General features: G+C 42.4%; 1 protein-coding gene across 1 annotated transcript; it reads left to right on the top strand.

The window, feature by feature from the left end:
* The first annotated feature begins 23,104 nt into the window (after window positions 1-23,104).
* LOC143292317 (metabotropic glutamate receptor 3-like) lies at window positions 23,105-34,326 on the top strand. The gene is made up of 6 exons (XM_076602505.1): window positions 23,105-23,194; window positions 28,663-29,065; window positions 29,273-29,712; window positions 30,904-31,139; window positions 33,611-33,959; window positions 34,228-34,326. The coding sequence occupies exons 1-6, from the start codon at window positions 23,105-23,107 to the stop codon at window positions 34,324-34,326; spliced, it is 1,617 nt and encodes a 538-aa protein (XP_076458620.1).
* The last annotated feature ends 37,763 nt before the right edge of the window (window positions 34,327-72,089 follow it).

The raw sequence follows: 72,089 nt of genomic DNA on the forward strand, positions 1-72,089 counted from the left end.
CTCATCGTCTGCTTGGAGTCCCACCTATATCCATAGGCAGAGAGACATCGATCAAAATCATATTTGTCCCCACCATGATAATGGTGATGATGACGATGATTTACTAATATAGCGCCCATCTTTGGTTAAAGACAAACTCAAAGTGTTTTACAAACATGCAGTCATTTGCACAAAAGGCTGCCTACCAGGGTAGAGCTTAATAGCTGTCTTTGGGAACTCATAATTCGTTTCCTGCGTCATCCACACACACACATGCACGCGCGCGCGCGCGCACGCACACACACACACACACACACACACACACACACACACACACACACACACACTCGCGCAATGTATGTGAGTGATTTTTCATCAGAATTTTGCCAGGGACAACCCTTTTCTTGCCGTGGGTCCTTTTATGTGTGCTAAGTGCATGCTGCACACGGGATTTCGATATATCGTTTCATCAGAACGATCGAAAGAAGTGTTTTTCGAATCGAAAGTTGTGTGATAAAAATAGAGCAACTCCGACAGAAGCAACCTGTATTGATCAGTAAACTTCACTGTTTTATGATCATAATTTACACATGTTGTCCAACGTCTCAGCACTCGGTCTTTGATGTTAGCATGTCTTAGAAAAAGAAGGCAAAACGATGGATGACATGATGCATATATAGAGTGGCCATCTTTATACCACCCATGTTATTTCCACATTTGATGTGCCATTGCATTATATAACATGATCCAATGTGATGCTTTTATTATCAACTTGTCGTAACGTCTTGTGTGCAAATTTCTCCCATTTCCCCACCTTCATATACACCACACCCATAAACAGAGCCACCAATCCTCCTCTGCCCATTTACCCCCCACACCCCACCCCTGACCCAAAATGCAATGCTGAGATTTTCACATGCTGATTATACGTCTACAGAAAATCGAGATGGTTTAGCAGAAATATGAGGATGCTGTCCGTTCTGAGGCTGGGAGTTGTTTTTTACTGCCTGTACTTCAACGACGCTTTTGAGAATGTAACGGAGCTTAATGACACCCTTTACGACGCACGTTTAATTCAGTTGGCAGACATCAACATCGGTGTTCTGCTGCCAATGACGATGCCTCATTCCGAACCAGCATGTACCCGATTGAATATGGGGTTTGCAAGGTATGCAGAGGTGAGTCAAAGTTAACTGCGTTCGCTTGAAGCCCTGAACGTTATGTTGATCTATTTTCCATTAATTTTCTCAAACCTGGGTTTGATTTAGGTCGATGTATGTGTGCATTCAATGGAAAATGAAAACTGAGCATTCGCACAGGCAAACAGATCCTCGATACTTCCACACACACACACACACACACACACACACACACACACACTCATGTGTATTCTGATCGAAGGTCCAGATAATGTCTGAAGCCTTTGCACACAGCTCATAGCCTATGCAGTGGAGCGTGTGAACAAAGAGCGGCGTCTAATCTCCGACCTCACCATGGGCTACGTCATCCTTGACAACTGCTTCCGGGAAGATTTGACCTCATCCCATTCCATCGTCTTTCTGCCCCAAGTCGCATGCCAAGGTAACTGAAAATTAACTTCAATAACCACATCAATGATTATTTTTACAGTAAGCCTCACTCACCTCTTGAAAACAATGTGTATTGAAGAAAAATCCCAAAAGACCTCATTTCCATTTTTAAACGACAGAACGATTTGGTGTTGTGTATTGCACCACGTCTTACTGGTGCAAAACAGTCGGTTACCTCTGCTGGCCAAATTTTGCGGCTGACTCAGTTCTAAAACACCTTCGCTAGGCCCGTCATCTGCTTAACAAATCAGCTCAATTTCCTCCTTTTATTGTTTATTGTGTTATGTTTTATCACAACAGATTCCGCTGTGATAAATTCGAATTGCCCTCCCATGGGAGAGCGGCTCGCCACAGTGTAGCACAGCACTGCAAGTATATTTCTTTAACTGTCAAAGTGGATTTTCTACATAAGTTTAGTAAGGACAACTTTTTTTCTTTTTTTTATTGTCGTGGCTTCTTTCACGTTAGCTAAGCTTATGCTACATACTGGGCCTCGGTGTTTTCAAAGTAAATAGACTCACTGGTTCGCATGGGGAGCCCCAACAACAGTAACACCTGTATTTCCCAGGACAAAGGAATTTTCCTTGGAACTATCAGCCCTTGTCATACAGAAATTCCGTAAAATAAAATATGATGAAGGGGTTCTCCGAAAGCCAGAAGGTTGCCCCCAGAGCATTTCCAGAGAGGGGAACAGAGTGCTAAAACACTGCCCAGGTGGCAATCGCTCGCAGTTATGTTTTCTCGAACTCAAATCGCTAATGTGTCTGGCTCTAAGAACAGGCTGTTACTGATGCCAGCTGCTATTATTTCTGGTAGTTTTCATTGATTGAGATAAGAAGACGTCTCTGAGAGGAACGTCTGCTGCGAGAAGTATCCCAGATGTACCAGAGCAACCGGACTGGATGTAGATATTAATTTAACCTCAAGCTGGAATTCCCTATCATTATTGGCTGTTTCAGATACGAAACCCTGATTATACGACATGGAGGTATCGCGCCTTTGCCTGCTGTATTTTTTTTTCTATATATGTCGCTGTTTCCTGCCCACCACTCCGCCTCCCTTTCTAAAAAGTTTGTCAAATAAGTCTTTGTCTTGAATGGCCACGTTACCAATCTTTGTGCGTGTTTGAATCTGGTATTTTTTCTTCTGGAGACAATCAGATAAAAAAAAAATCTATTTGTCCCCCCTAATTTCTACTTGCCCTCATAAATTAAAAGTAACTACCGATAGTGCAATGATAGGTCAGCAGAGAAAAAACTCCACTGAGAATTGCAAATAATAGTTTGTCCAATAAATCAGGATCCACCCCCAGAAGAAAACGGCGGTTGAACACCAGCCCATCAGGGTTATGTTCTTTCTGTCTATTGGGAGTTGTCTTGGGGATTGTATGGCAGTTTCTTCAGACACAGTCCACATGGAAATGGCAGGTTGTGGATCAGTCCTTGACGTCTGCTGCCAAGAAACTGTTCAGGGAGGGAGACGGAGGGGAAGATAGAAAAATCGCTAGACTAGCAACGTTACATAATGGTCAGGAAAAGCATTTACAGAGACCGCTTTGATACACAAATGACAGACCTAGAGGAATCTGTTAACAGTTCCCGACAGACTTAGAGGAATCTGTTAACTGTTCCCGACAGACCTAGAGGAATCTGTTAACAGTTCCCGACAGACCTAGAGGAATCTGTTAACACAGTTCCCGACAGACCTAGAGGAATCTGTTAACACAGTTCCCGACAGACCTAGAGGAATCTGGTGGACAGTTATTCACTGTGGAGCCCCACCTTCACTTCACAGAGCTGAGGGAGGGAGATAATGCAAAGGCAGGTGTCAGAACGTGGTCAGCGATATATTGCCCACTGCTCCAAACTAGGCCTTGGTAACGAAATATTCAAGACAAAACTTCACTTTCGCCTGAGAGGGAGAAATAAAGGGGACAGATCTAATGTTTTCACCCGACGCGTTTTATTTATAGAGTACGCTTTGTCTTGGTGAGACTTGATTTGTTTCCAGCCCTGGTTTCAGTGTTATAGCCGTGTTTGGTTTGTCTTGAAAGTCTTGAAAGACGATAAATACGACTTATTATATATTTTCACCCTTTTGTCTGTGCCGTCAATGGTTGTGATTCCATGTCATGGCTGTTTGGGCCTGGATAGTTGGTGGCCTTGAGGTAAATGATCAGTTACAATGTCTAAGAGCTCGAACACTGTCATTTTCCCCGAGGGCGTTGTTGAGCTACCTGTGCTTCCTGAAAGACAGATTGGAAGAATAGACCATGCCTAAAATCTTAATCCTTGAATAGAAAAAAAGCTATAAAAGTTTTGTTGGTTTTTTGTTTGTTTGTTTGTTTAAATAGTTCTGACGCGCATTTTCTGTCTGATCTATTATAATGGAATAATCTACCAGTTCAGTGGATTTGTGTCAAACTGCAGAGTTACATGGCAGCAGAGCAAGCCAAATGCATAACGTTTCGCACCATTTCTTTACCATTTGACTTCTGATAAGCTTATCTCCACTAGAATTACACTCAGAATGTTTCTAGCTTTCCAACAAAATGCTATATAACTATTTAGATGTGATTTTCGCAAGTAGAGACAGACACAGAGAGTTTGTCAACAGGAATTGTCTGCCTCAACATTATTGCACTGTACTCTTTCTCTTGATTGCACTGTATAGTTTCTAATTATTGCACTGTATACTTTTACATGATCGCACTGTGCACGTTCTCACGATTGTACTGTGCACTTTTTCAAGCAGGCCAGGCAAAGGATTCCAACACGCATGACCTGGACCGCTATGACGTGGTGGCTGTCATGGTTGCCAACAGCAACATCTTTACTGAAGCATCCTGCAGCCCCCTGGACTCTGGTCAAGTGCCATATGTCAGTATTCTCAGCAACAACGATGTTATCACCCACAGCCACCCTTACTTCACGACAGTCATACCTTCGAACAGGTTTGTGCAGTTTTTTAGTCAGCTCAAAGTCAGTTCATAAAATTGTGTGGGTGACTGGTGGTGGTATGTGGTTGTTCGTTGTTTTGATTTCTTTCATGACAGTTTATCCCTTTGGGTACGTTCGTTATTCATTATCAAAACATCGTTTGGATGTGATCTAAATCTTCTTGCTTACTTGTAGTTATTGTGCAGATGATTGTTACTTCGTTGTATTTCCTGTGAGTCATCGACTTGGACAAGAGTTTTATTACTGTTATTTGCTCTCATGTGTGAGCCGTGTGTGTGTGTGTGTGTGTGTGTGTGTGTGTGTGTGTGTGTTTACTCTTTATATTCATTTATTTATTTTATCAATATTATAATCATTATGATTAGCATTCCAATTGTAGTGGTGTAAGCTTTCAGGATTATTTCAGGATCATGAACATGTCATTTTGCTTTAAATCCGTAATCTCATATTTTTTGTGCCATTCCCTGTTCGTTTCCAGGCAGACGTTTTGCCTTTGGTCGCTGGATTAGTATTTCTTGTATTTGGAATTGCGCTAGCGTGAGAAAGATTTTCAACGATTGAGAAATTAGCATATGATTGTGATATCTTATGTCTCCCAAACGCCAGGACTATTTGAGATAGACCAATAGATTTGGAAAATGTCATGGCCTTTCAAAGGCGTGAAAGAAGAGGACTAGCAATTATACTAAATAGTAATCTGGAAAACAGTTTCTAGCATAAATCGACATAAATGGTGCAGCAACTCATGTGAACTGGTAGATGTACGTCTTCAAAAACTTGACGGAATTCACAAAAGCATTGTACTCATCAATACCTATGTACACCCTGGAACCTGTACAAGATTGGGCCTTTTCAGGGGAACTAGAAAGTAATTTGGAGACTCATTTCATATAAAGACATTGATGCGAGATTGAAGTTTTGGGACCAGTGGAACACCAACCCACAAGGACTCACCCTTGAAGAAATGAAAGGGGAAATTCTTCTTGTCACATAAGCAACCACAGCCCCAACACGCCTTTAAACAAGACAGGAAGACAGTGACAGCGCCATCAACATCGCTCTAAAATCTTCAAAATTGATAGCAGAAATGAGTGTGGAGACGCTTCTACATCAAGGCAGTGATCACCTCCCAGTAGTTTTAAGTTTACAGAAACCATAAATTGAGCCCTTAAATTGGATAATCCATTTCAGTATGAAAACAAAGAGGCAACCATCACTAAATGATTAAGAAGCACAAGAAACAAAAGAACGGCGCTGAACCAGAAGCAAACTATTCAACCCCTGTGGTGGAATGCTGACACAGAGAAAGCCTGTATAGAAACACATGCTGATGCCAAACTTGGCAAAAAGTTCGCTACTCGGATATTAAGGCGTTATCGGACGAAGACAGAAGCAAATTTTTGAATATGTATCAAAACAGTTTCCACAATAGACATAGCTGGATGATCGGACACACAGCTTCTTAAAACCCATGCCAAAACCAGAGAAAGACAAGAGAGGCAAGGCCTTCAAGACTCACTTGTGATACACTTGAAAAAAAAAATCTAATCGTTAAAATGTGTTCTGTATTTGTTATTATAAAGCTTCGGGTTAAAAAAAAAAGAAAAAAGTCCTAACCAGATTCGAACCCCGCGTGTTCGGGTGAGAAGAAACTGTCTTATCCATTACACTACCGTGGCTCCTTAACTGACGTTCTAAAATTAAATATTTGAACATACTTTTTTTAATCGGCGATACATCAATTGCGGTATTCGCAGTGAGAACGCTGTTTAAATCATATTATTTTGGTGTACCTTGGGCATTCAAAAAATCTTTGAGGGCAATAAAAAGATTCTTTTTAAGTCCGCAGTAAAGGAGACGTGGCTATGGCCGCAATCACACTGCAACATTTAGCCGTTTTCTCTAGATCTAGATAGATGTACAAGTTTAGTTACACCCGCCGGGAATGTAGTACGACACAGTCGATTCAATTTCTCTTTTATGTTCATTCTAGTTTTATAGTTTTAAAGTTGATATGAAAATTTAGTATTTTGTTAAACTAATAACATGTAGAGCCAAGTACAAGTACTTCTAAACGTCGTATGAAGTGAAAAGGACTTCATTTTGAGAAAAGTAAAGACTGGACATTTTTTCGTTTTCATCGTGATCAACTCAAGGGTATTAACTCGCATGGTTTACAATTTTTAACTGTGAATTCCGACTGATTCTGTGGATATTTTTATGGCAGTTTGGGGCATAATCCAGTAAGTGATGAGGCGTTCACAAATCTTTCTCTGAATAAATATTTAACGGTCTCCTTCTCCAACTTTCCATCACATGTTATCGTGTATTGTACATTGAATATAGGTTTGAATGGGCAGGTCAACAACTTGAAACAAAATGGCGTCGTTCGTGTTCGCGAAGAATATGAGCACGCGCCTTGAATGTGTATAAATATGTGTTCGCAATTGATTTTTGCCCATGACCTTCAGGGCTCAGCCAATAGATCTGTAAAGTCCACTTGTCGTATTGATTTTAGTATTTTCCGAAAAAGACCACTTGGGCGAATGAACACTGAGAGTAAAACACACAAGCTTTTTATGTATTGAGTATAATTTCAAAATGTAATGTTTAAGATGAGAAAGATCAGTTTAAAGCAAATTAAGTCCCCTAGCGTTAATTACAGATTAATTTCCCTTTTTTACTACTGCACCAAAACGTTTGCAAAATAAATAAAGCTTCCATGCTTAGCAAAAGAAGTTCCTGTTTGAACAAAAAATGATAATAATGACTGCTCTTGTTGTTGTGTCAGAATACCAGATCAAAGTGACAAGTTTAGAGAATACAAAAAATATAACAGTAAATGCAGTTTGCATATAATTTGGCTTCTTTTATTATTTTTTTTGTGCCCATCCCAGAGGTGCAATATTGTTTTAAACAAGATGACTGGAAAGAACTGAATTTTTCCTATTTTTATGCCTAATTTGGTGTCAACTGACAAAGTATTTGCAGAGAAAACGTCAATGTTAAAGTTTACCACGGACACACAGACACACACATACACACACACACACACAGACAACCAAACACCGGGGTAAAACATAGACTCACTTTGTTTACACAAGTGAGTCAAAAATAGTAAGGTAAGTGTCTACTGGATCCTAACCATGCAGAATATGGCTGGAAAGCTCATGGCTCACACAATAGCCAAGAAACTTGCAAGGGATCTTGAGCAGAGGAACATCTTCCTCCAAATCAAGGTGGGTACAGAACTGGTTAATGTATGGGAAAATGTGGCTACATATTAATATCAGATATAATTATGAAAGATTTAAAAGGAAAGAGAATATTAGCAGTAGCAACTGACCTGGAAGATGCTTACAAGTCCACTTTGCACACCTCATGAAGCTGCTACTAAAGTATAGAGTAAGTTTACAATTAACAGGATGAATAGTAGCAGCATTTCATTGTCTTCAGGAAAGCTTCCGGCGTCACACGTCTCGGAGATTGGATGTCTGCGCCCTCTAACTTACCATGTCTGTCCTCTACAACGTCTACACGAAAGGCATTGCAGACTTACGCAGCTAAGAGTTTCTCCGGTGCCTTCTCTTGTGGACGGTGGCCTTGTCTTCATAACTTCGAATGACGCCCAAGAAAGAACAACAGCCGTCCAGAAACAAGTGAACTATATCGCCCAATGGTGCAAGGACACAGGATCTTCCATAAATCCAGCGAAAGTCCAGACGTTGCTGTTCACTCTAAACAACAAAACTGCGAGCAAATCATTAATTTAATTATTTCTTCATTTATTTATCTATCTAGTTTTTATTCACATTTTCTTTGTTTTTCTTTTTTTTTTCACAAGGCCTGTCCAAGAGCGTTGGGTTATGCTGCTGATCAGGCATCTGCTCAGCAGATTTGGTGTAGAGTATATAGATTTGTCCAAACGCAGTGACGCCTCCTTGAGTAACTGAACTGAGCTGAACTGGCCATCTTAATTATTTGGTTACAGGCTGACACTACGTTCTGAGAATACGACGCTGCTCTCCCAAGGTAATAAAGGAATTGGTATCCCTGTCAAGGATGGAGTCCATTAGTCTGAATGTTTACCTGGATGACTGGTTCATCTTGGCCCAGTCCCAGGCTGTGTGCAAGAATCACACTCGAGGATGCTAGATCGGTGCTGTCAGCAGAAGTATGAAACAGAAGTATGATCTCTTCCTGAGTCAGTCGTTTGATTTCTAAGGGATGATATTTGACACACTGTCCCTGACAGTTTCTTCAGAACTGGATCGCTTGGATTGGCTGGGGGACCTTCGTCTGGTCTCACACCATTCCTCCAACGCGACAGCATGATCCCTGACTAATCTCCTGGGTACGATGAAGTCACTTACATCCAATATTTACATCCATTATTCCCGAGGGCTGTGTATTTAAGTGCCCCCTTCAGATGAAGTTGAGACACAGCCTTGGGACATGCAGATCTGTCTGGGTGAATGGTTTCTAGAGACTTCTTCTGGAACAGGAGACGTCTACTGACCATTATCGCCACTTACTTCCACTGACCATTGACTACTGCTGACCACTGACCCCGTACTTGACCACTGAACACTGCTGGCCACTGACACACTGACCACTGAAACTGGTGACTGCCACTGACCACTGACACAGCTGACTACCACTAACCACCACTGACCACTGACTTCCTCTGACCACTGACCCTGTACTTCACCACTGAGCGCTGCTGGCCACTGACATTACTGACCAATTTTGGCCATTGAAACTGATGACAGCCACTGACCACTGACTACTACTGACCACTGTTCACCGCTGAACATTATGGCAACGGCCACTACTGACCACTGACTAGCACTGACCACTACTGACTACTGACCACCAGTCGCCGCTGTCTGCTACTGACCACTACCGACCACTGACCACCACCACTGAGCACCGTTGACACTGAACACTACTGACTGATGACCACTACTGATCAGTCACTACTGGTCACCACTTACCACCACTGATCACTGCTAATCGCTGACCACTACTTACACCTCTGACCACCACGGACACTTGACCACTGCTGACCACTGCTGACCGTGGACCACTACTGACCAATGTTGACCACTACTGACCAACGTTGACCACTATCGACCACAGACCACTATCAGCCACTACTGACCGCCATTGACACTGACCACAAATAATCACCAACTGCCACTACTGACTACTGCTGACCACTGATAACTACTTACCACTGACCACTACTGACTGCTGACCACTATGGACTGTTGTCCACTGCTGAGCACTAACTACTACTGACCACTGGTCATAGATGAACATTATGGCCACTGACCTTTGACCACTGCTACCTGATAAAGACCACCACTGACCACCACTGATCACTGACCTTGACTGACCTAGAGGAATATAGACCTTGGAGAAGATATACATGGGGGATATAGACCTGAGGGAACATATATATGCTCCCGAGCTTAGCACGCAAATACACAGAATGCGCCACCACCAAAGCAAAACAAACTGTCAAAGACATGAACTTCCAGTGAAGGAAACAATGACGACAAATCCACTGAAATGTCACCAGTCCACTGGTATGTCATCGACTGGCGTCAGTTTGGCGGGTCAGTTCTCTGACTGATTTGTTGCTTCGACGAGTTGTTCAAAGAAGAGATGCTCCCAAGATTCACCAGAAAAGGGGAGAGAATGATGAATCCATCGGCGCCAACAGAATCATGACTGGAAACGGTAAACGGACCAAAGATTTCAGATCCGATGGAATTCCCATGTCTCTGGCCGGAAATTCTCCACTGAACGTGGCATGAAGATCCACAGGACCAAAAAAAGGGTTGTACAAAGAATCTGACGAATGCTTAGCAGCACACTGCACGAGCAGATAAGACGTCAGAAAACCAAGGCCAGGATTCAAACCATAGTACCAAGGACATCCACGCTGATTTTATGACGAATCATTTCCACAAGACGTTAAAGCCAAACGCCAGAAAAACCTGCAAGTGCAAAAATGGAATGGGAAGAGCTGGACCAGAAAATAGTCTGAAAACTTGATACACTGATAGGAAAGAGCACCTTGGAACACAAGTTAACCACCTACGGAGATATCGAGTACGCAACCTGTCGGGAAACCTATGGAGTGAAAAAAACCAAAGACAAGAACACCTAAAAAATGCAGGTGACAACTAGAAATGGACAACATCCGAAATGCAAGAAGAAAGCTCAGGAAAAGGATGAAGACTGCTCAGAACTTGAGAAGCAGGGCCTACAGAAACTTTGGAAAGACAAGACACAAGACTGCTTCTTCCGAGACCCTTTTCAGTTCGCTTGGAAACTGTTTGAGCAGCCCAAATCAGGGACACTCACAGTGGACAAAGAAACACTTGAACAGCATCTCAGGAAAACGAATTCCGACCCGCAAAGCAAGAAACCACTAGATCTCAAGGGTTTGGTTAATCCCAGGAAACCAGAGATTTTCAGCAATAAACCACCAACACCTGAGGAATAGGCCAGGAAATTTAGATTAAAATTTGCGTTAGGTCAAAATGTCTGCAACAAAACCGTTCTTTTTACGATAAAATAGAATAAATCATACTGATCACACTGATATAAAGTTGGCCACTATAGGGGGGCGGGAACATAGGTAGATTTTGATTTTTAATGTCCAGAATCGAATATTTTTATTACTTCTGCCAGTGCGAGAGCGCCTTACACAGAGTCGCAAGGCAAGCACAGGCGAAGGTTACGCAAGCGCGGTATAAGGGGTCGCCAGAGGAAAGCGTTCAGCGCGGTACAGTACATGTGACTGACTGCTGCCGCGCTGATGCTGATCTGTGAGCACGTCACTGAATCTGAACAGTAAGCTAGGAACAGAGCTCTTTCGGGTCAAAAGGAAACAAACATTTTCAACTTCATGTATTTTATACTAAAGTGGTAGAAGACGCAAATCCGCTTTTATGAATGTTTTCCAGTTTCCTACCATTCATGACATATAAAGAATGAAATCAGTATTATACCGACTGCAAAGTGAATTTACGAAGGCAGCACTGGATCATTTAGTTCGTAAGTACAATTTTGTTGATATTTTACGCAATGCACAACTTGGATATACTCCATGCTCCGCTTATTAACGTGTAGAATATAAATATCTAAATATGTGTTAACCCGTTTCGGTTTCAATGAACATTATCAGCGCTATGTCCAGACAATAAACTGGGAAAGTATGGAGGGCAGATGATGGCAAAATTGAACATCATGTCTTGATGTGAAAAGAACGGTATGAAATACATATTTTTCTTTGGAAATGAAGCGGTATTTGCAAATGTGACTCACGAACCCTGGTGCAGTAGAAGTCGATTTAACGTGGGATATATAATAATAATCATAATGATAACAACGGATCATAAATTTTTATTAATGATTATGTAAAACTTTCTTGTAACACGTGTAACATTGAATCCAAGTTACCTAAACTAACTTTCCCGATGCAGATGTTTGAATTACTGGATTTATAATAATGATAGTAATGAATCTATCATGCGATACTTAGGCAATGCAATGCATTCAAACAAAACCTGTGCGAAATTATGTATTTTATTAATGATTACCTAAAACCTTATAACATATGTAACATGGAACCCAAAATACCTAAACTAACTCCCCCACCCTGGATGATTTTATTTTTCAGAAACACTGCAGGCAGTCCATTTTCACATCAATTCTACCCAGTGTTTCGTTCCACACTTCGTCTGTCTTGTGAGCTGATACATCTTTTAGTTTACATCTTTTCGTGATAAAACTTCACCAGACAGCAAAAGCCAAAATCAAGGTAATTTAAGGGGGTGATTTTCTACTTTGAACTTTCTTGTTTGGAACTTTTGATGCAACAAGCCTTCAACTGAAAACAGTCTTACTGAACTACATGCGTTGTCTTGGTTCGAAATCTTACAACAGTATCCGTATATTATCGCATCTCGCCATGTGTCAGAAACAGTGATTGTGTCTAAACTTAATCGGATCAGAGATAAATGTACAAACAAACCATAACAACGACGAAATTAACATACACACTTTTGTTGTTTTTTGTTGTTTTGTTTTTTTAAATATAGCAACCACGGGGTGCGAATGAACATATCGGAAATTTCCGTGTAACATATGTACATCTCACACGCTGTCAGAAACAACACATTCTCTGAATCTGTGTTCAAACACACACGATTGAAGGGTGTTTGTCAAACCGCTTTACGCTTTCCCGCGATGAATCCGCATGATTTATGTAGAAACAGCTCTAAATTTGTTTACATGTATATTTTTATTGGGTCGTTTACATGCACTGAAGTAACACAGAAAAGCGGAACTGAAAATTAATATGCGACGTCGATTGCATTTAAATAGTTGAACAGTTTTTTTCCCCCCAGAAAATGAGTGTATATGCTGCAGAAGGTAGATGTGTTGACCACCTGTTGCAAGTAAAGAACGTGTAGTGTATTCATGAATGTGCTTGCCTTTGAATGAATAATAATACGTCAAGAGGAACGGGTTGTTTACGTCTGTCACGCGGGTTTTTTTTGCGTAATATTTCAAACTTAATGTGCCATTTTTACTGATGATCAGTGTTTTATTATCACAACGAATGAATATAGATCAGGTCTGTATGTAATGGGTTTTAATCAGGTTTGTACTTATTTGTTTCTGACCACTTCATGTTTAGACACATTGCCATGTCACAAAATGGCGCCGAAATTTTGGATGTTTTTAATAATTTTCAACACATTTAAGACACAAGAACAAACCATATTCTCACAAAATTGTTGCAGACATTTCTCTAATGAACTGCAATCCTGATAACATGTGAAACATTTGAATAATCATTGTAAACACATGTTTATACTGAATCAGACTGAGAGACCCCCATTTCCAACAAAGTTCTGGAGACTGACCCATTTCCATTTTCCAGGCAGTCTTTGCTCTTCATGACTATCTAATGCACTTCATTTTGCCACCTTCATACTCCAGCCAGATACATTTTCTTTCCCAGGGTTCGTGAGCCACATTTGCAAATACCGCTTCATTTCCAAAGAAAAAATATATATTTCATACCGTTCTTTTTACATCAAGACATGATGTTGGTCGATTTTGCCATCATCTGCCTTCCATGCTCTCTGAATTAATTGTCTGGAGAATGTTCCGACAATGTTCATTGAAACAAGCCTAGCGTAACTCTGGCTTGCTCATGCCTTGCGGATCTTTGTAAGGCGCTCTCTCATGGCCAAATGTGTGAGAAATAATTATTAAAAATCAAAATCTAATCATGTTCCCGCCCACCTACAGCGGTCAAGTTTATATCAGCGTGATCAGTATGATTTATTCTATTTTATCGTGAAAAGAACGGTTTTGTTGCAGACATTTTGACCATTTTTGTATCTGTCCTGGACTAGAAGTACAGAAAGTGGTCAAGAAAGCCAGGGCCAAATCATCACCAGGGCCGAACGGAATACCGTACCTGTTGTACAAAAAATGTCCTAAAGTCCTTGAGTGGCTCCACAGAGTGATAAGATCAGTATGGAGGAACTTGAAGATAGCGACCAGTGGATGATAGCTGATAGCGTGTACATCCCGAAGGAGCAGAATTCAAGTACGATCAGCCAGTTCAGACCAGTATCACTCCTGAATGTTAAAGGAAAAATCTTCTTCTCTGTCATGGCTGCAAGACTGACAAAATACCACAAAGAAAATGAATGAGTACTTGGATGCGTCTGTCCAGAAAGGCAGCATCCCGGGAGTTCCTGGTTGTGTAGAACATGTCACAATGAAATGGGATGCAATCCAAAGAGCAAAAGCAGAGAAAAAGAACCAGTCGTGGTATGGCTGGATCTGGCAAAGGCATACGGGTCAGTTCCTCCTGAAATGATCCAGCTGACTCTCGAGATGCACCATGTACCAACGAACATCAGGGAAATGCTGAAGAAGTGCTTCCATGGCTTCTCAGTGCGGTTCACCACCAATGAATACACGACAGATTGGATCAGCTGGAAGTGGGCATAGCCATGGGCTGTGCAATTTCTCCAGTCCTGTTCGTGCTGGCAATGGAAGTGATTTTGAAAGCCTCCATGAAGGGAACGGACCGAGCCGTCCTCAGTTACGGATACTAGATACCTCCTTTGAAAGCCTTCATGGATGACACAACAGCCCCTTCAACAAAAGAGGATGACACCCATGAAACATTGAAGCTCACGGATCTTCTCACTGCGTAAAGGAAAGGTAGCTGAAACGGTCACATTCACTGCAGCCAACCAAGCCGTTCCAATGGTGTCAGGAGCCTTGGAAGATGGTATGATGAGTCCCTGAAAGATACAAAATGAAGAAAGGAAACCAAGCAGACAGCAGTGAATGCCTGCATATCATAGACCAGTGTGGCCTTCCTGCCTGGCAAATACAAGTGTAGTGCCTACAATCTATGCTGATACCAAAGCTCCTGATATCAGCTGTAGCAGAGTCAAGTCGATTGAGGCAAAGATCAACAAGTACACACGCAAATGTCTTGGTGTCTCACCTGGTCTCACTGACGCGGCACTCTACTGTCGCCAAGCAAAGCCGAGGCTACCTCTGAAGTCCCTTGTCGAAGAATAGGAAAGGCAAGACTTCTCAGCATGCTCGAAGACTCAGGTGACATTATTGTGAGATCCAACCAGCCCAAGCTGAATACTGGCAGAAAATGGAAGGTCAGGGAGGCAGTCAATGTAGCAAAAAAAAAATTCTTAAGACGAAGGAAATAATAGGACACACCCAAGCCAACAGACAAGGCCTGGGATCAACAAAGATGGAATGGTGGTCCAAGGCAAGGGGGAAAGCAAAAAGAGACATGATCATACAGGAGATCAAGAAGGAAGAGGATGATAAAAGAGTCCAGAAGGCAGTCCAGCAAGGCCAGCAGGGGCAGACAACATGGGAAAATGCACTCCAAAGGAGCCTCAGCTGGAGTGACATGTAGAACATGGTCCCTCTGAGGATCAGCTTCATCCTGTGATCTGTGTACGACATCCTTCCTTCGAATACAAACTTGGTGAAATGGGGGAAGGCAGATGACCCAGTGTGCCCACTCTGCCATGGCAAAAAGACAGTGGAACATGTCCTCAGCTCATGCAAAGTGGCGTTGAGCCAAGGACAGTGCACATGGAGGCACAACCAAGTGCTAAAAGAAATTCCATGCATGGTGAGCACTGTCCAGCGAGCACCCACACCACCATAAGTTCCAGTAGAGTTCTTCTCTGCAGAAGGCAATAAAGTCTGGCCAGGAACAGCTGTAACATCCAAAGCATGGAAACGTGGGCTGCTTGATGGTGCCGAAGATTGGGAATACACAGCTGACCTACCAGAGGGGAAGAAACACCCGGAAATCATCAGCAAGAGTGGCATGAGACCTGACATAGTACTCCACTCCAGAGCAACGAAACAAGTGATTCTGACTGAGCTCACTGTGCCATACGAAAGCAGAATGGAGGAAGCCAACATCTGCAAGACTGAGAAGAATGCTAGTCTAACCAGCAGCCTGAGAGAATCTGGCTTCCAAGCCAAAGTCCTCGCCATAGAGATTGGTTCAAGAGGGTTTGTGAGTGCATCTGCCTACAGCCTCATGAGACAGCTGTCGATTTCTGGCAAAGAGAGGACACGGGCTCTCAAGGCAATGGCAGAAGCAGCAGAAAAGAGTTCCAGCTGGATCTGGTCGAGGAGGAATGAAAGTAAACTTCATAAGGATTATATTTTCCCTACTCAAACTAGGCTTATGTTGGCTCAGTGTTTAAAACATCTGCCAGTAAAGGTGACTTAGTCCTGAAATGGCGACCACCCTGGAGGCACGGGTTCGAACCTGCTCATGACCAGGTAAAAAAAAAAAGGTCGCAATACAAGGGCATCCAGGAGTCATGACCTGGGTGCGGCCCGGCCCCCTTAGCGTATAAGGACTTAAAGGCTGAAACACTTGACTAAGGGGCCTTCATCTCTGAAGACCTTGTACTGTCCAGCTGTCCCTAGACTTTCGTATCACTTGCTGTTCTACTGAGGTTTGTTAAACGATGATTTGTCGCGGTCCGCTGATTTGTTGCCGTTAACTGAGCTCCACCAAATTGTCGCCGGTGACAATTTAGTGGAGGCGACAATTAAGCGGTTATCAGTTTTTACTTTGTTGATGAGCCAGAGAGGGAGAGAGAGAGACGGGGATGGAGACAGACAGACAGACAAATTGAAACAGAGAGATAGAGGAAGACAAAGTATGCAAAAAGCAAGTTACAGTGGATGACTCAAACATGCCACACATTTTGTGCTGTTGCAGGTTGTTGTTCGAGGTGATCAGCACCATTCTACTCAAATATGGCTGGACCTATGTCATGATCCTAGCTACAGAATACCAGTATAGCAATGACGAACTCTACACACTCTCACAATTACTGGGCGACAAAGATATCTGCGCAAATACTATGAGGATTGTGTACCCTCCTACAAACCAAAATGTAAGATTTGAACCCATAACATGATCCATTATCTAGTTCGAGAATTACAGGAAGTAGCTGACAGTACCACATTATCAACTGCGAAGTCTTGGACCACCAGGCTCCATCAGCAATGCAGATCAAGGCACAGATCTGTTGTTAGCATGTGCCATCTGGTGTACCACATGCCACAAAGGCTTCTGTATGGACAGCTTGCCAGTGAGAAGATACGCCAGGAAAACGGTATAACCCTGGAGGTACAACATCGAGCTGAAGGAACTGGAGGATGCATTAATTAACCTCAGACTTGAATTCTGACCACATTGGTATCGTCTGCTTTAGAGGCAGGCAGACATGTACCTTTCCATGTATCGTTTCCATCTTTCCAACTTTAAACGGAAGTGTTTTGTTTATTAATCAGTCTTCACTTTTGTGACCACCTTAATGTCACTTGCGTTTCGACAGTTCACACACACACACACACACACACACACACACACACACACACGTAGAGGAGAGAGATGTCGATCTTGCACACACACAAATTTTTATTTTGACATCTCGACAGTAACAACCATTGATATCTTAAAACGCTTACTGCTGACTCATACTCAAGTGAAAAAGCCAAACAACCTGTAGTTCGCCAGTTCAAACATGGGTTCTGAGATTTCTCTCTCTCTCTCTCTCTCTCTCTCTCTCTCTCTCTGTTTTACTCTTAAAAGAGTTACCATAAAGAGTTGAAACGGTAATTCACCATCAGATAATACCGAATTCAAAGATTTATTCTGTTGTACAACATGGTGCGTATCGTGATCACATAATGCAGCAGAAACAAAATCAGCATTTCAAAAAGAAAGAAAAGAAAAGAAAGCAATAACCGGGAAGGGAGGAGGACATAGAAATGCAAACACGTAATGATTTTGTACAAGAGAAATGAAGAGGTACCCAATATATAAAATGTCACGTTTATAACGTTAATACATGCATACAGATTATCCCACAAATATCCAGCTTGATCTCGATGCAGATGGTAAGAATGGAATTTTCGTGTTAGATATAGCAAGACATTCAATGTTTAAAGAACTTTCTGAACCAGTCTAGTGTCAAAACTTTTAAGAAGTGATAATTAAAGTATTTTAGCAAAATTGAAATATGTTTTATTTCTGTTTGTTTATTCATTTAGTTAGTTATTTACTTATTTCATTTTTTAAGATAATTTTTGCTAGCTTGTCATCTGTATAGACATTACTGTTCCGGGTCCACTACACACAGCCATACTCGGATTAATCCATCACAGTCCCAGCACCAGCAGTCCACAGGGTGCAGTCAATTTTAGGTTACCAGGAGGCCACACACCATATTAGAACCTGCACTGCCTCAGCCAATTTAATGGTGTTCAGTGATGCCTGTTCTGACTTAACATACGTAGGACGCCATCTACTTAGACCCCAGCAGACGACAATGATCATATGGTAGCTCGGACGGACTGAGTAAGCATTCCCCCCAAATTTAAGACCACCACCTCGCCCCCCACTCCAGCCCTCCCCCAACCACCCCCACCTCCTCCCTCGAACGACAGCCCCCAATGTTTGCCGACACTGAAGACTTTGACGGGGGTCACCCAAAGTATGTAAGTGGAGGGGAATCAAACTGAGGTCATCTAAAAGCAGGGCATGAAAGTCCACAGAATATGGGACATCATTTATGATGCTGATAGTGAAAGAGTAGGAGAAGGATGACGACAATACTGAAGACAATGGAGAAAAGTCTCTTCAGCTTTGGAAACCCGGTCTCGGAAAAAGGCTGGGAAATCCGGGTCTCAGTACAACCAGTCTTTCGTCACTGGCTCACGTCCACATTTGATTGGATTGTTGATGCCTTGAAGGGGATCTGCGTTTCGTAAGGCAAGCTGTTTATTTCATGTGTCCCCTGGGGGCATTTGTCACCTGTGATCACATCATAATAGGCCTGTTGTCGTTTGGGGCTCAGTGGCTCATACACTTTGACCAGTCACTTAGCTCTCTGAACTTTGTTTTCTGCCACTCTGTCAGAAGTTAAGATTTTCACCTGGCAGCTGTATGAAACACAACATGTTTCATTTTAGCTACAGTTATACTATATAATCTGAACAGTTTGTCGATTCCAGGCCTTGCTTAGGCTTGTAAACTGGTGCTTTTTTCTGTCAGTTTTACTGATTTTAAACTATTAATCCATTTGGAAATTGCCCAATATGACACAGACTTGTCTCCAGCTCCATGCACAACATTCAAATCCGCATGATCGGCCCGACTCCATGCTTAGCCTTGTGAAGACAGTATTTGTGCTGCTCTCGGCTAGGATCCATTTTTACAACACGTTTCAATGAAGTCATGATGAAGAAATGCGGTCATACCAGGTTTGTATCTATCAACTGCAAAGGTTATATTTCATATCTGTAAGTTAAACGCATTTCATATGAACTGATCAGAAACGGAAGTTAATCTGACAATACATTTGGGTCATTCTCAGTATTGTTTTAAAGTGTTTATACATCTCTCTCTCCACACACACACACACACACACACATATATATATATATATACACACACATCTTTGTTTTTTCTTTCTTAATGTGCATGTCTTTGGGCCCCCATCATTAAGATCAATAACAAATTGTGTGTGTGCACGGCGTGCGTAGGATGGGTACCGTAACATGTCCCACTGTCGACTTTAGCACTTGTTTTTAAGACTATCCATTTTATGACTGCTTGTAGCGTCACAAAGCAAATACGGGTACTGTGCAAAATGACCATGACTTTTACTAATATAGTGTTCGTTTTAAGACAGATAGATATGTACATATATATATATATATGTGTGTGTGTGTGTGTGTTAAACTTTGGAAGGATCTATATGGGTTTATTGACTCACTTGTGTAAACAAAGTGAGTCTATGTTATATAACCCGGTGTTTGGTTGTCTGTGTGTGTGTGTCCGTGGTGAACTTTAAACATTGTCATTTTCTCTGGAAATACTTTGTCCGTCAATACCAGATAGTACGAAAAAAATCTTCACAGTCATACCAATGATAGGTTATAAGTCTCCCGAATTAAGCCGTGTTTCCCGTACCATTAGAAGTTTATTTCGTTGAGGCTATTTCCGGGATTCCGAAAACACCATATTACCGCATCCCAGTTGCAGTAGAACTGCGATGCTTTGTTCACATTTAAATGGAAAGAAATACAAATTCTGAATAGAACACATACAGTGACACACACTACATCATCGACGTGTTTACTGCATATGAAATTTTAAAGTGGATTTTCAATTAACTAGAAAGAACATAAAAAAAATAAATTGAATCGACTGTGTCGTACTTTCCCGGCGAGTGTAACTAAACGTACATCCATCTAGATCCAGAGAAAACGGCTTAATGTTGCAGTGTGATTCAGGCGATGGCAACGTCTCCTTTACCGCGGACTTTAGTATCAGTATCAGTAGCTCAAGGAGGCGTCACTGCGTTCGGACAAATCCATATACGCTACACCACATCTGCCAGGCAGGTGCCCGACCAGCAGCGTAACCCAACGCGCTTAGTCAGGCCTTGAGAAAAAATTAAAAAATTAAAAGAAAAAGAAATAAGTAACAAATACACAGACACACATAGGCTGCTACTGATTGGCCGCAAGAGGGGTGGGAACAGATCTGATGCTAAGAACGTGGTGTCTAGTGTGTTGCTTAGTCTATTGTATTTGGAAAAGCCCACAGAGACTCTGTTCCGTTTTGAAGAAATTTGCACAATGTTGGTTTGGAAATGATGCCGATATTTGTTTGATTTGCAAAGCATCGTGCTCTATCTTTCATGCTAGACTTACGGCCGCTCCCTCTCTCTGCCTTTATTTCTTTGAGGCGATCGATGGTGTGATGGCCTTGTACTGGTTCTTTTTTTTTTTTTTTTAATTTTTTATATTTTTTGACTTTTCTGAGGATTTCCGATTTTTCTAGATGTAGGCCGCTCATTGTTGTTGCGTTACCAGCAAGTCTGTCAGCTTGCTCATTTCCCTTAACATCTGCATGTCCCGGGCAGTATGACCATGTAAGGTTTTTTAATCTGAAAGTTGCCCATTGCCTCATACCACTCTGGGCTTCCCATTCCATTTTCAATTTTCTGTATGAGGTTCATTGAGTCCGTTAGAATCATGGCATGTTGGTTTCCGGGCATATGGATAGACAACAGCCACTGGAGGGCATGTGTCACAGCTTCAGCTTCCATCGTTTGGCTGGAGGTTGTGACTTTGTTGGCAGCATTCTCTCCCCTACTTGTTTTTCCATTTTGTTTCGCAGTGAATCCCCAGCCGGACTGGTCTTTGGTGACTGAGCCATCTGTGTATATATATGATGTCCTCTTCTTTACTGTTTTCTTTTATGAGTAGCTTCACTTCTGCATCAGTTTTGCCCTCTGACCATTCCCGACAATGTCTTCCTAGAGTGGGTAAAATGGCTATGTTGAATAGATGATTGAGGTTTTCGGGGTTTTTCTCCCATTCTTTTGTTTCTTTCAGGTCTTGTAGTCGGCATACTAGCTGGATTGTGTCTTCTGCTTGCCCCATCCATGATCTTACTCGTCCTAGACGGCTGCCTTTTAGTTCTTTGACTGCATCGTGCAGTGGGTTTTGAGGGTTTTCTAATGCTCTGAAGTAGGTCTTAACCTGTTCTAACTTGTTTCTGGCCTGCACGGAAGGAAGGTCAAGCAGGCATCGCATGGTTTCCGTGGGCGTGTCTTTTGTTGTTCCAAGGATCAGCCTCATCGCTTCATTTTGAACTCTTTCTGATTTAAGGAGGTTGCTTTGAGACGGTGCTGTTAGCCCAAGTCCGTAGTCGATCACACTGAGGACGAGTGATTGGTATAGCAGGAAGAAGTGGCGTTGCCATTGCGTTTAGACTGAAAGACCCTTTTTGCATTTGAGAACAGTATTTTCCGTATGTTTTCTGAAGGTCAGCATCCTGTCGAACTGTATTCCTAGTTAGCGTAGGCATTCAGTTTTCTCGATCCGAATCCCGTCGAATGACACAGGTGGTGGTGATTTGCTCGCGGTTCTGTTGTTTAGGGTGCACAGCAACGTTTGGGCTTTTGCTGGATTGATGGAAGATCCTGTGTCTTCGCACCATTGAGCGAAATTGTTTAGTTGTTTCTGGACGGCTTTAGTTCTTTCCTGAGTATCTTTCGAAGTTCTGAAGACCAGGCCATCATCTGCAAGAGTAAGCACCCGTGCTATTCCACTGTTGTTTAAGTCTGCAAGACCCTTCGTGTAGACGTTGTAGAGGACGGGAGAGAGCGGAGACCCTTGTGCAAGTCCCATGGATAGTTTAGAAGGTGCAGACATCCAATCTCCGAGGCGTAGGACGACGGTTCTTTCCCGAAGCGCTGCTGCTATCCATCTTGTCAGTGTCAGACTTACTCCATACCTTAGTAGCAGCTCCATGAGGTGCGCAAACTGGAATAAAGAATTCTTAATGCCCGAGATGCACCAAAATAACATGATTTAAACAGCGTTATCCCTTCGAATTCCGCAATCGATTTATCGCCCTTAAAAAAGCATGCTTAATTGTTAGTTTTTGAACGTCATTGGTAGATCCGCAATAGTGCAGTGACTAAGACAGTTTCTTCCAGCCCGAAGAAGCTGGGTTAGAATCTGCGCTCAGGCCTTTAAAAAAAAACAACAACCCCAAAACCCGAAGCTTTGTAATTATAAATAGGGAACATATTTTAATGATTAATTTAAAAAAAAAAACTTAAAAAAAAAGTGTATCACAAGTGAGTTTTTCAGGTCTTGCCTCTCTTGTTTTAATAATAGTTATTATTGCAATAGCGTTCACATTCAGAAAAATACTGGGATGTAAGTTGATAGTCAACACTCTGTTTCCAGATGGCGTTCCTTGTGAAAAAACTAGGAGTGGTGAAGAAATTGTCACGAGTGGTGGTGATCCTAACCCAAGAAGAACACATTGCCAAGAGACTGATTTTCGACGTCAGTCTCATGATGCAGGCGAGGGAATTAATTTGGATCGTAACAACCCACGTGTTCAACATAGATAAACAAATGACTGATTTACTCATCGGCTCCCTGATTGTGGACGTCAAGGATTTCAACGTGCCCGAGTTTGACGACTGGCTCGTTCAGCGTAAAGTTGTAAGTACGAAAACAATGGAGAACTTAACAGACTGAGTCGGCCACAGCTGGCCATATAGTAATACCCATTTATTGCAAGTGGACTGGACTGTAATGTGTGCTGCCAGCCAATCTTGTACAGCAGACGCTGCACAGTTATTGCAGGCAGATTGGGTCAGGAGCAGAAAGGCGTGCTGTCTGCCTTTATTACCAAGTGCACTGGGGTCACAAGGAGTAGTGGGGGGGGCGGGTGGGGGGTGGGCATAGTACATCAAGGATACAAACATGAACTGGAAGTTTTGACACATGTGCATATACATAAATGTCCAAGTACATTCACATGCTCACACTCACGCATCCCCTCCCCCCACCCCCAATCCCTGCCCCAAATACCCACACCCGAAGCACACACACATGCTCAGAGCATATCAACGGTTGTGCTCATTTAAATATGCACCACATATTGCACATAACTTACGGACAGGGCAAATAACAAAATATGCGATAAATGTTTTCTGATTGCACAGATGGAAGCATCACAAAACCCCAAAAAGCTGAATGTAATTCATCCTTACTGACTTTGCTTTTCCGTTTAGCCAGTTATGGTGCATGTCATCAAGAGTTGGAAAATCAGACCCAATAATCTTGGTGGCAGTTTTAAAAATTTTGTTCAAAGCTGTGATAAATGGAAGTGTTTCCACAACAAACAGTAACAGTGCAGGTGAACACACTTTCAGTGACAACTCTGTGGGGCGCCATAAAAAGTACTGACGCTGTTGTGTTTTCTTGACAATTTTTATCTGAGAATTTTAAAATCACTGATCTTGTTTGTCTTCAGTGATCTACCTAAAATCTAAAACTAGTTCCTTTATTTTTGATACGTTGAATTCTAAGTTCTTATGAGCACACCAGCTGACAAATTCCAGAACTTCTTCCATGTATTCTGACAAGTCACTGTTCGTAATCAGCCTTCCAGAGTAATGTCATCAGCAAACTTAACCATGATATTACATTCTTTATGGGTTGCAAAGTCATGTGTAAATAATGAATTCAACAGTGGGGGTAGAACACATTCTTCTGGGGCGCCTATGTTTAGAATACAAACGGAGGGGGTGAGGTCACCAACTTGTACATGTGGTCTGTATCTTTGTGTGGCAGTGAGAGCCAAAAACAATAAATAAATAAATAAATAATAAATAAAATGAAATGAAATAAAATGAGTCAATAAATAAGAAAAAAAGAAAACAAACAAGCAAACAAACAAACAAAAGATTAAGTTGCGAATAAAAAAGAAGAAGAAAATAAGTATTTAATATATAAATAAATAAATCCCAGGGGTTAATTCCCTTAGAAAATAAATGAAGGCTTAGCTGCTCACATTAAATTTATAATTTGCAGGATCCCACCGCACCCACAACTCGCTCACTTGACTAGAGTTATACAGAACAACGCACAGATAGGACAAACAACGATATCAACACCCAGTCTAATCAGGACACCATACAAAAATTTACAAAACAAATACACAGCCTCACTAACAATACACAAATTATAACTGAGACTGCTTTATCATATTCAAACAACCATTTATTAATCAAGGAGTATTTTAGAAGGGGCTTATAGGATGGACAATGGGCAAAAAAACAACAACACAAAAACAAAACAAAAACAAGAACACACAACCATGCACCTCTAACTTCTTCCAAATTATTTCACAAACAAAAACTACAACAAAAACAAAACAAAAAAAGCCTACAAATTTTCCTTTCCTATTAACAAAACCCAGTCCCAAAATTTGGCAAATCCTAATCTTAACCCCTTACTAAACCCAAATTTTGCTGTTCCTACTCCTAATCATAATCCCTCTAAAAAAAAAATACTAAAAAAACAAACAGAACAAAACAAAACAAAACAAAAACAACAACAACAACAAAAACCCGCTGCCGCCGCACCTCTGCACACAAAACAGACCTTTACATATCAGCCTACGGCAATTTTCAACAAAACAATCTAACACTACATTAGAGCCACAGCAGCTTATCTCAATACTCATTATATAAAAGAGACAATCAGCTGTCACTCCTAGGTAGTGACAGTTAAATCATGCCATTTACAGCATAAACTATCTTTAAGGTAATCACAAAACACACCCTGCAAAACACTGGAACACACACAAAAAAAACTTATTCTTTTCTTTGGTAACATCTTTTAAAACTTTAAATATAAGACTGCAAGAACCAGTCCCAGAGATCTCTTGGCACATTTCAAAAATAAGATCCAAACGTGGATACCCAAAATGGCAAACGTCAGTGTCAACCACAGTAACACCCCAGCATGCACCTGACAGTGTTATTAAAACACTAACAATATTGTTTGTCGCACCAATAGCCAACAGTGGCTCCTGCCTAAATCTGAACTCAGATCAGTTCTCTTCTTTCTCAAATCCACTTTCCACTCCCGCGGTTTTTTTGTTGTTGTTGTTTTGTTGTTTTTGTTTTTGTTTGTTTGTTTCATAAAACCTGGAGAAAATCTTAACCAGATCTACTCAATTTGGCGTCATCCTTTTTATAATTCTACAGACAAACAAAATAGTGTCTTTCATCTATTCCTAGCAACTATCATTTATGCATTTTTCATCATTTTATAAAGAAAATTTACCTCCAGAACAACAGGCTAAACTACTCAGTTCAGTTTCAGTTTCAGTAGCTCAAGGAGGCGTCACTGCGTTCGGACAAATCCATATACGCTACACCACATCTGCCAAGCAGATGCCTGACCAGCAGCGTAACCCAACGCGCTTAGTCAGGCCTTGAGAGAAAAAAAAAATATATATAGCTTACATAAATAAATAAATAACAATTATGATATTTAAAAAAAAAAAGGTAGTAGTAATGAAAATAATGATAAAATAATAATAATAAATAAATAAATAAGACAACAATGATGATAAATAAGCAAATAAATATAAAACATGAAGACACACATTCACACATACACCCACACATGCATAACAGATATGCCCCCAAAACGCAGTTTCACAGATATGAAAGCACAGTCAAATACATATAAACGTACATGAGCTCCAACACACACACACATACACACACACGCACACACACACACATACACCACAAATTACCCAGCACCTCCTCTACCCCCTCCTCCACACACTCATTTCTAGTCTATGTATCGCAGCTTCCACGGCACACACACACACACAGATGAACGCTTACTTGTACAAGCACACACACACGCCCATATCTCCCACCCCCAACCCCCCACACATATATACAAAGACATATATATATATATATAATATATATACGTTCCAATATCCTGTTGCTCCCACAGCGTAGGCATGCATACACTCACATACCTCATCCTCTACCTCACCTCCCTGCACCCCCACCTCCGCCTCACACACACACACACACAACACACACACACACACACACATGCACAGAACTCTCCTGACACTTGTGTACACTTACACTCTCACGCATGCACAAACGCACTCAAAAACACAGACCCACACAAATACACACACGCACAGAGGCTGCCACTGATTGGCCGCAAGAGGGATGGGAAAAGATCTCTGATGCCAAGAACGTGGCGTCTAGTGTGTTGCTCAGTCTATTGTATTTGGAAAAGCCCACAGAGACTCTGCTCCGTTTTGAAGAAATTTGCGCAATGTTGGTTTGGAAATGATGCCGATATTTGTTTGATTTGCAAAGCATCGTGCTCTACCTTTCATGTTAGACTTACGGCCGCTCCCTCTCTCTGCTTTTATTTCTTTGAGGCGATCGATGGTGTGATGGCCTTGTACCTGTTCTTTTTGATATTCTTTGACTTTTCTGAGGATTTCCGATTTTCCTAGATGTAGGCCGCTCGTTGGTGTTGCGTTACCAGCAAGTCTGTCAGCTCGCTCATTTCCCTTAACTCCTGCATGTCCCGGGCAGTATGACCATGTGAGTTTTTTTTATCTGAAAGTTGCGCATTGCCTTATGCCACTCTGGGCTTCCCATTCCGTTTTCAATTTTCTGTTTGAGGTTCATTGAGTCTGTTAGAATCATGGCATGTTGGTTTCCGGGCGTATGGATGGACGATAGCACTGCTAAACTACTACAGGGTGCAGAACATGGCGGCGGCTTGGCGTCTTTGTAAAAACTAAAATCGGACTATTCACATCAAATTTAAAGTATAATCCATACAGTTATTTACATAACAAAAATAATTCTAAAAATGAAATTAAAATACTCTTCAATATTACAAGTATTCTTGGTTAATAAATTAAAAAGAAAAGCATTGATAACAAAAATTTAACTTGCAAATCTTTTTACCTCAATAATCTACAACACAACAAAACGGGAGGTAATCGGAACTTCGGTCCACACTACCACATCCTCCCCAGCTATATTAACTTGCTCCGAAAGTTAACCAAACAAAAAAAAAAAAAATTAAGGAACTTGTTTCAAAAACTAACCAAAAATTATTATTTAATTAACTCGTCCCCAGTTCAACTGCACCTGTGTGCTTTGTCCCCAAGCAGGAAAAGTGTAGCTTGCCTTTGTTCAAATTACAACAAGCTCAACCCATCTACTATGTCCGTTGATTAAGGATAGCATTTACAGCTATTTCCTTATCACAAAGTGGAACCCTTCTCAACAGTTGCCAAACCCCTACAGGTCTACATGATTCATTGACAGAGCAACTGTAACTTGTTAGTAATTAAACTAAGAACAAGCACACCAACAAACATCTCAATGTTAACAGATAAAGGGAGAGTATTTACTTCTGTTCCCTCATCACAAAGAGGCCATCTGTCACCCTCCTACTGAACATGAACATGTATACCACAAACTGGCTAAACTACTTTGCCACTTGCTAGAATTGTAATCAAAAACAAGCTCAACTAACCCTCTGGAAGACAAAACGTCAGTTAGCTATCCAACTTTCGCCAACCACACTTCTGGTAAAAATATTATTAAGTGCTTTTCAGAAGATGGAAATGCTATCATACTGAAAGGTGAGGTTAACCACATTGCACTCTTTAAGATTCAAATGACTTTCCAGCCTCCTGCTCTCCTCCATGGTGGGGCTACTGCAGTTCTGCCACATCATATGGTCAACACGTCCCACAGCTGTTAATGTTCTGGTATGTGTCAGGATGTTCTATTTCATCAGGTTTTCAAGGCAACAGAAAAAAGCATCGCTTAAGGGCTGGGTTCTTGTTTTTTGTTGTTGTGTTTTTTGTTTTTTTAATCATCCTGCCGTGCTCTCTTTCAGCTGGTAATAAGTTCTTCAGTTATTCGTTAATCATTCCAGTGCTTAATCCATCTGTGGCTTTCCAATTTATTTTGTTATTTGATTATGAAGAGTTATGGTGTTAGTGATGTTCATCATTTGATGAACCTGTTAAGCTATTCACATTATTTGAGAGAGAGCAACTGTAGGAAGCGTAGTAATTGCTATTTTTCTTTTGTTGACAGAACAATTTGCGTGATCCTTGGTATCGCTCCTACTGGGAAAAGAAGTTCAAATGTTCCTTGGACAGCGATACTTGTAATACCTCCCAGATCCTCAATAAGAATGACTTGCTTCAGGACTCAGTGTTCACCTATGGCGGCTATGTCACTGACTCGGTCTTTATGATCGCCAATGCCGTCTCTCGGGTTTTGCGCAGCACTGACTGTCACAATGTCAAAAGATCTTCGGCCAGAGGCTGTGTCACTGGCCCACGCCTGCTGAAGGAACTGAAAGCTACATGTCAAAAAGGCTACACTGGTTGGGTGAAGATGACTCCCACGGGTGAAAGTACTGATCGTTACTATGAAATCAGACAAATCAGACCAGAATCGACAGTGACCATTGCCAGCATTAACTCTCACACTGGTCAGTGGCATGACGTTGAGAATGCCACTTGGATCTATCACGATGTCAGTCCAGGTGCTGATTACCCCACGTCGATTTGCAGCCCTCCATGTGGTCCCCATGAAGCAATCGTTTTCAATTCGATGTTCCGGTGCTGCTTTGTTTGCACACCATGCGCTAAAAACGAAATTCTGATGGACAATAATCAGAGATGCGCTGTTTGTCCAGTTTACACTTGGCCAAAAAATAACACGTGTCAGTTCATTGTTCCCAGAACGATGGGCATTACCACATTGATGGGATTGTCACTGGCATTACTGTCCATCCTGTGTCTTTTGGCCTGCCTCTACATCTTCATCTTTTTCCAGCGTCATCGAACCAATCGCATCATCAAGGCCAGCTCTATTGAATTGTCAATGTTTATACTCTTTTCCATCTGCGTCGGGTACATGTCTGTACTGTCCTTCATGATCGAACCAAATGATATCAGTTGCAAAGTCACCTTCGTATTTTGGGGCATTTCCTTCTCTCTGATCTACGGGCCTTTATTTGTGCGGGCCTTATGGGTGTACCGTATCTTCGAGGCCAGTACGGCATCCACAAAGCGGCCTTTTCTGACTGGTGCCAAAACGCAGGTCTTCTTTTGTATCATCATTGTGATTGTGCAGGTAAGCGTACCATCAAGGGATAGGAAATATCAAACTTGAAGCCAAATCCAATTCCAGTTCCATATTTCTAAACAGTTTTTGCTATTGCAAAAAGTGACCCATGCATTTCCTCCCAAGGTACAGATGGATCCACCGCTTCTAACCTGATCCATACTGACACAGACTGACAGAGTGACAGTTACTCATTATGTGCAAAGTTTTAAGTCACAGGTTTAATTTCCCCAGTTTATGGGAAAATACAGATGAGGGGGGACAGACCCAGAAAACGTAACTTCTTGGGAACCTAGACATGGCCTAAGAACAATAGGGCGAAACAAAAACTTCGAGGAACATAGGGCTGAACCGTAAGAACAAAACACATTCACATGCACTCTAAAAATTCGCATGATTGTAATGCTTTATTTGATGAAATGTCTCTGGTGTAGCTGTATTGTGATGATGGCATAATGTGTGAATTACTATAGAAGTGATTTTAATATTTGTTATTGTTTTTAATCAAAATGTGCTTGTGTGTATTTGAGAGTAATGGGTAGAAATAGTGAAGGAATACAAAATATGCGTAAATTACAATTAGTCTGATTTTTAACATATAATTACACACACACACACACACACACATATATATATATATATATATATATATATTATATTCTTTTTAATGCTCAGCCAGTCCATGCAATCCCGACATTGAGCCACGGCCAAAGGCTTTATAAGCTGATTCTATAAGCTGTTTTGTCTGTTCTTTAGAATCATTACAACATTTTAACAAATTGAATATTTAGGGTTTTTTTGCATACTTTTTAAGGTGGCTTTCTGTGACGTTTTTGTCTCAGACTTGATGAATTTCACGTTGTTTGCATCAGTTTGTTTGCTTATTCATTTCCCCCCAAGATTCTATCTTTATTCTTCACTGTATTGCTTTCATCATTGTCCTTTCTCTTTTTGAGTTTGAAGTGTGAGATCTGACTATACCTGATCGTTATGTCGCATTCCACCATGTGATGGCTGAACTTAGAGACCCACGTTGACCAGGGTCTCCGAGTACTCCCGTGTTATGACCAGGACAATGTTTCTCTTGAGACAGATCATAAAGGGAGGGCTTAACCAGTTTGGGAGGGGACAGAGGGGAAGCAAGGTCGTGCCTCCTTTGACTCTAATACCTTATATCATCCCAGTTGGTGGGTGGTTCAGGTGAGGGCCGTGCCCATAGTTTGGCCAGTGTTAGAGTTGGGGCGTGAAATTTCCTCTCAGGGGGAATTCGTGACCACGGTTTTCTCACAGCAGTGCACCGAGACTGCTGTCAGTAGTGGCTTTGATCTCTCTGTTCCCGTCTCCCATACCAAGTCCCCCCTCCACTTCCCCTCAGTGAGGGAGAAAGTCCATGCTCAGGTGGGTATCTTCAACTCACCCCAGGTCAGAGCACCCCAGTATCCTTACAGGAGAGGAAACTGGTCATGTGACACTTGCTGTCCACCTTCCTTCCCCCTGAGGGGGAGACCATCTTCTGACAGGCAACCCTGCTATCTGAGCATTTTTTTGTGCTAGGAGAGACTGGTGCACGTCAGGTGGTTCTGGGCTGTTGTCTTATCAATCCACCTGTGGGTTCAGCATCTAGGTTGGACCTTACCTTCCTCTGACCTGGGCAAGTTACTCCCATCCAGAAGGTAAGGACACCTGCTATCCTTGAGGATGGTAGTACATGGTGGCTGGTGCCCACGGATGGAATCCCCAAAGTTACCCGTACTGGGTTTTCTCCTGAGACACGCTGGGCTGCATGGACTCCCACACTCTCCCCTCCAGTCTAAATCCAGCACTACTTATTGATTAGTATTCAGTGTTCCTGGAGAGAGGGGTGGGGGGGTGTGCTCCGTAGGGCGTATGCTCAACATGTGAAGGCCCAGCATACCTGTTCACAGGTGGGGCTAGGATTTCAGTTCTGTCTGGAACATGAAGTACTTAATCAGGCTTCCTTAGATGCCGAAGAAAATTTTGAGAGTGCCACCTCACCTCTCTCCTCAGGAGAACGTACCCCTCTTGTTTAGCAAGGGATCAGACTGAGCTAAACTCTGTCATAGTTGAGTTAGAAACCCTGTATAACTGAGTAATCTATGCAGAGATGATGTTCGTCCTTCGGATTCGAAGATGACAATGGCTTAAAAAATCAGGTAGAAGATTTGTGGGTCCGAGGCCATTGTGGGACACAAGTGAGTGTATGTGTCGTGGCAGTGGATGCTGCTTGGGCATTGTGCACAGCACGCTGTCGTTACGCCTCTGTGTTCGACCATCACCATCCATTTCTGTCTTAAGTGAGTTAAGAAATGTTGCTTTTTATTCCTTTTTTTCACTTGTCAAGGTAGAGATTGCTCGCCTAAAGAAAACCTCTCTCCCCCCCGCCTCTCTCTCTTTCTGAATTATTTTTCAGATTTTTTTTTTATATATGGGGAGACTAATAGGTACCCACTGTACATAAATTCAGCTGTTAAATGTGTTAGATACTGGTTTAAGTTAAGGAGTATTTGTATTTGTATTTCATTTTATCACAACAGATTTCTCTGTGTGAAATTCGGGCTGCTCTCCCCAGGGAGAGTGCATTGCTACACTACAGCGCCACCCTTTAAAAAAAAAAAAAAATGCGTGCAGTTTTTTTTGTTTTTCCTATCGAAGTGGATTTTTCAACAGAATTTTGCTAGGAACCAACTTTTTGTTGCCGAGGGTTCTTTTACGTGCGCTAAGTGCATGCTGCACACGGGACCTCAGTTTATCGTCTCATCCGAATGACTAGTGTCCAGACCACCACTCTAGGTCTAGTGGAGTGGGAGAAAATATCGGTGGCTGAGCCGTGTTCCGAACCAGCGCGCTCAGATTCTCTCGCTTCCTAGGCGGACGTGTTACCTCTAGGCCATCACTCCAGATGGAGTATTGACGAATCAAGAATACAACGGAAAGCATAAAACATGCTGTTTGATATGGATACACGTATTAAAAGAAATTGTGCTACAGATGTTCGCAGTAAACTGAATATGTTTGGTTTTGGTTGTTTGGATAAATCAAGGTGTGGATGTTACGCGCTTTTTATGTGCCTTTAAAGAAAGACTAATTTCATGCAGATTTCACGAATTTTGCGCAATTCCCGACAGTTGAAGGTATTTAATGCTGAGTCTCTGAAATTTCTACACATTATTATCGGTACAGACAGCACATTGAAGAGGCTTTGATTTGTCAAATGTGTAATGATATGAAAGAAGATAGGGTATATTTTGTGTTAAACTGTTCTGCTTTAATTGATTTTAGAGTTCAGTATATTCCGTTAAAGTATTATGAATAGCCTAGTATTTTTCGGTAAAGTCTATTTCTAACATCAAAGCACGAACGTACCATTAGAAGCCTATCGATTTATTTGTATAAAGCAGTCAAATTTCGATCGATTGATGTTTCTTAAAGATGACTGATAGTAGACTGTTCATTGTTTTGAATTGACATATGTTCAGTAACTGTTCAGCTGTACCCCATCATGAAGGTCAGTGGCCAATATGTGATTAATCTCTCTCTCTCTCTCTCTCTCTCTCTCTTCCAAGGTATTGTGCGGACGTGTGGATGTGAGTGAATGTTTCAATTTGAACAGTCATGTTGTCTGCTCATTGAAGTGATTCATGAAGATCTGTGTGCGTGCGTGCGTGCGTGTGTGTGTGTGTGAGTGTGTGTGTGTGTGTGTGTGTGTGCGACTTCCACTTTCTCGTTTGCAGTTGGCAATTCTTGTCTTTCCTATGCTGCATTTTATCCATTGGAATAAATTATCGATGCTGTTTCGTAATAAACCCGACGTTGTGCTGACCTGTTCATGGCCTCCTCAAAGTGTTGCCTTCTTCCTGATCTCCAATTGCCCGCTGATGGTTGGCAGTGCTATACTGGCTTTTAAAACACGCCATCTCCCCCACACCTTCAACGAAAGCCACTTCATTTTGATCTGCGTTTGTACTACTCTGATCGTCTTCATCAGCTTCATTCCCACCTACCTAACGACCATTTATGAACTGACCAAGGTGCAGATCCTTGCAATTATCCTGATACTCAACCACACCGTGGCTGTGACCTTTTTGTTTATACCCAAGATCTACTCTGTGCTATACAGGGGAGATCTACAATTAAGCACCAGAACATGCACATCTACACGGCTGAAATTACCGAAAAGCAGAAGTACCAACTCTTCATCAAGACCTTCCTCGCAGGAAACATTCATACGAAAGCCAGTCAGTATAGATCGCCCTCCTGTTCAGTCAGACACTGACCCTGAAACAGCCAGTGGTACTTCCGTTCATGTTCTCGATAAGCCTGATCCTGCAAGGACTGGACATGAAATTGAAGAAGCAGTTCAATCAGACACTGGCCCTGAACAGTCAGTCAGTACAGATTCCTCTCTTGTCATTTCTCCACCAACTGATCAGCAACAGAAAACTAGAGAAGCAATTCAATCACACACTGGTCCAGAAGCAGGTATTGCTGCTTCTGTTTCTTCAGCCAATAAGTCTGATCCTGCAAAGACTGGACATGAAACTGAAGAAGCAGTTCAATCAGACATTGGTCAAGAAGCACTTATTGGTTCTTCTGTTTCTTTAGCCAAAATACATTATGTTGGACATGACACTGAAAAAGCAGCTCAATCAGGTCCTAGTCCTGAAACAGTGCCTGTTGCTGATCAGAATGACACTGGTCAGGAAGCACTTATTGGTTCTTCTGTTTCTTTAGCCAAAATACATTATGTTGGACATGACACTGAAAAAGCAGCTCAATCAGGTCCTAGTCCTGAAACAGTGCCTGTTGCTGATCAGAATGACACTGGTCAAGAAGCACTTATTGGTTCTTCTGTTTCTTTAGCCAAAATACATTATGTTGGACATGACACTGAAAAAGCAGCTCAATCAGGCACTAGTCCTGAAACAGTGCCTGTTGCTGATCAGAATCTGGCTTCAGAGACAACTGGTATTCTTGATTCTGTCACAGGGATGCTTCTATCAAATAAAATCTCTTAAACCATATTGTTTCTTTTGTTTCTTAAGCAAAGTATGAGTACGGAAGCACTGTTTACGTTGAATTAAACCTAGCATGTCATTTTCGATTTAGAATAGCAGCTTGTTAAAATGTAAATTGATATTTTGCTGTTGATATTTGTTCCCTTGCGAGTTTGGTTATTTTCTTTGAAGTATGCTACAAACTTTTGTGTATCCATTATTATGGTTCATTTGTGATGAGATTAGTGAATCTGGTATTTAGTGTCCTGCTCCATTGAATCAAGTTAACTGATCAGTCTATTTATAACTTGGCTGGCTTGTTGCTAAGCTGAAAAGACACACACACACACACACACACACACACACATACGCACACACACACATACACACACACACACACACACACACACACACACACACACACACACACAGACATGATGAGTTTAAACGTAATGTTTCTTTGTTTCTTGGACAAAGTGTGAATACGGAAGCAATGTTTTTGTTGAATTAAATTTTGGTCAATAAACATGTCATTAACAGCAGCCCCGACACATACACACATACATACACACACGCGCGCTCACACACACACGCACGCACACACACACACACACACACACACACACACACACACACACAATGATGTTCGTCCTTGGGATTCAAAGATGACCATGGCTTAAAAAAGCAGATGGAAGATTGGTGGCCGTTGATCCGGAGGTGACTGATGAGGACAATCCGGGCCCTGAAGGCTCGTCCACATGTGGGACACAAGTGAGTGGGTGCTGTCGCGGCAGTGGATGCTGATCGGGCCTTGCGCACAGCATGCTTTCGTTGCACCTCGGTGGTGCGCCTGGCTTCAGCTGCACGGGCTCCTGTGGTGATCTTGCTGTGCCAAGCCGAACGGTCCAGAGCAAGCGTCTCCCACGTGTTGATGTCGATGCCCAGTTCTTTGAAGGACGCTTTGATGCAGTCTTTATAGCGTTTCCTCTGCACTCCAGCTGAGCGTTTACCCTGACAGTTCTCTGTACAGCAACTGCTTAGGCAGGCGACTGTCCGGCATTCTAACAACATGTCCAGCCCACCTGGCTTGGGCTTTCTGCAGGAGGGTGTAGATGTTGCAGAAGTCAACTCGTTCCAGAACTTCCATGTGAGGGATTTTGTCCTGCCACCTGATGTGGAGAAGTCTGCAGAGACAGCTCAAGTGGAAGCTGTTTGGCGTGTCTGCTGTAGACTGTCCAGGTCTCGCTGGCATAAAGGAGGGTGGTAAGGACCACTGCACAGTAGACCTTCAGCTTGGTGGTAGCACTCAGTCCTCTTCGCCCCCGGACGTTCTCATAGAGTCTCCCAAAGGTAGAGCTGGCTTTGGCAGTCCTGTTGTTTACCTCTTCGTCTATGTTCACTGCGCGAGAGAGCGTGCTGCCCAGGTAGGTGAAGTTGTCAACTGCCTGGAGGTTCTGCCCCTTCACTGTGGTGCACGGCTCCTGGTATGACTTCCCTGGGGTAGGCTGGTACATAACTTCGGTCCTTTCGGTGCTGATGGTGAGACCAAAGTTGATGCAGGCTTGTGAGAAGCAGTCCATTTCACACTGCATTTTCTGCTCTGAGCTGGTGTTGAGTGCACAGTCATCAGCAAACAAGAAGATTCTTTCGCCTTTGTAACAGCCTCCCGTCAGTCCTGTACATGATGTGGATTCCTTTTTCACAGTCACAGAAGGCATCTGTCAGCATCGCAGAGAATACCATACTGAACAGAGTAGGGGCGAGAACGCAGCCTTGTTTGACGCAGTTTGTCACTGGGAAGGTCTCTGACTCGTCTCCGTCATCCAGAACCTTACACAATCATGCCGTCGTAGAACTGCTGGACGATTGTGGTGAACTTGCTGGGGCAGCCAAACTTCTCCATGATGTTCCACAAGCCTTCTATGCTGACTGTATCAAAAGCCTTGGTCAGATTGGCAAAGGTCATAAAGAGGTCGCTGTGTTGGTCCGGCATTTTTCCTGGAGCTGGCGCATAATAAAAATCATGTGCACAGTCCCATGATCAGCGTGGAGGCCGCACTGGCTTTCTGGAAGGACACCCTGCTTAAGATATTGGAGAAGTGGTTTGAGCAGGACACAGGCCAGAATCTTCCCAGCAGTGGACAAGAGGGTGATACCTCAGTGGTTGTTGCAAGACTGCTGGTTGCCTTTTCTGGCATTTTTCAGCTGTTGCGGGATCTGTTTCTCGTTCCACATGGACTGGAAGGGTTCAGTCAGCTTTTGCATTATGGCAGGGCCTCCTGCTTTGTATACCTCAGCAGGAATTGCATCGGATCATGGCGCTTTGCTACAGGATAGTTGCTTCAGTGTCTTCCTGACTTCATCATCTGTAGGGAGGTGTCAAGGTCCTTGATTTCTACCTGGGGCATGCGAGCAATGGCCTCGTCGTTGATGTTGGCAGGACGGCTGAGGATGTTGTGAAAGTGCTCAACCTGCCGCTCCAGAATCTGCTTCTCTGTCAGCAGCTGCGTCCTATCCGCATTGAGGTTAGGTGATAGGGTCTGTATACAACTTTAAGTGCATCGTAGAAGCGCTTTCTGCCATGGCTGTCTACGCAGCCCTGGATTTCATCCACCTTCTTGCTGAGCCAGCTGTCCTGCATGTAGCAAAATTTTCTTCTGCACCTTTCTTTTTGCGGTAGCAAGGCATCTTCCTTCGCCTGTGACGTATGCTCTCAACAGATGCTTTTTCTTGTTTCTTCATCATTTACATAGAACCAGCCTTGGTCTCTTCAGGTTGCTGGTCATAGATGTTCGAGGGCAGTAGTGTAGACAGCGTCTTTGAAGGCCATCCACTATTCCTCAACGCTGGTCCCGTATTTCTGTAGTGTGTCTGGCAGTCTGCCTTCAAGATCGTCGGGGAGTTCTTCTGCAACCTTGCTGCTTTTCAGCTTGGAGAAATTCAGCCTCTTTGCAGTCTTCTCACCTTAGGGTCTTCTCATGGGCAGATTGCGAAGCCTGAACTTGGACAAAATTAGGCAGTGGTCGCTCCAGCAGTCAGCACCACACATGGCTCTCATCACTCTGTCATCCAGCCTTTCCCTCTTCCTAGTGATGACGTAGTCAATAAGGTTCCAGTGCCTGGAGCGAAGCTGCACCTATGACATTTTCTTACGGGTGAGTAGGCTGAACAGGTTGTTGGTGCTGACAAGGTCATATGTGGCACACATCTTGAAGAGCAGAAGGCCGTTGCTGTTACACTTGCCAGTGCCGTGTCTTCCAGTGATCCCTTCCCAGGTTTGATAGTCTGTCCCTACTCTAGCATTGAAGTCCCCGAGAACAGTGGGCTTCTCTGACAGTGGGACTGCTGAAATGAAGGCGTCAAGTTCTTCATATAATTTGTCTGTAATGTTATCCGGGTTGGTCATGGTGGGAGCATTGGCATTAATCAGCGTTGCACTCTTCCTGTTTGAAAGTGGTACCTTTTGGAAGCTTGGTGAGATTACAGGCGAAGTGAGATTTTATGGCAAATTCCACGTCTGCTGCTCGTCGTTCAGCGCTGCTGCGACCACTCGAGAAGATTGTGTGTCCACTACCACGTTCTGGCCCTGTCTGCTCGGTGTGTTTCGCTGAGAGCTGCTATGTCCACATTGTAGCGAGCAGGCTCTTTGGCAACCAGTGCAGTTCTTTTCTCTGATCTGTCTGCCTTGATGTTATCCATTAGAGTTCTCACGTTCCATGTGCCAAAACTGAGCGCTATCACTTTGTTCTTCTCTTTTGTTTGTTGACTGCTGTGAGAGATCCTCACCAACTGCGATAAGCTGGCCAGGGAGAAATGAAGTAGCTTATGTTGGAGGCACCTTTTCTAGCCCCTGCCTCGATGGAGGTGAGCAGAGCGATCCTAAAGAGCGCTGCTGAGACACCCAGGGGGCTGCCGAACTCCACTGATGCTTTGGTCCAGTAGAGAGCGACCCTATGCCCTGGCCCACCTGTGCGCAGGTTTGTGACTCCAGCTTCCCAGTGTATCCACACCTGCTTCTTCGCCACGCCCCCATTGCCACAGGACTCGAGGTGTTGCGCGGTGTAGTTTGAAGTCATGACGTGCTTGACCTGGATTGAAGTGTGGGACAGTTGCGCAGGTCATCAGCCTCACTATCTCGTCTCACTGCGCCCTTCTCCCGTTCCAAGGCACATTGCTGAAAATCGTCTTTCTGTCTGTTAACCTATGATGGTTTGTTCCGCGCAGTCCGCTGAATCCAGGCTTCACACTCTAGGTGGACAAGCCCTAAATGTTGTGGGTCCACAGTAGTTTTTGTGGCATACTCGAAAGTCTCCCTACGCTTTTTTGGCATCCTCATCCGCCACTGCAGATGTTGGGAGATGTCTCCCTTTTCACCTGCTCTGCCGTTGGGATGACCTCTTCGTATTTGGCCTATGGGGTTGGGTGCCAGGGCATATCCACACATCGGTGGGCCATGCGCGCCACACGTTATGTATCGGGGGCCAGCAACCACCTCCCTTAAAAGCCATCTTTAATGATGTGCCAGATCTGGGGCAGTATTCAAGACCAAATCATTTTGCCTGAAGGCAAGTTACCCTTGACAGGGCAGGGACCCACAGTTACAGTTTGCCTTGAAGGCCAGGTTTTCTTCATATTCAAGACACACAAAGTGCACTCAGGCAGGACCTGTGGTCTATAATTCTGCACATGCTCTTTTACTTCACACCACTCCACAGTGTGACAAGAACAAAAAAGAAAAAAAAAAAGGCTTCAATGGCAAAGCATCGATTAAAGTCAGCAACTTGTCAAATGTAGAGGCCATTTTCATAATCTGACACATTGTCCTCCCTGCTTTACAGCTAATTGCAAAATATTCGGATTCAAATATTTCTGTGAAATGAACAAATTTCAATGATCTGCAAACTTCGGGCATTCCAAATCTATCGTTTGCAAGTACACTCACTTCACAGCTACATGCGTAATTCATATGGAATATAATGACGCCTGCCAGTCTCAATAGGTCAATTTTGACTGCCAAGCAAACAAAGGATGAAATTAAACTATCAGAGGCAATATTCAAGACACGGTCTCTCTGCAAAACACCCGTTTTCCCTTAAAATAACCACCCCAACAAAAGGATTCGCCATACTTACCTCTGCTTCGCGGGCTGTCACTCACGGCAGATAGTAAGGGTAAGTTGCCTTTGGGTTTGTAGAACCACAGGTAGGTTTTTGTGTTCCTGAATACCGGATATTGCAACCCTCGGGCAGTTTGCCATGCCTCAGACAGATTACCCACAGGCACACATTTAACTGTAGGCACGATGGTCTCTTGAATACGGCCCCTGGCAGAGACTATCCCTCTCCAGATCAGATTTTCATGTTGGATTTACTCCCCGCATGCGGCAGGTAGTACTGGATTATACACCGTGTATGTGTGTGTGTGTCTGCATATGTGTGTGTGTGTGCATCCATATCAGAATCAGAATCAATTTTAATGTCAATTAAACCTGAACAAGGTTTATAAGACATGCATGCAAAGTTACATGAAACCACGCACAAAAAAAAGCAAAACAGAAATAGATAAATATTGAACAAGACATTGAATCACTCTTGCACACTATAGCGTTTTTGACAGCAGTTACTGACAAATTTCCCAAACAGTCCCACAAGTTTGTCTTCCAGTATTAGCTGACTGGGTTTAATAATATTTGGAATTTTTTGTATGAATTCTATTCTAATTTTTTTGTATAATTCGCAGTAATCTGAGAAATGAAATTATCCTCTATTGTTTGACATTGTAAACATAGTCTCCTTTCTTTTGGAATGTTGAAATATCGGCCTTTTTCTATTGCTAAATCATGACAGGATATTCTTAATTTGCACAATGATTGGGTTTTAAAAAATTTTTTTATTATAATTAAGATATCCTTCAAGCAAATAAGGCATGGTTCTGTATTCACGAGTAATTTTTATTATAGAATAGTAGTTTAGATTTATTTTCAGATTTGTTTCTCTTCCAGAATAAAACATATCCATATTCTAGTTTATTCACTATAACGTGGCTAAGTCTATGAATATTGAATGTTGACTGATTATTCCAAACGTGTCCTAAACCAAGATTCTCTAATATAATTTCAATGAAATTAATCCATGTTAGCTGTTTTGTTTCCTCTGTAAGCATGTCATCATATACAAGTTTGATATACGAATTTTCTTGTGCCTGTGTTATGTGAAACCAAACTTTTATTACTTGACAAATCACTTTTAAACTTAAGGGGTATTTTACCTATTTCACCAAGTATTGCTAAATTTGTGGCTTTTTTGTGGACACCCAGTATTTGTTTAAAAAAGTTTAGATGAACATGTTCATGAGGAAATTTGTTCATGAGACAATGGCTATATAGTTTGTCAAAGGTAAAACTAGCATCAGCTTTTTCACAAGTGGGGAACCATATTTCTGCTCCACACGTTAGTATTGGTGAAACGAGACTATCAAATAATTTCGATATTATATGTATGCTTATGTTTTTATTCTTGGAAGATCTTTTAAGAATATGAGAAGCTTTATTACCTTGTTTTGCCAGATTTTCCATAGCCTTTTCAAAATTGCCTGATTTATGGAATATCATTCCCAGGTATTTATATTCTTCAGTTGTTTCTATAACTTCTGTTCCACATTTAAATAACATTCGAGCTCGTGGTTGTGATCTCGAAAATATGACAACTTTTGTTTTGCCTCTATTGATTTCAATACCTCATTGTTTACAATATAAATGTAACTGGTTTAGTTTCAGCTGTAGGCTATGTTTAGATTTTGAAAGTAATACTAAGTCATCAGCATATAAAAGACAAGAGATACTTTTGTTTTGAGAATGACTAACTGTTGGCGAATCGGTATCTGGGAGCCAATCAACAATATCATGTATAAATATATTAAATAACGTGGGGCTCAGTGTATTTCCCTGTAGTACTCCTCTTCGAACATAGATTGAAGGGGAGAAAGGGGAGAATCCATTTTCATTTTGGGTGCAGACTTTTGTTTCTGTATACAAACTTTTTTTTTTTTTTTTTTTTTTTTTTTGTTTAATTGAAGCACCTACCTCGAAAACCGATTTTTTTTTTTTTTTTTTTTTTTTTTTTTTTTTTTTTTGTAAACATACCTGCATGTGAAATGCTATCAAACACTTTTTTGAAATCCACGAAACATGCGTATAATCTGTTCGTTCTGTTTTTCATGGTGTAATCAACAATTTTTTTCAAAACAAAAATATGATCTGTAGTTCTAAAACCTTTTCGAAATCCAGCTTGTTCTTGTTTGATTCTAAATAATCATTTAATCTGCTGTTGAGGATTAGACAAAGTAGATTGCTTAAAGAACAATTGATAGTTATTCCTCTGTAGTTATTTGGGTTTGATTTATCTCCCTCTTTATGAATTGGGATAGATATCCCATTTTTTTTCCACAAATCCGGATAACATCCAGTTTTTAGAATGTAGTTAAGTACTGTTTTAAATGTCGGAAGTAAGTCCGGTAAAACAGCTTTAATTATCTCATTTCTGATACCGTCTATGCCCGGTGATTTGTTGTTCTTCAATTTTTGGCACGCTTTTATTACCTCTGTGTCAGATATATCATTATCTAAATAAGTGTTATTACAATCCACATTGTTAAGACCGTTTTTCATCCCATTATCACTGGTATTTTGGTTTTCATCATCCATACCAACTTTGTTTCCAATAAGTTCATTTAAGTGGGTAATCCATCTTTTAACTGACAGGGATTGTGTGTTTTGATGCGTTTCCATTGTTTTTAGCTGTTTCATTTTTTTCCACAATGTATTTGGATCATAGGCTAGATCTTTGTTTAGCGAGTCAACTAGTTTTGATTTATACATTCTCCTTTTTTTCTTAACAATTTTATTATAAAGTTTTCTCTTATAAAAGTATTTCTGATGAAGATTTCTGTTAAATGTGTTTCTGTTTAAAGCATTTAGAATTGATTTCCATTCTTCGCGTTGTACAACACATTCCTTGTCAAACCATTTTTTTATGTCGCCTTCCATAATTTATGTCAGGAGGTCTCTCTGTGTGTAAAAGTGCACGTGTGTGTATTTGTATTTGTGTATGTGTGTGTGTGAGAGAGAGAGAGAGAGAGAGAGAGAAAGAGTTGCGATATACATTGTGTGTGTGCTTGGGGGTTGGGGTGTGTGTATGTGGGAGCTATGGAATATAGGAATGTGTGTTTTTATGTGTTGGGGCTCGTGTGCTTTTATACGTAGTGTTGGGCCTTTGTACATTTGTTTGTGCTTTCATATCCAACTATGTGTGTGTTTGTGTTTTTTGTTTTGCTTTTTTGTTGTTTTTTTTGTGTGTTTTTTACATTCATTTGCTTATTTGCTATTATTGTCATTTCTTATTCTTTGTTTCTACATTTAATTTTATTTCTGTATCTATTCGCTTGCTTAACAAAAAGTGGAAGATTTATTTATTTCAGTTATTTGCTATTGTCATTGTTATTCTTTATTTCTACATTTCATGTTATTTCTTTATCTGTTCGCTTGCTTTGATAAAAAAGAAAGAAGATTTATTCATTCATTTATTTTAATTAATCTGGACATGAATTTGATGACATCAATTCATATATCTTTATACTGGGACTGACAAAGTGCGTTGAGTTATGTTGCTGGTCAGGCATCTCCTTAGCAGATGTGGTATAGCGTATATGGATTGGTTGCAATGCTGTGATGTCTTCCTGAGTAACTGAACTGAACTCTCTCTCTCTCTCTCTCTCTCTACAAAATATGTAATCACCCCTTCAAATGGGGCCATGGCCTTATTGAATAAACTTTCGTTTCTCGTTTCTCTCTCTGTGTCTCTCTCACTGTGTGTGTGTGTGTGTGTGACTATGGAAGTTAAAGCTGCGACACGTGCTATCCAGTGGCTGTCATCTATTCACACACCTGGAAATCAACATGCCATGATTCTGACTGAATGAACCTCATTAAAAAACAAAAACAAAACAAAAAAAAAACGGTGGAATGGGAAGCCCAGAGTGGCATGAGGCAATGCGCAACTTTCAGACTCAAAAGCACTGCCCCGAACATGCAGGTGTTATGGGAAATGAGCGTGCTGACAGCCTTGCTGGTCACAATCTGAAGTCCTAAGAAAAGCAAACGAGTAGCTCAAAACCAGGTAGGTATACAACGCCATCACACCATCTATTGCCTCAAATGAATTTCCAAACCAACATTGCGCAATTTTCTTCAAAACGGAATAGAATCTTTCTGGACTTTCCCAAATACATTAGACTGATGAGCAACACGCTAGACGCCACCGTCATGACATCATAAATCTGTGTGTGTGTGTGTGCGCGCGCATGCGTTAGGAGAGCTCTGTGCATGTGCAAGTGCATGTGTGTATATTCCTCTGTGTGAGAGTGTGTTTATGTGTGTGTGTGCGTTGTGGAAGCTGTAATATGTAAAACTGTGTGTATGCGCGCACGTGTGTGTGTGTTAGGTTGGGGTGTGTGTATGTCTGTATTGTGGGAGCTACGGAATATCTTTTTATCCAGTTCGTATAAGAGTTTTCACCTTCCAAACTATATTCTAAGTATTATGAACATAGATGCGCGCGTTCAAACACAAAGTGTAAACATCTTCGAACAGGGTGTAGCGGAGGTAGACTCAGACGACTTAATCCTTTTTTCCGTAAAGATTGCTGTCTCGTCCTCCCTGTGTGTTTATGATAATTCAGGTTCAGGACACAGAAGAAAGAAGGTTCAACATAGTCCACTTGCCCTCATAAACCCTCTTAAATCATCCTCAGCACACATGCACCAACAGCGCCGCTTTAAAAGATCACTCTTTTTGTCGGATCACCGTGATATTTTGTGAAACACACACACACACACACACTCGCGCGCGCACACACACTCACGAAAGCACGCAAGCACAAACCCTGTTAGTACCGTCGTCACAAGTTGGTTCATTTCTACCAACCAGTCTGAGGTTATGGAAGTAACTAACATACTCTTCAATCCACTGCTTTTGGGAGGTTCCAGAATGATTCTGCTCCACCAAAAAGATAAACAGAAAGAAAATTGTCTGGGCGGTCGTTTGACAAATAATGGCTGTTGATCTCCCCTTCAGGTTAGACTTAGCTGCTATCTCTCTCAATCTTTCTTTCTTTGAGGCGATAATTGGTGTGATGGCCTTGTACCCCCTTTTAATCAGGGACTTGCATCCACTTTACATTTCTTGAGACAACAGATCTTCCCAGATGTACAATTCCTTTTGTAGTTGCGCCACCAGCGGCTGTCGGCTGATTTATTTCCCTAACACTTGCATGTCGAGGGGTTAGCACATTCATTTTAGCTTTTGTATTTTGATGTTGCGCTGTCACATTTGGTATGACGGTCTACGGGAGGCGATTGTTCTTCAGTAGGGCTATGTTCCCTTTTGGGAAACCTACTCCTGGGAACTAGATGAAAGAGGTAGAATGAAAGACCTCACGTCGTTGATTCCCATAGGGGATGGGAGGTTTGGGGATGGGGGTGGGAGGGTCAGGTCATTCAAAGTATGATCTGCCCCATGACTAGGATCACATGAGAGAGATGGCTTTCCTCCTTTTCCGGGAGGAAAATACACTGGCACAAAGAATCAGGGATGTTGAAGACTTGGAGAACCGGAAGAGTTAGTCTGTTCTTCTGGTTTCAGAGCCGATACACACATGTGTTCAGACAGACGTTGGTCTGTGACATGCTCTTGTCTCTGTTGGAGATCTATCCAGGTTCCAGCATTTGGGCAGTGTTCACGCTGCTTTGAGTAGTTCTTCTGTTCATCACATTGTGTTCTTTGGAATTTTGAAAGGCCGCTGATATTTTGTGTAATCATCATCTGAATCTGAATGATATAATCGAAATGCTGTTGTGAGTATATAACGGGCATTGTAGATTTGACTGTGAAGCCAGTGGTGGAGACATATTCGGGACTGGTATGACATGGTGATATGAGTGCCGTAGTATTCTTTTATCTTGCTGTGGAAACAGTGTTGTGTTCTGACTTCATATGAAGTCAGTGGTGGTTCTCATCTCCTTGACTCCAGAGTGTTTTTGACCAGTCTGGGGGGAGGTGATGTCAGTTTACACTCACAGGAAAGCCTGGTAAGAAATCTAACTTTTCTTTGGGGTTAGATCTCTTTGACTGAAGAAAAGTTACGCGTAGATCTATACGCGTGTGAGGTATGCTATGTTAGGATATGATTTTCTTAGGATGTTAAGTAAAATATAATGTAGAGATTGAATTAGAATGAATATTCTCTATGTTGACTCAGAAATTTGTCGAAGTATGTGCTTCTATTAAGTAGATTATGTAATCTTGCAGTTATATTGAAGACCTTGAGGGCTGAAGTAGAGTTCCACTTATGTATATTGGGTAGCATTTTCAGTAATTTGATGCCTGTATACACAGTAGAAGGATATGAATTTTGAGAGCAGAGATGAAATTAAGGGTCTTCTCTGGGGCTATATCCACTGGTCCCTCTCTCTCTCTCTCTCTCTCTCTTTTACACATTATTTAGCATGGGTATTTTTTCTTGTAAAGAACTCCTTTGTTGTCAAGTCCACCAACATGCAAGGCTGGTTAAGAGAGGGGTGAGTGAAAGTAGAGAAAATAAGACTACAATCCTTGTTTATCAAATTATGTCGGAGCTGGCAAGATCTGTCTATGCTGGTGAGATCTGAGGAGCTGGCGAGATCTGACGGACTCAGTGTACTGGTCTTTGTGGACTTGGTGGCGCAAATCAGTTTAAAGTGACGTTTTAGAGTCTATTTACCGATCTTCTTCATCATCATCTTATACTTCTCCCTCTGCTCTGTGAAGAGTCACTGGGGGAAGGGGGGAGGGGGGGGACCGCACAGAAGAACTGTTCGCCAGGTTTATTCAGGTCTATTGATTGTGTGTCAAAGCCTGGGTCTCAGCAAGCTGAAGGAACGGTTATGATTTATTTGAAGACAAGATTTTTGATGAGTTAATTTTCAATGAAAAGTAGCCAGTTTTGACGCAAACAGCGTGCCACACGTTTCTTTGCTCCGTCCGTATCTTGATTTATTTTGTGCCCTTCTCTGTGCAGTATCATAATAATTAGAATGTATGGAAAGCACTGGTCATTTGCTATTTTTGTGCCAAACTTGGTATCAGCTGACTTTGTATTTCCAGATAAAATTACCACAGACGCACAGACACACAGGCACACAACCGAACACCGGGTTATTGCATAGACTACGTTTACAAAAGTAAGTCAAAAGCGTAAAAAAACCATGCCATTCGGCACCGGACGGACTTTCTATATTATAATGAGTATATACACCTAATTTTGAAGATAAGCCCTGGGCGTTTACAAATATAAGACATACGTAAACATTAAAAAATGAAAAAAAATTAACACATGTACGCCACACACCTTCATTCACAATTCACTTTAGAACACACCTACCATTATGATTTGGCTCACAACCTTACCTACAAGTTGTCTGGAGATTGGTGATATTAATGTTTTCATGTAAAGTTGGTGATATTAATGTTTTCATAGTAATCTACTTACTGTAATTCAGTAGTTAATAGGGAAAAAAATGACCCTAAAATAGATGACCAAAAATCGATTTCTGTGTGCTGTTTGCTACGATTTAGAATAGTGACGAGCCCAGAACGGTGAACAGGCCACTACCAGGCCTCAAGCATCTATCAAGATCAAGATCAATTAAGATCAAAGACATAGAAAGTCTAAAACTTTTATCTATTTTGTATTTGTATTTCTTTTTATCACAACAGATTTCTCTGTGTGAAATTCGGGCTGCTCTCCCCAGGGAGAGCGTGTCGCTACACTACAGCACCACCCCTTTTTTGTCTTTTTTCTTTTTTAAATTTGTTTTTCCTATCGAAGTGGATTTTTCTACAGAATTTTGTCAGGAACAACCCTTTTGTTGCCGTGGGTTCTTTTACGTGTGCTAAGTGCATGCTGCACACGGGACCTCGGTTTATCGTCTCATCCGAATGACTACGTCTATATTATAGTAGAAAAAAACAACAACAAAAAGCAAAAAAAAACCCAAAAAACAAAGGGGGGTGGGGGACGTTCTGAATCGGAAAAAAAATCAATAAAAATCGGGGTAGATGGCAGCCGAAATAAATCACAGAGTGACATGTTTTGTGTTCGTCCAGATGAAACGTAAAAATCACAGGGCCCTTAAATGACGTCAGGTCGTTGTCATTTCTTGTTTTCACGTTTACCAGTTGTCATTTCGCCCACTTGCCGTGGTCTGGCGTAAGTATTTCAGTGTTTGTTTTAAACATGTCCGGCACGAAAACGATTTTACCAAAGTACAAAGGTAAAGCAGGGAAGACTTTGCTAAATCTACCAATACATTATTATCTATTTACCTAAACACGCTATAATTTTCCAAGGAAGAAGAAGCAGTAGCAATGGTGGTGAACCTACTGCTGTTAACAGTAGAAGCAGTCTTTGCAGTAGGGCCAAAGTAACGGCTCACTGGGTTTTGGTAGGCCTTTTCTCGAATACATCTAGCACACAATTAAACCAGCGCGCACTGTGTGTATATAAGAGTGTTTTTTTCAGAATTTTGCCAGGGACAAACGTTTGCTACATGCACAAAGTGCATTCGTCTGAATGATTGAAAGAAGTGTTTTTCGAACCGAAAGTTGTGTGATAAAAATGGAACAGCTCCGACAGAAGCAGCCATTATTGTTCAGTAAGTTTCACTGTTTTACGATCATAATTTACACGTGTTGTCCATCGTCACAGCACTCGGTCTTTGACGCCAGGAAGGTTTTTTTAAATATTTTATTTTTTTATTTTAAGACAAAACGATGGATGATATGATGCATATGATGATGTTATTATCAATGAAAATCTGCGTTAGCATAGCCATATAATGAGCAACAATACATGTTTAGAAACTGCCGTTACATAAAATCCAAGAAAAATGAGAGGGTCTGCAGGTCTCTTTGTTGATAAAATCCGTGAAAAATAAGAGGGACTGGAAATCTGAGGAGAAACGTGTGACAGGCCATCTTTACCACCAGTAAATTTTAATGTGCCATTACATAACACAACTTGATCCAATGTAATGCTATCATTATCAAAGAAAACTTAACGTCTTATGTGCGAATCTCCCCCATTACACACACAGCCAACAATCCTGTTTGTCCATTCCCTGCCCCACCACACCCCCCGCCCCCCTCCCATGACCCAAAATGCAATGCTCAGATTTTCACATGCTGATTATACATCTGCAGAAAATCGAGATGGTTTAGCAGAAATATGAGGATGCTGTCCGTTCTGAGGCTGGGAGTTGTTTTTTACTGCCTGTACTTCCACGACGCTTTTGAGAATGTAGTGGAGGGTCATGACGGCCTTTACGACGCACGTTTCATTCAGTTGGCAGACATCAACATCGGTATTCTGCTGCCTATGACGATCCCTCAGTTCGAACCTGCATGTACCTGGTTGAATCTGGGGTATGCAAGGTATGCTAAGGTGAGCCAAGGTTGACTGTGTTCGCTTGAAGTCCTGAACGTTGTGTTGATCTATTTCCCGTTTCTCAAACTTGGGTTTGATTTATGTCGATGTCTGTGTGCATTCAATGGAAATCGAAAAAAAATGAACATACGCACAGGCAAACAAATACACGACACTTCTACACACACGCGCGCACGCACACATATACATACATACACACACGCGCGCGCGCGCGCGCACACTCTTACACATACACGCACGCACACGCACGCACACACACACACACACACACACACACACACATGTGTTTTCTGATCGAAGGTCCAGGTAATGACTAAAGCCTTTGCACACAGCTCATAGCCTATGCAGTGGAGCGTGTGAACAAAGAGCGCCCTCTAATCTCCAACCTCACCATGGGCTACGTCATCCTTGACAACTGCTTCCGGGAAGATGTGAATTCAGACAGATCCATGGTCTTTGTGCCCCAAGACACTTGCCCAGGTAACTTAGAATTAACTTCAGTAGCCATATTAATGATGATCTTTACAGTAAGCCCCATTTACCTCGTGAAAACAATGTATATTGAAGAAAAATAATCAATTCCATTTTTACAGGACAGAATTACTTGGTGTCGTGTATTGTACCACGTCTAACTGGTGCAAAACAATCGGTTTTCTCAGCTGGCCAAATTTTGCGGCTAACTGTTTTAAGACACCTTCGCTAGGCCCGTCGTCTGCTCAACAAATCGGCTCGATTTCCTGCTTTTATTGTGTATTGTGTTATGTTTTGTCACAACAGATTTCGATGTGTGAAATACGGAGAGCAGCTCGTTACAGTGCAGCACTGCGAGTGTATTTCTTTAACTGCCAAAGTGGATTATCTGCTTAAGATTACTAAGGACAATCTTTTTGTTGTCGTGTCTGTGACTTCTTCCACGTTAGCTAAGCATATGCTACATACTGGGCCTCGGTGTTTTCAAAGTGAATAGAATTACTGGTTCGGATAGGAAGCCCTAGAAACAGTAAAGGATGTATTTGCCAGGACAAAGGAATATGCCTTGGAACCATCAGCCCTTGTCATACAGAATTTCCGTAAAATAACAGATGATGAAGGGGTTCTCCGAAAGCCAGAAGGCTGCCCCCAGAGCATTTCCAAAGAGGGGAACAGAATGCTAAAACACTGCCCAGGTGGCAATCGCTTGCAGTTATGTTTTCTCGGACTCAAATTGCTAATCTGTCTGGCTCTAAGAATAGGCTGTTACTGATGCCAGCTGCAGTTATTTCTGGTAGTTTTCATTGATTGAGATAAGAAGACGTCTCTGAGAGTAACGTTTGCTGCGAGAACAATCCCAGATGTACCTGACCAACCGGACTGGATGTAGATATTAATCCAACCTCAAGCTGGAATTCCATATACGCGGTGGCACCGAAACCGCACTGACACATTATAGGCTGTTTCGGATACGAAACCACGATCATACGAAAACGCACGGTCGTATCCCGCCTGAACCACTGGAAGGTCATTGAAAATCAACAGTGGTCGTTGTTGTACATTCTTTAATTCATGAAACATCGGAAACGCAAACAGACACACAGAGACATACACACACACAAACACAGACACACACGGACACAGACACACAGAGAGAGAACATTTCACTCAGTTTGTTGAACTTTTTTTCTTCTCACATATGAGGTAAATTCAGAAATTATCTAAACTTTTTTTCATATGATTAACAATAAAGAGCGGTAACTCTCTCCATACACAAGGTACACATCTTCAAGTCAGTGCTGCTCATGTTACCCATTCAGCCAGCACACATGTAAAGAAAGGGTACATTGGAACAAACTCAGATACTTCTTCAAAACTGGACGTTAGTCATTGAGTTCTTATTAACGGGTTTGCAGACTGATTTCGAAATTTAAATCCTGAAAATATTTAATTCCACTTTTTTGCTTGAATGTGTGTGTGTGTGTGTGTGTGTCTCCGAGATTGTGTGTGTGTGTGTGTGTGTGTGTGTGTGTGTGCATGAGTGTGTGTATGCGTGTAAGAAAGAGAGAAAGAGAGAGAGAGAGAGAGAGAAGGAAAGTACGCAGTTATAACAATAAACAAGTATGCTTCATTGTTTTGGGACGTATGAATGAACAATTCAAATTTTTAAGGAGGCAGGTAACCTATTCCATATTGTTCTCTGAGAATATGTCAGACTAGATTTACATAAATCGTATCAAGGTTGTGGAAAAGACAGTTTGTGAGTATATTCATTTTCATTCATGATAGAATTCTGGATATTTTCTTTTGGAACGTTCCTTCAACTACTACTGTGCATACACATGCATTTGTTACATAATAGTCTATTTCTGAGTGGAAGTATGTCTTAACTTTTGCAGTCATATCTGTCACATTATTAGGTCTTAGCTTAATCATTTTATAGCCCTTTTGTGCAATCAACTGGTATGTAAGAGATCATTTTTGTCGCTTCTGCCCAGTTGTCACACACATAAATTTAGTTTTGCTTTCTTGACATTGGAATAAATACCCTTCTAGCTGCAGCACACAACACAGAAAGTGGCCACCTTGGGCTGTGTTCAAGTCAAAAATTATTTTGCCTGAAGGTTAGTTACCCTTGACATGGCAGGGACCCGCGGGTACAGTTTACTTTGGAGATTTAGTTATCTTCGTATTCAAGACACACCAAGTGCACTCAAGCAGGTAACCGATCGTCTATAGATAAAAATCCTAGGGATTCCCCTCTGCACATGCTCTTTTACTTCACACTACACCACAGTGTGACATTAAAAAAAAGAAAAAAAAAGAAGCTTCAGTGGTAAAGCGCTGAACAGAGTAATCAACTTGTCAAATCTGAGGACCACTTTTGCATTCTGACACATTGTCCTTCCTGCTTTTCAGCTAACTGCAAATATGAAATAAAATAACGGAGATCGGATTCACATATTTCTCTGGAATGAACGAATTTCAATGATCTGCACATTTTGGTCATCCATAATTTATTGTCTGCAAGTGCACTCACTTAACAGCTACATACTAATTCATTGGAATATAATGATGTCTGCCAGTCTCAATACGTCAACTTTGACTACCAAGCGAACAAAGGATAATATCTAACAATCAGAGGCAGTATTCAAGACACGGTCTCTCCACAAAACGCCTGTTTTCCCTCAACAAAACCAACACGACAAAAGGATTCGCCACATTTACCTTTGTTTCGTGGGCATTCACCCTTGGCAGATAGTAAGGGTAAATTGCCTTCGGGTTTGTAGACCCCCGGGTAGGTTTTTGTGTTCCCGAATACCGGATATTGCAAAACATCGGGCAGTTTGCCTTGTCTCAGGCAGATTACCTGCCTCTTGAATACGGCCCCTGGAGGAAAAACAATCCTCACAAGAGGGTATCAACTGGGCAAAACGCCCCAAACCCGAGCAGGCACGACCTTCTTCTAAGAAGGCCACGGGTACAAAGCCCCTTGAGAAGTGTCACTGACAGGAGAAAGAGACTTGAAACTCTGCTCAGCAGTGGCACAAAAGCAGAAACAAGACTCGTGAAAACACGTACAACCGGGAGCTACACACAAAAAAGTATACAGTCCATCAGGGAGAGTAAATGGGGAAGGGCACGCACAAAACAGAACTCTTCGCAAGATTATCATGAGTTGTGACTATCTCTCTTCGTATGTGTTTGTATCTGGTGCTGGGTAGAAAATCTCAAATAAGTTTTTGTTCTTTTGGAGACAGTTAAATTTATGTAATTAAAAAAAAAAAGAAGAAGAAAAAAAAGATTTTATGTCCCCCAACATTTCTACTTGCCCTCATAAATTGAAGAAACAGTTGATAAAAGTAAATACTGATAGTGCAATGATAGGTCAGCAGAGAAATCATTCTACAGAGAAATGCAAATAATAGTTTGTCCAATAAATCAGGATCCACCCCCAGAAGAAAACGGCTGTTGAACACCAGCCCATCAGGGTTATGTTCTTTCTGTCTATTGGGAGTTGTCTTGGGGATTGTGTGGCAGTTTCTTCAGACACAGTCCACATGGAAATGGCAGGTTGTGGATCAGTCCTTGACGTCTGCTGCCAAGGAACTGTTCAGGGAGGGAGACGGAGGGGAAGATAGAAAGATCGATAGACTAGCAACGTTACATAATGATCAGGAAAAGCATTTACAGAGACCGCCTTGATACACAAATGACAGGCCTGGAGGAATCTTAGCAGTTCCTGACAGACCTGGAGGAATCTGTTAACTGTTCCCGACAGACCTGGAGGAATCTGTTAACTGTTCCCGACAGGCCTGGAGGAATCTTAGCAGTTCCTGACAGACCTGGAGGAATCTGGTGAGCAGTTATTCACTGCGGCGCCCCACCTACACTTCACAGAGTTGAGGGAGGGAGAATAAGCAGAGGCAGGTGTCAGAATGTGGTCAGCGACATATTGCTGACTGCTGCAAACTAGGCCCAGGTAACAAAATATTCAAGACAAAACTTCACTTTCGCTGAGAGGGAGAAATAAATGGGGACAGATCTAATGTTTCCACCTGGCACGTTTTATTTATGGTACGCTTTGTCTCGGTGAGACTGATTTGTTTCCAGCCCTGGTTTTAGTGTCATAGCCGTGTTTGGTTTGTCTTCAAAGATGACAAATATAACTTGTTTGATATTTTCGCCCATTTTCTATGCTGCCAATGGTTGTGATTCCACGTCACGGCTGTTTGGGCCTGGAGAGTTGGTGGCCTTGAAGTAATTGATCAGTTACAATGTCTGAAAGCTTGAACACTCGGTCATTTCCCCTGAGGGCGTTGTTAACCTGCCTGGGCTTCCTGAAGGACAGATTGGGAAAATAGACCAAACCGGAAATATCAGCCCTTGAATAAAAACAGGTATAAAAGTGGTTTTTTTTTGTTTATATAGTTCTGAAGTGCATTTTCTGTCTGATCTACAATGATGGAATAGCCCACCTGTCAAACAGTAGCGTTATATGGCAGCAGAGCAAGCCAAATGCATATACGTTTTGTGCCATTTCTTTACCATTTGACTTCTTGTAAGCTTTTCCCCACTAGAATTATACTCAGAATGTTTTAGCTTTCCACCAAAATGCTACATGACAATGTAGATGTGGTTTTTGCAGTGACAGACACAGAGTTTGTCAACAGGAATTGTTTGCCTCAACATTACTGCACTGTACCCTTTCTCTTGATTGTATGTTTTTGCACTGTGCACTTTCACATTATTGTACTGTACACTTTCTCAAGATTGTACTGTGCACTTTTTCAAGCACATCGGGCAGCCCAGTCCCAAACGCAATTCCTGAGCTACTGGGACGTGGTGGCTGTCATGGTTGCCAACAGCAACATCTTTACTGAAGCATCCTGCAGACCCCTGACTCTGGTCAAGTGCCACATGTCAGTATTCTCAGCAACAACGATGATCTCACCCACAGCTACGCTTACTTCACGACAGTCATACCTTCGAACAGGTTTGTGCAGGTTTTTTTTAGTCAGCTCATAGTCAGTTCATAAAATTGTGTGGGTGACTGGTTGTGGTATGTGGTTGTTCGTTGTTTTGATTTCTTTCATGACAGTTTATCTCTTTGGCTACGTTCGTTATTCATTATCAAAACATCGTTTGGATGTGATCGAAATCTTCTTGGTTACTTGTAGTTATTGTGTAGATGATTGTTACTTCGTAGTATTTCCTGTGAGTCATCCATCTGGACAAGATTTTTATTACTGTTATATGCTCTCATGTGTGAGCAGAGCCATGGATAAACTCTGTGTGACTGTGTGTGTGTGTGTGTGTGTGTGTGTGTGTGTGTGTGTGTTCATTTACCCATATCATCTACATTAATTTCAGTTATTTATGTATCAATTTCATCAATATTATCATTGTTCTTCTTGTTATTATTATGATTGTCATCATCATTATAATTGTTGTTGTTATCATTCTTATTGTAGTGATGTAAGTATTTAGGATCATGGACATGTCATTTTGCTTTGAATCTGGATCCTCATATTTTTGGTGCCATTCCCTGTTTGTTTCCTATTAAACGTTTAGATCGCTGGATTACTATTTCTTCTATTTGGAATTGTGTGAGAAAGAGAATCTCAACGATTTAGAAATTAGCATATCATTTTGATATTTCTCTAAGAGACCAGGACTTGTTCAGACTGACCAATAAATTTTGATAAGTTCATGGTCTTTCAAAGGCATGAAGGAGGAGGGCTAGCAATCATTCTAAACAGTAAATTGAAAAACAGTTTCTAGTATAAATCTAGAGAAATGGTGCAGCAACTCATGTGAACTAGTAGGGGTACGTCCTTAAAAACCCGACGGAATTCACAAAATCATTGTACTCATCAATACCCATGTGCACCCAGGAATTGTCCAACAAATTCGTATTAGGCCTTTTTAGAGGAACTAGAAAAACATTTAGAAACTCTTTTCATGTGAAGGCATTAAAGAGAGATCGAAGTTATGGGGCCAGTGGAACATCAACCCACAAGGACTCAACCTTGAAGAAATGAAAGGGGGAATTCTTCTTGTCCCATTAGCAACCACAGCCCCCACAAGACAAGGAGACAGTGACAGCGCCATCAACATCGCTATAAAATCTTCAAAATTGATAGCAGAAATGAATGTGAAGACGCTTCTACATCAAGGCAGTGATCACCTCCCAGTAGTTTCAAGTTTACAGAAACCATAATTTGAGCCCTGAAATTGGATAATCAATTTCAGTATGAAAACAAAGAGGCAACCATCACTGGAAAAAAACAAGAAGCACACGAAACAAAAGAATGGCGTTGAACCAGAAGCAAACTATTCAGCCCTATGGTGGAATGCTGACACAGAGGGAACCTGGATAGAAAAGCATGCTGATGCCAAACTTTGGCAAAAACTCGGATATCAAGAAGTGATCAGAGGAAGACAGAAACAAATTTTTGAATCTGTATCTTCTTCTACTTCTTCTTCTTCGTTCGTGTGCTGCAACTCCAACGTTCACTCGTATGAATACGAGTGGGCTTTTACGTGCATGACCGTTTCTACCCGGCCATGTTGGCAGCAATACTCCATTTTCGGGGGATGTTCTTGTTTCCATAACCCACCGAACGCTGACATGGATTACCGGATCTTTAACGTTCGTATTTGATCATCTGCTTGCGTATACACACAAAGGGGGTTCAGGCACAAGCAGGTCTGCACATATGTTGACCTGGGAGATCAGAAAAATTTCCACCCTTTACCCACCAGGCGCCGTTACCGAGATTCGACCGGGCCCCTCAGATTGAAAGTCTAACACTTTAACCTCTCGGCTGTTGCGCCCTTCGAATCTATATCAAAACCGTTTTCACAGTGGACATATGCCGGATGATCGAACACACAGCTTCTTAAAAACCCATACCAAAACCAGGGAAAGAAAATCATCAAGTAAGTGACTACGAGATCCTAACCATGCAGAATATAGCTGGAAAGCTCATGGATCACATAATAGCCAGGAAACTTGCAAGGGATCTTGAACAGAGGTGCATACAAAGTCATAGCTTCCAGCTTGACAATGGTGGGTGAAGCTGTGACACATGCCCTCTGTTGGCTGTCATCTATTCATTCACCTGGAATCATGATTCTGACTGACTCAGCGAACCTTCTACAAAAAATTGAAAGTGGAATGGGGAGCCCAGAGTAACATGAGGCAATGTGCAACTTTCAGATTCAAAGCTTACATGGTTATACTGTCCCGGACATGCACGTGTTAAGGGAAATGAGCGAGCTGACAAGCTTGCTGTCAGAGTAACAAGAACGAGCGGCCTATATCTTGAAAAATCTTAAATCTCAGGAAAAGTAAGAGTACCTCAGAAAGCAGGTACAGTGCCATCATACAATTGATCACCTCATAGAAATGTGATTGCGGATGCAAATGTTTTATTCACATCGGGCCCATAGCCCCTGTCTGAAGGGGGAACTACATAATCGTGAACAAACAATATTATAACATGAGCGCAACTCATGTAAACAAAAGTCGTACAATATAACACAATAATATATCTAAGTTGTACTAAAATACAACACCCTCAGTGCTCTGCAGACAAATAGTAGTTAAGACATTTTTATTTCTAGATGCTGAAAGTAAGTTTCAATCAGTTTTCCCATCAAATCATGTCGATCAGGGAAACAAAACATAATATGGATTTCGTTTTCTTCAGTTGCATTACATAAATGACATGAAATATTAATAGAACTTTTACGCTTATATCTGAAACGATGACCGGGAATGTCTGGCACACTGAACCTGAGTTTAGAATAAAATAGTGATAAAATATCGGTTCCTATCATGAAAACATAAGTTTCACGATATTACAAGTCTTAAACATCCTATATTCTAAAAACCTATCACTAGTCAGATATGATGTGCCACCTTTGCCACCCACGATCAATAGTTCTTTGTTTAAAACATTTAAGAAACTCACTAATATTTCTTATGCCCTGATTATCCCACACATATGCAAGTCCGTATGTATACAAACATTTATGTACGCTGGTCACCCACATTTTGCCAGGAGCATATTTTATATGCTTTGCAAGGTTATCAGTTATTACTCATCCTGGTTAATCTTAACCAATAACTCATATATTTTGAATTCGAATTCAAATAAATAGGGTATCTTCCAAGTTCACCATAAACAAGTCATTGGGTGTTCGATTATCAACATTCAAAAAAACGTTTCATAGCAAAGAGATGATTTTTTTTCACTACCATTTTCAAATGTCCATATTTCAGCACTATACTGCAATACTGGTTGTACTTGGAAGTCAAAAGCTTTGTAAATATATTGAATGTGTACTTAGAAGTCAAAAAGCTTTGTAAATATATTGAATGAATTAAAATCAAATTTGTACATAACATGGAGAATAATCAATCTAACTCTCTTTGCTCTGTTCATTAAATCTTGACAAGCAAAATTGAAACATAGTTGAAAAAACAAACAAACAAGATACTTGTATGCATTTACTACACTGACTCATTCATTTCTGTAAGTCCATGTTTCATTTCTAGACAAATACCAATGCTTACGAAATACAACAATACTTGTTTTATCCATTCTTATTTTAACTTCTAACCGCATTGCTGCAGCATATAAATTGTTTCACTGACTTTGCAAGCCTATCACATATATAATGATAAAATGATATCGTCAGCAAAAAGCAATATAAACATAGGGCTTGCCTCAAACTTCATTCTTTATCAAAGCATGCCATAATAATTTTCTGGAGATTCAGTCAAATGCCTTTTAAAAATCTACAAATGCAACACAGTTCCAGATTACTTGCAAACTGCATTTGATTTGTGTCTAATAAAAGATACATGTGATCAATTATAGAATGATCTTCTTTTAAAGGCAGCTTGGTGTTCACCAGTTATATCATTTAGATGTATTCATTCCCGGGGTCTGCTATTTATGACAGAACTGTACACTTTACTACTGATATCGCGTAATGATATGCCTCAAAAGTTGTTTGTGTCATTCAAATCACCCTTTCTTTAAAACAGAGGTAAAACTATAGATTCTTTCCAATTTTCTGGATATACACCATTATCAAACAAATAGTTAAGCTTAACCAGGAATAACACAAAATACCACCAGAATTCTTGGAAAAAAATCAGCAGTCACACACTGAGGCCCACAAGATTTACACTACTTTAATCTTCTAATAGCTAACATAACCTCTTCATTAGGTATTGGTCTGTCTAAATAATCATCTGTTTCGTATATTGTGTCGTGTTCCATTGATTCTGTCAAATCTTTTTCTAGTATTATTCTAAAATATGAAACTGTCTTCTGTAGATATGTTATTCTGTGGTTGTAATTTTCTGTGGGACATTTTGTTCACTGTTTCCCCAAAGGTTTCCTGACAGTTAACATAATTTACCAAATGTTTTATTAATGCTTGATCCCAATCTTTCTTTTTCCTTATAATTAAGTTTCTATATTATCTCCTAGCAATACAAAATAATACTGACTAATCTCCTGGGTACGATGGAGTCACTTACATCCATTGTTCCCCTGGGCAGTGTCTTTAAGTGCCCTGTTCAGCAGAAGCTAAGACAGTGCTGCTCTCAGAGAACACAGTCTTGGAACATGCAGATCTGTCCAGACAAATGGTTTCTTGAGATGACTTCTGGACCAGGAGGCGCCTACAGCCACCCCCAAAGCCCCCCTTCGCCCCCGTCCCATCCCTCGCCCGCCCTCACTCAGGTGGCACACTTCACAGATGCGTCTATGGTGAGCACACACGGACAAGTTCTATGTGGCAAAGACGTAGGATTGCAAGTGGCACATAAACTCGAAACAGTTCCAAATCGACATCCTTTGAAATTTTAGAATTTTTCAGAAACTGTTTTTGACCATTGATCACTACTATCCACTACTGACTGCTGACCACCGATGATCACTAACCATCACTGACCACTTACAAGATTTGGCCACTGCTGACTGCTGACCACAGACGACTCCTGACCACTGGTCACCACTGAACATTGTGGCCACTAACCACCACTGACCACTGACTTCCTCTGACCACTGACCCCGTACTTGACCGCTGCTGGCTACTGACACTACTGACCACTTCTGACCACTGAAACTGATGACAGCCACTGACTACTGACCACTGACTCTGCTGACTACCAGTGACAACTACTGACCACTGTTCACCGCTGAACATTATGGCCACTGACCACTACAGACCACTAACTAGCACTGACCACCGCAGACCAATACTGACTGCTGACCACTGCGACCACTAGTGAGCACTGCTTACCACTACTGGCCACTGGTCACCTCTGACCGCCACTGACTACCACTGACGACCACTAACCACCAATGTCCACTGAGCACCGTTGACACTGACCACTACTGAGCAGTAACTACTACTGACCACCAATGACCATTACTTACCAATTACCATTGCTGACCACTACTGTCCAATGCTGACCACTACTGACCGCCTACCACTATTAGCCACTACTGATCACCGTTGACACTGACCACTAATAATCACCAATGACCACTATAAACCACTACTGACCACCAGTCACCACTACCGACTGCTGAATACTGCTGACTACAACTGACCACCGGTCACTGTTGACTGCTGCTCATCACTGCTGACCCCTGACCACTGATCTTCACTCACTGCCATTGACTACCGCTGACCACTACAGGCCATTATCCACTGCTGACCACTGACTACTACTGATTACTGGTCACTGCTGAACATTATGGCCACTGATCTCTGACCACTGCTGACTGCTAAAGACCACCACTGACCACCACTGGTCACTGACCTGGGGGAACATAGACCTGGAGGAATCTTGACCATGGAGAAGATATACATGGGGGAATATAGACCAGGGGAAACGTGTACATGCTCCCGATCTTTGCACGCTAATACACAAAATGCCCCCCCCCCCCACCTCCCTCCAAAGCAAAACAAACTGTCAAGGTCATGAATTGCCAGTGAAGGAAACAACAACGACAAATCCCCTGAAATGTCACCAGTCCGCTGGTCGTCGACTGGCGTCTGTTTGGTGGTTTTCTGACCAGCTGATTTGTTGCCAATCCACAGGTCTGCTAAACGTTGATTTGTCGCCAGTCCGCTGATTTGTTGCCGTTAACTGAGCTCCACCGAATTGTCGCCGGCGACAATTCAGTGGAGGCGACAATTCAGCGCTTAACAATTTTCACTTTGGCCAAGAGCCAGAGAGGGAGAGACGAGACGAGACTGCGACAGAGACAGACAGACAGATTGAAACAGAGAGATAGAGGAAGACAAAGTATGCAAAAAGCATGTTTCAGTGGATGACTCAAACATGCCACACATTTTGTACTGTTGCAGGCACTTGTTCAACATGATCAGCACCCTTCTACACAAGTATGGCTGGACCTATGTCCTTATCCTAGCTACAGAATACCACTTTAGCAGTGACGACCTCAACGTATTCATGAAATCACTGGACGCCAAAGAAATCTGCTTTCAGATGATGAGGGTTGTTTACCCCCTTGAAAAGAACAATGTAAGATTTGAACCCACAACATGATCCATTAATTAATTCGTTAGTTACAGGCAGCAGCTGGCAGTACCATCATTATCAACTGTGAAGTCTTGGACCACCAGGTTCCATCAGCAATGCAAATCAAAGCACAGATCTGTTGGTAGCATATGCCATCTGGTGTATCACACACCACACAGGCTTCTGCATGGACAGCTTGCTAGTGAAAAGATACGCCAGGAAAACAGTATAGCCCTGGAGGTACAACATCGAGATGAGGGAAAGGAGGATGCATTAACCTTAGACTTGAATTCTGACCTCATTAGTGTCATGTACTTTGGAGGCAGGCACAGTTTCTGTACTTTTTCGAACTATCGTTTCCATCATTCCAACTTTAAACGGAATTGTTTTGTTTATTATGTTGTTAAGTTTTCACTTTTGGGACCACCTTCATGTCACTGGTCATTTCGACAATAAAACACACACACACACACACACACACACACACACACGATGATGGCTTCAAATATCATACCGGATATCGGTGGCTATGGGTCTGAAAGTGACTGATGAGGGCAAGTCCGGGCTCTAAAGGCTCGCCCACATGTGGGACACAAGTGAGTGGGTGCTGTCGTGGCAGTGGATGCTGCTCGGACCTTCCGCACAGCACGCTTTTGTTTCACCTCAGTGATATGCCTGGCTTCAGCTGCACAGGCTCCTGTGGTGATCTTGCTACGCCAAGCTGGACGGTCCAGAGCAAGCATCTCCCACGTGTTGATGTCGACGCCCAGGTCTTTCAAGGACGCTTTGAGGGAGTCTTTGTAGCGTTTCTTCTGCCCTCCAACTGAGCACTTGCTCTGACAGTTCTCCGTACAACAGCTGCTTAGGCAGTCAACTGGCATTCTGACCACATGTTCAGCCCACCTGGCTTGGGCTTTCAGCAGGAGGGTGTAGACGCTGCAGAAGCCAGCTATTCCCAGGACTATTTCCTGCCATCTGATGTGGAGGAGTCTTCAGAGACAGCTCACGTGGAACCGATTGAGCTATTTGCCATGTCTGCTGTAGACAGTCCTGGTCTCCCAGGCGCAAAGGAGGGTAGCAAGGACCAGTGCACAGTAGATTTTCACTTTGGTGGTAGCACTGAGTCCTCTCCGCTCCCAGACGTTCTCACGGAGTTTCCCAAAGGTGGCGCTGGCTTTGGCAATCCTGTTGTTGACCTCAGCATCTATGTTCACTGCACGAGAGAGCGTGGTGCCCAGCTGGTGAAGTTGTCGACTGCCTGAAGGTTCTGCCCCTTCACTGTGGTGCGTGGCTCCTGGATTGATTTTTCTGGGGCAGGCTGGTACATAACTTTGGTCTTATTGGTATTGTTGGTGAGACTGAAGTTGTCACAGGCTTGTGAGAAGCAGTCTATTTCACATTGCATCTTCTGTTCTGTGCTGGCGTTGAGTGTGCAGTCATCAGCAAGCAAGAAGTCTCTGATGGCAGTCTCTATCACCTTTGTAACAGTCTGCAGGCGCCTGAGGCTGAACAATCTCCCGTCAGTCCTGCACTGATGTGCATTCCTTCTTTGCAGTCATGGAAGGCATCTGTCAGCATGGCAGATAATACCATACTGAACAGAGTCGGGGCAAGAACACAGCCTTGTTTGACGCCGTTTGTTACTGGGAAGGCTTCTGACTCGTCTCCATCATCCAGAGCTTTCTTTGCTGACCGTATCGAAAGCCTTGGTCAGATCGCCAAATGTCATGAGGAGGTCACTGTGTTGCTCCTGGTATTTTTTCTGGAGTTGGCACGCAGCAACAATCATGCCCGCAGTCCCACGTTCGGCATAGAAGCCACCTTGGCTTTATGGGAGGAGACCTCGCTCAAGATTTTGGAGAAGGCAGTTGAGCAGGACATGGGCCAGAATCTTCCCAGCAATAGACAAGAGGGAGATACCTAGGTGGTAGCCACAAGACTGGCGGGTGCCTTTCCTCTTGTAGATGTGGACTATGCTGGCATCTTTCAGCTGTTGTGGGGTCTGTCACCCGTTCCACATGGACTGGAAGAGTTCAGTCAGCTTTTTCATCATGGCAATACATTCGGGATTGCTTTGCAAGGGCTGTTAACGTTTTGGACTTAAATCAGTCTTGGTAAAACTGAGCCCATATTCCAGCCTTCACCATTCGGAGCTGTCAGTGCTCCACCACCACCTGTCATCATCAACAACACAGAGATCAAAATTGTGGACAAGTTCTGCTACTTGGGCAGCTCTGTAAACAGCAACGGATCTCTGAATGCAGAAGTGATGTTGCACATCTCAAAGGCCAGCTTTGCCTTTGGCAGACTCTCAGAGAGACTGTAGCAAGACCCTGTGTAAAGAATTGCGGTACTGAGTGCTCTCCTCTACTGTTGTGAGACTTGGACCACATACCACCAACACATCCAAGAACTCGAAAAAGTCCATCAACGATGCTTGCACAAGATCTGTGGCATCAAATAGCAAAACAGAGTGTCCAACCTACAGGTCCTGAAGAAATGTGGCCTACCCAGCATTGAGTGTACATTCATCAGTAGCCAGTTCTGATGGACAGGACAGGTTGTCCGTATGGAGGACAGCAGAATTTCAAAGGTGCTACTCTACGGACAACTGCAGGAAGGACAACGTGACCAAGGAAGGCCTCTCAAGAGATACGACACCTTGAAGGCCAACCTCAAAGCTGCAACATTGACACTGCTTCCTTGGAAGATGTCGCCATTGTAAGAATACAGTGGAAGCAATGGTATACCTATGGCACAAAGACATTCAAGCACAACAGAGCAGCAGCCATCCAGGAAAAGAGGAATCAGAGAAAACGGGGCCCATCCTTGCAGGATTCCATTCCATGGAGCATCTGTGGACGACCTTGTGCCTCCAGAATCAGTCTTCATTCACACATGAGGACCCACACCAGCAGATGACCTGCCAGCCTACTCATACGTCAGACACGACGGGAGAATCCAGTAGTACATTCGGGTTCTCCTCATGGATGGACTGCAAAACTTTAGCCAAAATACTTTTTTCGCAAGATATGATTTAGCAGACCTTTTGGTGCCAAACTGCGCCTGACACAGTTTTTGGTGGTGGTGTGTGTCCATCGAGATCGATGATGACCATCGTTGTCATCCAGCTGGGGGATGGGGGGAAGGTGGTGGTGGGGTGGGGGGGATGCTCATGAATCTATCTGTGAATGCGCAGATGGCTGAATAGTCCAATCTGCGCACGAAATGTTCGCTGACAGTTGGGGCAGACAAAGACAGGCATATCATTGTCAGGGAGCTTGTTTGCCCGTGACTTTCTGGCCTGCCTCTTCTGAACAGCTGCAGCAGTCCTGTTGGCCTCGCACAACTTGGCGCCTTTGTGCACAGCAGCGCACCATTTGTCACGGTCCACTGCAGATTCCTCCCAGGAGTCAGGGTTGATATCAGACGCTTTCAGAGAGACTTTCAGAGTATCTCTGAAGCGCTTCTTCTGACCTCCGTGTGATCTCTTCCCTTGTTGCAGCTCGCCATGGAAGAGCCTTTTGGGCAGCCGATGGTCTGGCATGCGCGCCACGTGTCCAGCCCAGCGAAGCTGGGACTGCATCAGGATGGTGAAGATGCTGGGAAGGGTGGCTTTTGCAAGCACCTCCATGTCTGGGGTCCTGTCTTGCCACTTGATGTTCAGTAGCTTCCTCAGGCATGTTGTGTGGAAGTGGTTCAGCTTCTGGGCGTGTCGTTGGTACACTGTCCAAGTTTCGCAGGCGTACAGTAGTGTGGGGAGAACTACTGCTCTGTAGACCTTTAGCTTGGTCTCAAGACCAATGCCTCTTCTGTTCCAGACATTGCATAGAGTCTGCCAAAGGTTGCGCTTGCTCTTGCAATCCTGACGTTCACTTCATCGTCGATGGTTGCATTTCGTGACAGTGTGCTGCCAAGGTATGTGAACTGCTCCACCACACTGAGTCTCTGACCGTTGACTGTGATCTTGGGCTCAACGTGGGGTTTCCCTGGGGCTGGCTGATGGAGAACTTCAGTTTTCCTGGTGCTGATGGTAAGGCCGAAGTTCCTGCTGGCAGTGGCAAACTTGTCTATGCTGAGTTGCATGTCAGCTTCAGATCCAGCGTTGAGGGCACAATCATCAGCAAACAAAAAGTCTCTGATGATGTCTGTCATGACCTGCGTTTTTGCTTGGAGCCTTCTGAGGTTAAACAGCTTGCCATCTGTTCGGTACTTTAGGCCGATTCCAACATCGCCATCTCTGAAGGCATCAGTAGGCATTGCAGAGAACATGAGGCTGAACAGTGTTGGCGCCAGGACACAGCCTTGCTTGACACCATTTGTGACAGGAAAAGGAGCAGATGTTTTACCATTGTCCTGGACTGGAGCCTGCATGCCTTCATGGAATTAGCTGACCAAGGAAATAAATTTCTGAGGGCATCCGTACTTGGCCATGATTTTCCACAGTCCCTCTGTACTCACGGTGTCGAAGGCCTTAGTGAGGTCGACATAGGTGGAGAACAGATCAGCATTTTGCTCCTGACATTTCTATTGCAGCTGCCTTGCAGCAAACAACATGTCGGTAGTACCGCGCTCTTTCCGGAATCCACATTGGCTCTCAGGCAAATGATCTCTGTCAAGGTGTGCTGTGAGGCGGTTTAGTAGGATCCTGGCAAGTATCTTGCCTGCGATGGAGAGCAAGGAAATGCCCCGATGGTTATCACAGGCTTGCCAGTTCCCCTTTCGCTTGTACAAGTGAATGATAGATGCATCTTTGAAATCCTGGGGGATTGTCTCTTCTTTCCACATGAGTGAGTACAGCTGATGGAGCTTCTCAGTCAGCACAGTGCCTCCATCCTTGTAGACCTCTGCTGGTATGGAGTCTGAGCCAGGTGCTTTGCCACTGGATAGCAGACGGATTGCTTTCTGGGTCTCAAGAAGTGTTGGCGGATCGTCCAGTGCTTCGTTGATGGGGACTTGTGGGAGACGGTCTATGGCTTCATCATTTATGGAGGAAAGGCGATTTAGGACACTGTTGAAGTGCTCAGCCCAGCGTTCGAGAATTTTCTCCTTCTCGGTGATCAAAGTATTCCCATCTGCACTGAGGAGGGGGGATGATCCTGAGGATGTGGGGCCGTAGATTTCTTTTAAGGCATCATAGAACCTCTTCATATCGTGCTTGTCAGTGTCAGAATATCCCTGGATCTCATCAGCTTTGTCACTCAGCCACTTATCCTGCATCTGACTTTTGCTGAACAGTCCTGCGGATGGCATTGTACGCATCCTATTTTGATGTGGACTTTGGGTTGCTCAGGTAGGCTTGATGCAGACGGCGTTTCTCATCCAGAAGCTGCTTGATTTTTTCACAGTTTTTACCAAACCAGTCTTTGTGCTTTCTGGTCATGGGTCCCAGGGTCTCTGAAGCTGTACTATAGATCAGCTTACGCAGGGTCCTCCAGTCAGACTCCACATTCTGGTTGTCCAGAGAGGTGGATTCCAGACGATCTTCCAGCAGCTCCACAAAGGTCTGTTTGATGGTGATGTTTTTCAGCTTAGCGATGTTGAGCCGTTTTGGAGCCTTCTGGCCTTGGGGGCGACTCTTGGGTTGGAATCGAATATTCAGCTTCGAGACTACAAGGTGATGGTCTGTCCAACACTCGGTGCCGCACATGGTCTTTGTCACACGTACATCTTGCCTATCCCTTTTCCTGACGATGACGTAATCGATGAGATGCCAATGCTTTGAGCGAGGGTGCATCCATGACGTCCTGTTACGGGTAGGGAGGCAGAAAACTGTGTTGGTTATCAGCAGTTCGTGCTCTGCACAGGTCTGAAGCAAAAGCAATCCATTTGGGTTGCAGTGGCCCATGCCGTGCTTTCCAATCACTCCATCCCAGGAGATGTAGTCAGAGCCAACACTAGCATTGAAGTCCCCAAGAATGATGAGCTTGTCTGCTTTTGGGATAGCAGCAATGACAGAGTGAAGGTCCTTGTAGAACTTCACCTTCACTTCATCCGGGTTGGTCATGGTTGGGGCGTAGGCACTGACAATGGTGAGGTGCTTCTGGCCAGATGCCAGTGGGAGTTTCATGGTCATAAGCCTATCCTTGACTTCCTTTGCGATTCCAGCTAGCTTGCTGACAAGTGCTGTTTTTACTGCAAAACCAACGCCAGCCTCATGTCGCTCTTCGCTTCCTCGTCCACTCCAGAAGAAGGTGTAACCAGATCCCCGTTCATTGAGCTCGCCTTCGCCTGCAAGCCGAGTCTTCTCTCCAGGCTGCGATGTCGATGTTGTATCTGGCGACTTTAGCACTAGTTTTAAGACTATACTTTTTATGACTGCTCAAAGCGTCTGAAACCAAATACAGGTACTGTGCAAAATGATCATGACTTTTACTAATAAAGTGTTCGTTTTCACACACACACACACACACACACACACACACACACACACATATATATATATATATATATATATATATATATATATATGAAATGGATATATAGGACACTATCCATAAATCTGCTGTAGATGCTTTACAAAACACTTTTGTTTATATAACACATTACATCAATGTTACGTACACACACCAGAATGTGACTTACAAATTACACACACACTGCCATACATATGTACATAGCAGCTACCCTCCACACATACGCACACATTGGCACGCACAAACAGACGCACGCGCGCGGACACACACACACACACACACACACAGACACAAACAGCCAGACGCGCGCGCCTACGAACACACACAAATACACATTTATACACATGCATATAATTATGTATACACACATAGTCAAACACAGTTCATGCAAAGTAGTGGACTTGCCACAACAGAACTTATTGCTGAGGGAAGAGGATATTCGAAATGTGCTGTTGGAAGGAAGGAAAGAGTCTGACCTGGTATTACGCTAAGACTGCGAACAGAAAGGGAAAGGGGAAACAGAACAGTCAGGAAAGGAAGAAAGTTGACGAAGCTTTTTTGGACGGGCTTTCATGAATTCAGTCTTACCGTCGTTTAGTTGCAGCTTACTGAGTGTCATCCAGTCCTTTAGGTCAGAAATCCACTCCAGTGCATCAGTTTCAGCTATGGAAGCCGATTGATAAAGTTGAGTGTCATCAGCAAAACTCTCATGTGACATCGCATGATGACTGATGACATCTGACATGGGAGCCGCATACAGCACGGAAAGAACTTGACCTAGGACGGACCCCTGTGGGACACCATATCTCAAAGCAGATACACTAGAGTATCTGCCATTTACACACACTTTCTGAGTACGATCTGACAGGTAAGACGTAATCCATGCTAGTGTAGTCTCATGGACACCAAAGGCAGTTTTAAGTCTGTTCAAGAGGAAAGAGTGGTAGATAGTGTCAAAGGCTGCTGACAAGTCTGAAAGAGCGAGAACAGATATCACCATCAAATCTAGAAAGCAAATCATTTACTATTTTAATTAAGAGGTGCCGTTTCACAGCTAGCTATGACCAAGTCTATATGCTGACTGGTGAGAATTAAGTAAGCGATTTTGTTCCAGATGTGTTCAGACTAAGACAATACAATTTTTTTTATTTTCAGAAATTTTGATAAAAATGACAGATTTGAGACAGGTCGAAAAATTTTCAAACAGTTATGATCCAAAGATGGTTTCTTGATGAGTGGTCGTATAAGAGCAGATTTGAAGCTTTCGGGAAAATAACCAGATAATGAAGAATTGATTACATGAGTAAGAATAATTATGTGGTATCAGTATCAGTATCAGTAGCTCAAGGAGGCGTCACTGCGTTCGGACAAATCCATATACGCTACACCACATCTGCCAAGCAGATGCCTGACCAGCAGCGTAACCCAACGCGCTTAGTCAGGCCTTGAGAAAAAAAAGAAAAAGAAAAAAAGAAAAAAAAGAAAAAAAAAGGTATATATATATATATAGTAGTAATGAAAATATTGATAAAATAATAATAACAATAATAATAATAATAATAAATAAATAAATAAATAATTAAATAAATAAGACAACAATGATGATAAATAAGCAAATAAATATAAAACACGAAGACACACATTCACACATACACTCACACATGCATAACAGATATGCCCCAAAAACGCAGTTTCATAGATATGAAAGCACAGTCAAATACATATAAACGTACATGAGCTCCAACACACACACACACACACACACACCCACACACACACTACAAATTTCCCTGCACCTCCTCTACCCCCTCCTCCACACACTCGGAGTTTCTAGTCTATGTATCGCAGCTTCCACGGCACACACACCCACACACACACAAACACGCACACGCACACACACTCACACACACAGATGAACACTTACTTGTACAAGCACACACACACACGTCCATATCTCCCACCCCCAACCCCACACACATATATACAAAGATATATATATAATATATATATATATATAATATATATACGTTCCAATATCCTGATGCTCCCACAGTGTAGGCATGCATACACTCACATACCTCATCCTCTATCTCACCTCCTCCCTGCACCCCCACCTCCCCCTCACACACACACACACACACACACATGCACAGAACTCTCCTGACACTTGTGTACACTTACACTCTCACGCATGCACAAACGCACTCAAAAACATAGACCCACACATACACACAAACACACACATACACACACGCACAGAGGCTGCCACTGACTGGCCGGAAGAGGGATGGGAAAAGATCTCTGATGCCAAGAATGTGGCGTCTAGTGTGTTGCTCAGTCTACTGTATTTGGAAAAGCCCACAGAGACTCTGTTCCGTTTTGAAGAAATTTGCGCAATGTTGGTTTGGAAATGATGCCGATATTTGTTTGATTTGCAAAGCATCGTGCTCTACCTTTCATGTTAGACTTACGGCCGCTCCCGCTCTCTGCTTTTATTTCTTTGAGGCGATCGATGGTGTGATGGCCTTGTACCTGTTCTTTTTGATATTCTTTGAATTATGTGGTAGTGGAACATTAATACATTTAACCAACACAGAGGACGGGACAGGGTCAAGCTCACATAATTTTGGACAAGCGCTCAGACACACTTTCTTCACAAACTCCTTAGTAATCGGATGGAAACAATGTGAGACAGGACAACTGTACACGTGTTCTTTAACGGGTGAAGAAGGAGACACAAAAGAGTCAAGCTTTTTAACGAATGCACGATATCTTACCGGTGAAAATGTAAGAATTTTTTTAGAGAGTTCGTGCACCGAAAATATTGTAGGGACGGGAGTGTTTTTCACTTTTCCGACTCGGTTGTTCGTACCGTTGAATAACTGTTTGTGGTGCATGAAAGAAGAGTAGAACTTAGACTTTGCACTGTCAACAATATTTGTTACAGTATTCCTGGCTGTCTGAAAAATGTCCCACTTGACAGTCAAACCAGTGGCACGCCAGTGCCTCTCAGCTCTCCTTCTCTCCCACTTGGTCTCCAACAGCTCCAGTCCCACAGTGTTATACCAAGGCGACGGGTACGATTGGAGTCAGGCACCGAGTCGACGGGGCGTGCCTGTCGAGTACAGTGTGCAGAACAGTAGACAGCTGATCAGCAGTTGGCTCAGAAGGGATATCAGTCAGAAGGTCAGCTTTAAATGAATCCAAGTCAACTGAGGTCAGTGGGCGCACCTCCCCCTTCACACAGGGCGTGGAAAGTTTGGTGAGATTCAGATGGCATGTCACACTGTAATGGTCAGAAGACAGGGTGTGATCGACGGCGGTTGACTTGAACCTTTAAGCCCTGGCATGTTTTGGCCTGGCTGCATCAACGGGAAGGGGTGCTTCACTTCAGGCACAAATTTATAGCAGCCGCTCAACCAATAGCTACCGAACATCACATTATGACTGAAATGTAATTTTGAAACAAATTGCTGAAGTCTCAAGACAAAGGATGTAATAGTATACTTGTAACTTTAAATCACAAACAGAAAAAGTAAAATGTCAGCTTCTGTGATGTTGAAGGTTGCGACCTGTCTTCTTGATTGAATTGTCCGCCACTTTTCACTGGTTGCTAATTTCATCTCCTTCACTTTCCCATGAATTATCGAAATAATTATAAGACAAATCGTCATTATTTGGGTTGAATTGGCTGCGAGAGTCCATCAGAATTTCATTGAGCTCTAAACTGTGCAGCAAGCCTTTGACGTTTTACCATGTCGATGCGGAAAACTGTATAAAAAATATAACTAATCGTTCGATACTTGGTGCGAAACTTCGTGTGCCAGTGAGGAAGGACGTTGAGTTGGAGTTACTTCCCTTACTTAGCAGTTCCCTGCATAATAATGAGCTGACAAACCGGTGTAAATAATCGGGTTTCTTCGCACGCCTGTTGGGCGGGCTCAGGCGGACAACGGCGATCAGCGGCGCACGCCTCGCAGGTGGGCGAAATGTTGAATGAGAAAAGGAGACAGCCCTCATTTCTATATAACACTCAATCCATGATGTGACTAAGATTGTGTATTGGCTCAGTTACAGACTGGCTAAGATTGAACAGACCAACAATTTCAAGTAATTTGGAGGTATAAAACTGTGGTTGAATCAAAATGAAAATTAAAGTCACCGACAATGAGTTGGGAGCCTGGTAAACTGTTAGCTTATTCTAAGAAATCCAGAGACTGGTGGCGGACGGTAGAGGCAGAACACATTGAGGTGGGAATGTAGCTATGTTTTGATAATAGTTATTATTGCAATAGTGTTCACATTCAGAAAAATACTGGGATGTAAGTTGATAGTCAACATTCTGTTTCCAGATGGCGTTCCT

Source organism: Babylonia areolata, chromosome 18, assembly GCF_041734735.1.
Source record: "Babylonia areolata isolate BAREFJ2019XMU chromosome 18, ASM4173473v1, whole genome shotgun sequence".
Lineage (NCBI taxonomy): Eukaryota > Metazoa > Mollusca > Gastropoda > Neogastropoda > Buccinidae > Babylonia > Babylonia areolata.

Bases quoted from the DNA above. Each gene is read 5' to 3' on its own strand.
- LOC143292317 (XM_076602505.1), top strand. From the start codon at position 23,105: ATGACTGATTTACTCATCGGCTCCCTGATTGTGGACGTCAAGGATTTC. The intron at 29,066-29,272 runs GTCAGTGGCATG...CTGTTTGTCCAG, and splicing joins CAGCATTAACTCTCACACTG to TTTACACTTGGCCAAAAAAT. The intron at 33,960-34,227 runs GTCAGTATAGAT...CTGTTTCTTCAG, and splicing joins AAACATTCATACGAAAGCCA to CCAATAAGTCTGATCCTGCA.